The sequence below is a fragment of the Parasteatoda tepidariorum genome, chromosome 4 (assembly GCF_982258835.1).
Source record: "Parasteatoda tepidariorum strain Cologne lab strain chromosome 4, Ptep-v5.0, whole genome shotgun sequence".
NCBI classification, from domain to species: Eukaryota; Metazoa; Arthropoda; class Arachnida; order Araneae; family Theridiidae; genus Parasteatoda; species Parasteatoda tepidariorum.
In genome coordinates this window covers 9,482,770-9,554,858 of record NC_141758.1, presented here as the reverse complement: position 1 = coordinate 9,554,858, position 72,089 = coordinate 9,482,770, and the positions used below count along the sequence as shown (strand labels likewise).

The window sequence follows — 72,089 nt, the reverse complement described above, 5'->3', positions numbered from 1 at the left end:
TGCAACTAAGTACGTATTTAATGGGAATTTTGAAAATTTTAATTTTGAAGTTTTGCCTGCCATTTTATTCAAAGAATCAAAAAAAATTTCCTCCAATATTTGATGCAGGAGTTCCGTTGTCTTCTGGATTGGGTTTAAAATTACACGACTACGGAGTTGAACATTGGTAGTTTAAAAGCAATTAAAAAATGACTAAGCTGCAAACTTTAAGATTCTATAAGTTTTGGTAATAACAATTAATTTAATTTTAAACAAGCTCATCTTATTAGCCTTATCAGCTTTTTCGGGGAACAAACAGGCATGAATATTTTCAAAAACCAATTTTTATTTCACAATTAACGTAATTTTGTCAATTATCGGCATTTCATAGCATTCGTTTTTTGAATATCGTGTTGACAATGTCGGTCGAAATTCCTTTTTTACAATATTCGACAACGTTTTTTACAATATCGAACAATATTGTTTCGCGATATTGCATGTACGTTATCAAAGGGGTTCATTTTTATATAGTACAATATTTCGCAACAATATTGAACAAAGTTCGAAGATAAGTTTTTACGATATAGTTTTAGATATGTGCTACTAAAATTGGGCCAACTGTTCACCGACGATTTTAAAATAAAATATGTTGAGGTGCGTCATCTTGCATCCAAACGATATCTTTCAGCGCACATAGTAGCAGCAATTCTGGTATGACGTAAATTTATATCATGGCTACATAGCGTCAGCCTGTTACAAGGCATATGTTACAAACCCCGATGCTGGCTCTTCCTTAAAAAATTTCAGGACGCCAACTGACGCCTAACCATGCGCGTCCCATATTTTAAAGGTTTTCTTCGTTTGAAAATCTCGTAAACGTTATTCTATAATTTTCGTTGTTGACTTTATCATGCGCATTGACTCTATCTTCGCGAGGAAAAATTAATCTCTGAAATTTAAAAGATGACCTAATTTGTACAATGTAAGATGTAAATCATACAATGATCCTGTGCTTAAAACAATATGTGGTTACAGATTAAAAGGTCATTTTTCCCCCTCTTAAGCACTGGTTGACACGTATAAAGTTATAGGAACGAACCACAAAATCAAAATAGATATTTGTTTACGTCATTAAAGCATGCGCAATGTGAGATAATGTCTGAGTTGGAACGACTGCTCACGCTGAGCTTGAAAAACATTATTTTGTTGGGGTCAGGGTACTTCAACTTTCAGCTGATGCCCACAGAAGGCCCTTGTCTTAAGAAACCAGTCCCTTCCATCCATTCTTCTTTATTATTTTTGTAATTCGAGGTTTTATTAAACACATGTAATACCTTATTTCCCACAGTTATCTTCATCACTCCCATCCGAACAGTCACTCTGATGATTGCAAACAGATTGCTTAGGAATGCATTTATTTTCATCGCATCTAAATTGAGTTTCCTCGTCGCACTCATAAGTTTCGCAGTTTTCTTCATCATTTCCCTTCTTGCAATCCTCTTTTCCGTCACATCTGTATTTTTGAGGAACACATTGTTTGTTGCCGCAATAAAACCCTTCGCATTCAGATTGTGCTGATGAAAAAAAACAACAACACAGAGTCAAAAATCATTCTACTTAGAGTTCACTACATAATAAACTTAAAATGTTTCGCCAACTGCATTCTTAAATGCTTAAACGTTACAGTTTTCAACATTTTAAAGAATTTATTTTTCGACTTTTTAAAGATTTTTTGTTTCGTTTTATGGAGATGGTGTATAGCTGAGCTATATTATCTGGGAAAAGAAGCAACATAAACTTAAAACCACGTGCGTAATAATTTATTTTTAATCCAGCCAAATTTTGCTCAGATACTAAATGGTTTCCTAAAATAATTCGTCAAAATAGTTAAAAAAATTTTATTAGGTGTAGCACCGATATTTTGAATATCTAATATATTCTAATTATTGAATTAAGTAGAATTTGTTTGTGTATGTATTTTTACATGCATCCAAGAGTTTTTTGTTTCAATACATTTTCATTTAAAATATGAATTAGTCTTTCATTATTGACTATGCTTTATACTATTTCTTCAGCTAGGAAAAAACGATAATGCACATGCAGGCCGGTAACCAGAACCTCAAGGTTTATTTATAATCCGTCTAAATAAATCTTAATTTTATTAGATTACGTAGAGCAGGTTAATTTATAATTAATTCTAATCCAAATTGCAACATGGCTAAATCGATTAATATTGTTAACTGATCTTGAGGCACGTTAGCTGACCTGCATGAGCACGTCGGAGAATGGTAATTGATATTCAACGTAAGAAATTAAACGATTAATGTGTTTTGGTTAAATCACAACGAGAAAAATCGGTTTTCCCTAGCAGTATGCAACGAATCTTAAGGCCTGGTTTCTTAGGACAGGTCGACGTTAGAAAACGTTACCTTGATGCGAGCGTTAACCTCTTGTTTATTTAATTTGCGCATTAGACAGCATACGTCATCGAACGCTCAGCTTGAACGACAATAGCCGTTCGAATTAACTGCAGTTGATTTACAACGTAACGTTAACTACCGAAACAATGGCGGACAAACAGCCAACAGATAATTGAAATCGGCCAACATTTTGATTTCGAGGAAAAATTAACCTCTGAAATTTAAAAAAAATGACCTAATTTGTATAACGTAAGATATAAATCATACAAAGATCCCGTGCTTTAAACAATCTGTGGTTACTGATTAAAAGGTCATTTTTTCCTTTCTTAAGCACTGATTGACACATATAAAGTTATAGGAATGAGCTACAAAATCAAATTAGATTTTTGTTTACGTCATTAAGGCATGCGCAATGTGAGATAATGTCTGAGTAGGAACGACTGCTCACGCTGAGCTTGCAAAACAGTATTTTGTTGGGGTCAGGGTTCGTCAACTTTCTGCTGACGCCCACAGAAGGCCCTTGTCTAAAGAAACAAGTCCTTTACACCCATTCTTCTTTATTATTTTCGTGGTTCACGGTTTTATTAAAAACATGTAATACTTTATTTACCACAATTTTCTTCATCACTTCCATCTGAACAGTCCCTGTGACGATTGCAAACATATCGTTTAGGAATGCATCGATTTTCATCGCATCTAAACTGAGTTTCCTCGTCGCACTCGCAGTTTTCTTCATCGTTTCCGTTTGTGCAAGCCTCCTTTCCGTCACACCTAAATTTTTGAGGAATACATTCTTTGTTGCCGCAATAAAACCCTCCGCATTCTGATTGTGCTGATGAAAAAAAAACACAGTGTAAAAAATCATTCTACTTTGAGTTAACTGCATAATGAACTTAAAATGATTCCGCCATCTGCATTCTTAAATGCTTAAACATTACTGTTTTCAACATTTTAAAGAATTTATTTTTGGACTTTTGGAAGATTTTTTTTGTTTTGTGGAGATTTTGCGTAGTTGAGCTATACTATCTGGGATAAGAAACAACATAAACTTAAAACCCAGATAACAAAATAAGTTTCTTTTTCACTCAACAAAAACTTCTTAACCTAAAATTTGACTGTGATTTGATGATTGATGTAGAGCAGTGTTTGCCAACTGGCGGCACGCGAAGCCTTTTTTGTGGCCCGCTAAGTAAAATATATTAGTTATATTTTTTCTGCGGACAATTTTTGTAAAAAAATCTATATGTGTTTAAAATGCTTCTCTTTCGCTTAAAAAACCCTAATTTCTTCGTTTCTGTGAAATTTAACATACCAACGGTGTAAAAAAATGCATTTCTCAGGTCTTGCATCCAAGAAAATATTTATTCAAATACAAAAATAATCGTGTATGTTGCTTTTTTTGATTTCGCTTTTTTTAATTAATATAATTAATATAATTTAGCACGTGCGTATTAGAAAGTTTCTCCAAGAAATTCTCTGATTTAACTTTTTGATACTACTCATTTTGGATGAAATTATTTACATTTGTAAATTTTAAAACTCATAAAAAAGGGAATGAATATCATGTTTTATTTAAATTCCTTGTATATCGCATGAGGGGAAAAAAATTCATATGCTCGAGAATTTTTTTTTGTCCTTGTTGCTATGATTCCTAATAAATCGGAAAAAAATTTAATTTATCACATAATCAAATTTAAAAGAAGAAAAAAAAATCTTTCCACCTAACTAAACCTAACCTGAAACCTAACTAAACTACATCTGAACTAAAAACATCTAACTAAATCATCTAACTTAATCTAACTAAAAACATCTGAAACCTAACTAAACTACCGTATTTAACTATAGAATGAACTCTGAACTAAATTAGTAAAGTGTCACATTTTCAGATGGCAGCAAGCGTTGACATTTTGGCAGATCAAAAATCCAAATTCATCGAAATAGTGCTTTTTTTATAGAAGAATTGCGTTAGTATTTCATATTTTGACTTTACGTCATAAAACTTTTGCACTGATTAATTAGCATATTTTAAGTATGATAATATAAATTTCTAACGATAGTTATGCCAATATGAAATCTAAGCGTTAGATCATTTACAGAGAATGACTGATGGTTGGTAGCATATATGATACCGTGATTTGATAACACCTTTCAGTAGTAATTACAGCCTATTTAAATGCAAAGTATTTTTACTAATGACGATGTTTCTGTTTAAAGAATTTTGTGCTGCCATCTATATTTCCTCTTAAAATGTCACGTGATTAGTAAATGTTTCATGCAGTTAGTTCGCTTTAAAATGTCGTACAAATAGGTATTGTGTTTGTCGTGTTAGTATTTTGTGTATGTTTATATTTGGTGTTCGTCATTAAATTATGTCAGTTTTAAGGGGTCGTTAGTTTCAATTATTTAGTAACCATTTTTTGGTGTCAGTTAGCGGGATATATTAGCGAGCAATGAAATTTTGAGTTGTCGAATCGATGCTTCAATGTTGAGTTCCAGCACGAGGTTGATACTATGTTCTTGATACTAGTGACGATAGTTCCAGTGTGAAGGTTAGTTTTATTTTCTTGATCTGATTTATTGTGCTTTTATTGTCAATTTATTAAAATGTCAGAAATTGAAAAATTAAAGGCTAAGCGTAAAGTTTTAAGAAATAAGGTCACCAAATTAATTACTAAAATTGAAACGTATCTCAATGAGGGTGATGATTTGGCTGATATAGATAAAACTAATGCTTTAAAAGAGTTTCGAGAACAATTAATTCACAAAGAAAGCGAGAATATTTCAGTTGATTTAAGTATGAGAGAAAGTAGAGAAAATACACCCCCTTTAGCTAATTCAAGTAGTAACGCGCAGTTAATAAAAACTGTTAAACTTCCCAAGTTGTATATAAATAAATATTATAGTAACCCCGCGCATTGCTTAGAATTTTTTAATCAATTTGAAAGTGCTATACATAACAATAACAGTTTAAGCAAAGTGGATAAATTTAACTATTTAAAGTCTTATGTAGGTGGGATAGCAGCAAGTTGTATTAACGGTTTTGCTTTAACGGGTGAAAACTACGATATTGCTCTAAATCTTTTAAAGAATCGATTTGGTAATAAAAACTCGTTAATCCAAGCACATCTTAATCACTTGTTAAAATTACCTTTTATTCGGTTCGGAAATGTTCGAATTTAACTCAGGAGACACTACCGAAGTCGAAAGTTTTTCTATTTTTCTTTTTAATCTGCTTCTACTTCGTATAATATTTGTCAAATATTCATCACACTTTATAATTTCTGTATCGATTTCATTTACATCCGTAATACCCATCTGAATTTCGAGATCAATTTCTTTCAATTGTTCTTGTTTTAACATTAATTCAGACACTAACTCATGCAATTCATCTATTGTCACCTTATCATCTTGATATATGTTTTCGATTTTGGTCCATAACTTAGTTGTTAATGACCTTATCGTAGTACGGTTTTGTTTGGATTTCTCCATCTTTATATATAAACGAACTACTTATACACTTAAAGTCACTATTCTATGAAATTAAATTTCTAATCGAAAATAAGCAAGAAATCTCTTAATGGCGGTCCCTGTTCGGGCGCCAGAAAGTGTTCAATCTAAAATGAATTTTTGCTTTCTATATGAATAGTGGAAAATGTTCCACTTTCCTTTAGACCGCCAATTTGATTATTCATAAACCGTTATTGGTTTTAATTGCAAATAGATGAAAATGAATTTACATTGAATGGTAAATGATGATTATAAAGTGATGAAAATATTGAGTTAGGTAATAGCGCTCCATAGCGCGTCTCTTATTACATTACTTCTACTTCTACGGTTTTCAAGTTTTTGAAAAATAAAAAGTTATTACTTCTGTTCCGTTGTCTGTCTGCTTATTTATATGCATCTGTGGGTTTCTTTGTAATTACGAAGCTACTGTTGCACAATTATGGTTACGCTTTGATTCGAACCCGTTCCCTCTATTTTAAATAGAATTAGACTGAAAAACAAGACGAGACAGCGGTAAAAAATTATAAAATACTACTGGGCTGCGCCCCCTGCTCGCTAACGCTCGCCAACTCGGGGAGTTGTAATGAGGCTTTTTTTTGTCGCCGTATAAGAGAAATATATATATAGATAACGTGCCGAATATGTCTTCCCACAAGTAAACAGTTAATAAAAAATTTTCTTTGTTTGAAATACGAAAGTTTTTTTTTAATCATTTAACACAGTGAAGTATAGCTTTGTTTTGCATGGAAAAAAACAAGTTCTGGTAAAATCATCGTACTTGGCGGTAGTGATATTTCCAGTAAAAAAAAAATCCATAATGTTGGTAATAGGATCAAAATATACGGTATTTAAGCATTCATTCAGTAATTTTTCCATTCGGATCGTAACAAAAAATTCTGGTTTTAAAAAATAAAGCTCTTATTGCTACACATTTAGTAAAAATACAAAACTGAAAATTAAGTTTAACCAAATAAATATTCTTTATGCTGCGACCTAATGAATCATGATAAAATCAAACAGCAAATCATAAACCGTATTTTTTAGTTAATTTTCCCAAAAGTTATTACACGAGAGCTTCGGTAAAAATTACCGTGCTTTTTGACGATCCCATAGAGCCAAAAATATGGTAAATATTACCAAATTCTGATAGTTTTGACCATACTTTTTTTTTCAGTGTAATATCCAAAAATAAGATATTTTTAAAACCAGAAGATTAACCTTTTAATGGGCCATTTATTTCTAGTAAAGGTAAATTAAAAAATTTTTGGAATTGGAATAGTTATAAGAATAGTAATTGATATAAGAAAGAAGAACTAATTTAGTTTATAAAAATGCCATTTTTTTGGTTGTAAGTATATTTAACACGACCTATTAGGAACTTATTGCCTTTTATTTTTCTTTATTTATAAAATAAATTTTAAAAATGCTACAATCTTCAAAAGTAATAATGCATTTTATAACTTTTATACATTTTCTTAAACTAACAAATGGTTGTCAATGTTATTCAAACGCACTTCAAGAAAGCTGAAGTTATTGACAAATGGAAACGTAAATTTAAAGTGGTAAAAAAGTTTCCCATAGACTTTAAAAATTGGTGGTAAGTATACTTACCACGGCTTTAGAAAGGGTTAAATATTATCAAAATATTCAGTTTCGTGTTTTTCTTTTATAAATTCTCTGATATCTGTAAAAGGACTTACTCCATGCAATAAAACACTATGAAATTAGACTCCATACATGAAAAAAAAAATTAAAACTGGAATTCGAGTTATTTATCAGGAATGGAGGAACAAAAGACAATAATAATGTAAACATTACATGTTTAGAAGACAATTTCGAAACAAAAGCAATTTATCATCATCTGATGTCTCTAACTTGATTTATGTTTGTATAAGACAACTGCATTTCGGTTAATTAACCAATAAAAGGTAAGTTGAATGTCTTTTGCGATTCTGTTTTCTTTAATAAAACGAAATAGGACATTACAATAAAGCTGAGCCGATACGTCTCAAAATATCTATATTCTTTAATGATCGTGATAATCGTGACTGTATTTAAAATATATATTTTCGATGTATCGTAAACACTATAAATCCGTGGTAATTCTGTTTATCAGGATGAGAGTTCGTATTACCACGCATTTAATATAGAAAACAAAACTGAAAATTAAATTTAACGGAATAAATGTTTCTATGTTTCAAGGCATTGTGATGGGAGCTTTGTCACATTCAATAATAAAATAGATGAGTTCTGATTTGTTCAAAAATTAATAAATATTACTTTGAGAGAATTCTTATTCAAATTCTGAACATTAAATATAACACATTTTTTGTCAAAAAATTTTACTATAATGTATGAAATATTTAAAATAATAAAAATGAAACTAAAAATTCAAATGGGAATAACATCATCTTATTAAAACGTAGAAATTCTGATTCTTTCATTCTTTTGAAAAGCATTTAATATGTTACCCAGCTTCGATGGGTGGTCCACATTGAAAATTGACTTGTGTCTGTCACATTATCCAACTGCTCGGGTTGTTGTCACTCAGTCACACAACGTCGGCCTGCATACACTTGACTGCTAATGGCAACCGTGAACTTAATACAGATCTCACGATCAGCAAAAAGTACGGTGATCTTAATACGGCTCTACCGGCTTCTCACAAAACAGCAATGAATCAACTAGCGGTGCCTGTTCATCGAATTCTATCACATATATAATTCTGGTGGGGGAGTACTGTAATGTATCTACCACCACAAAAATACAATTCTAATTCATTAGTATATAAATCATGTTAACTCTATTTTACAACGGGGTACCTTTTCATAAACTGCTGTTTGTAGAAAATGCAACACCATGAAGGAATCATCAGAATCAAATGAAATTCGCAGCAAATGTCAATTATAGGATATTATGCAAATTAATAAAGTTTCAGAGCCATCGCGCGTGCGTGGCGCGCGCAGCGCCCTCTGAATTGATGCTGAAAGCGTATAAATAAAGTGCTGTAGCGGGACGTTGAAAATAGTCTATGATTATTTGTTAGTGGCAAACGTTTAGTGAGACCTGAGTATGCCTCCACGACGGAAGAATAAGAAATTCAAGCAACTTACGGAGTTTGAACGAGGGAGGATAATCGGCCTTCGAGAAGGAGGATTTTCCTATCGCGCAATAGCAGCTCGTATGCAGCGGAACAGTTCCACAGTGATGCGAGTTTGGAAGCAGTGGACCGACGAGCACCGAACAACTCGAAAAACAGGCACTGGACGACAGAAGGTGACGTCAGAGCGCGATGATCGACACCTGCTCCGCATGGCGGTGAATGATCGCACAGCTTCCTCCAGGCAGCTGGCAGCACATTGGTCTACTGCTACAGGTGTACAATTGTCGGCTTCGTCAATTCGTCGTCGTTTGCTGCGCCGTGGATTGCGTGCAAGGGTGCCATTATACAGGATTCCCCTCACGGCTGATCATCGACGGCTGCGTCGGCAGTGGGCTCTTGAGCACAGAGACTGGCGAGCTGATTGGCACCAAGTTGTCTTTTCAGATGAATCACGCTTCAATTTGTGGACCCATGATGGCCGTGTTCGTGTTAGACGTTATGCCGGTCAACGCTGCCTTCCTGAGTGTATTATTGAACGACATAGTGGTCGAACACCCGGAGTTATGGTCTGGGGTGCGATTTCGTATCATGGACGATCCAATTTGATACGAATTGAGGGTAATCTCAATAGCAACAGATACGTCCGTGAAGTGCTACAGCCCGAAGTCGTTCCTTTCCTTCAAGGCATCCCTGGAGCTATCTTTCAGCAGGATAATGCGCGCCCACATGTTGCGCGGACTGTTAGAGACTTCTGTTCAGCACAACGCATGCAACTTCTTCCTTGGCCTGCTTATTCGCCGGATATGTCGCCTATTGAGCACGTCTGGGATATGGTTGGTCGGCGTCTCACTCGTGATCCGCGTCCTGCAGTTTCCAAAGACGAACTTTGGTTGCGCATACAAGCGATATGGAATTCTCTTCCTCAAGCAGATATTCAACATCTGTTTGACTCCATGCCACGTCGTATAGCAGCACTTATTGCAGCGCGTGGTGGCTGCACCAAATACTGATTTCGGACGCTTCATTTGTTTCTTTTGTTTTGAAAATTTCATCATTTATTTGTATCAGTACAAGTCGTTTCTGCATTAAATTTCATTTGATTCTGATGATTCTTTCATGGTGTTGCATTTTCTACAAACAGCAGTTTAGATGAAGATTAATATTGTCTGAAACCTCCACAGTATTTTTATATACTAAAAAATAAGGGAACTTAACTAACTTTAAAAAGGGAATACGCGCACTGCCAAACTCGTCTCAAGTTGGATTTTTAATGTTTCTCAGATTCCCTTCCGTAACCCTTTGACGCAGAATTTTAATAAAAAAAAATATATTTTTCACTATTTTGTATTAATTTAGATCAAAACAATTAAGATATTTTCGTATCGTTTTTGTATGAAATTGTACTAAGTTCATTTCATGCTGGAAATATTTTTTACTAATATCTAGTTATTTTACATGTAAAAAAAATTACTTTAAAAAATGACATTTTGACGTTATTTTATCCGTTTTCAACTCTTCCTTAATTTTGATCTATTTATCCGTTTTTATTATTTATAGGAAATTTAATGCAGCATATATTGTATCTAATGATTTCTGTAGTATTTTTATATACTAAAAAAAGAAGGGAACTAAACTTACCTCAGAGAGGATTTTTGATGTTTCCCAGATTACTTTCTGTAACACTTTAAAGCAGAATTTTTATAAAAAAATATTTTTCGTTACTTTGTATTAATTTAGGTCAAAATAAGTGTTGTTGTTGTTGTAGTTAATTTACGTCGCACTAGAGCTGCACGATGGGCTATTGGCGACTGTCTGGGAAACACCCCTAAGGATGATCCGAAGACATACCATCACAATTTTGATCCTCTGCTTCGGTAGCCCGACGACCTGCACGCGAAGTCGAGGAATTTAACGTGGAACAGTTTAGCAAGGACCAATTCCGCACACCCTCGGTCCCTACGTAGACTGATCCAATTGGTCACCCACCCGCACACTGACCGTAACCAGTGATGCCTGCTGGGAACCGTGTCTTAACGATCAGTCCACTGCGGGACGTCAAAATAAGTGAAAAATATTATATTTAGCAATTTGATAATACATAGTTATGAAATACAGAATGAAACGCCGGTGTATTTTTCCGAGTATTCTAACCGGTGTATTTTTCTGAGAATCTTCTAAACACAGCTCACTTCCAATGATTTTTCAAATTCTTACTTATTTGCTATGACTTGACTCTAAAAGAAATAGTTATTCAACATAGAAATTTCTTTAGTTTTAAAAAGTCAATTATTGATAAATGTTTGAATATGAATGAAAAAAAATTATTGCTACTTTATTTTGTATTTTACATTTTAGGATAAATATAATTCCGATAATGTAATTGATTTTTTTTAGTAATGGATTGCCTGTTTTTTAATAAGTGAAAAAGCATAAAAATTTATTTTTGCTTCTCATAAGAGATTCTGAAATTTTTTTATATATATAAATGAGGGTCACCAGTATTCCATCTGCGTCAAGGATCTGCCGCACCAAATCTAAAAATAATTGATTTTCGTTTCCATTTTTTGTCCATCGTCCAAACTGACATATAAATGTGACTGCAAAAACATTAATAGCAGCACTCTAGCTCATTCGCAGAAACTTTAGTGAGAGCCTGTCGGCATAATCGTTTACTGGATAAGTTATGTCAGTACCCAGAAAAAATGTAACCTGTCGGAATTTCATCTTATTGTCACGAAAATTTTTGAACTAAAAACCTTTTTTAAGTAAAGAAAAAATACTGCAGTTTCAAACATTTTATCCTAAAAGGATTAAAAAATTTTTTTAAAGCCTTTTTAATAAGGATTTTCACTTAGGTAAAAAGGTCACTAAGGTCCAGAAGGAAGTTTTAGTTGACGTCACACTAGTAATAGGATCAAATGGCATTGTGCAAAAAAAATTTTTAGCTGAGCATACAAGATTTCGCGAAAAGAAACCTTATGATGACCTAGACTTAAAATTATTTTTACCTTGAGACTAGCTTTATTAAAGGATTTTTTTCACGCTGGGAAACCCTTAGACAACCTCGATTTAAGGTTTTTATATAAAAGGTTGTTTTCCAATGTTTTGGATCAGGATAATGTGCGTAGAAAAGAGCAGGTTGTCACAGATCTCGTTTCAAGGTTAGAAACTTTACATGTTAACCGCATTACAAACCTTATTAGGTTTACATGAAAAGGATTTTGCTTAGTGGAAATAAACCTTATTTTGCAACCTGGGAATCCGACTTGCTAAAGCATGTATTGGAGGTGCGTTCTCGATGAATTTTAACATTTTCTGACCGTTAAAAGCAGAATTCATCATGAAATTTTCATCACAACCAATTTTGACCAGACTGCGAAAATAGTTCAAATTTGAATTGGTGTTCTGTGCTAGTTGAATAGGCTTGCTTCATTCTTTCTTTCACTTGCAGGCGGAATTGAGAGCGCCATTTTTGTCGCCAAATAGAATTTTTGACAGTTTTTGCTTTATCGGCAATCGGTTACTTAAACAGACACTAAAATAAAAAGAATGAAAAGAAAGAAAAGAAAGTAAGCATGTGAAAAAAATTATTATAAAAAAACAAAAAAGAAAGAAAAGAAAAGAAGAAAAAGGAAGAAAAGAAACTTAAAATTTTAAAACAGAGGTTATTCAAAAAGACTAAAAAGAAAGGAAAAGAGAAAATAAAGAAAAGTAAAGAACGCAAAACATTAAAACACATTTTTCTAAAAGTCTAAAAAGGAGAAATAAATCTATTTTTAATACACAAAGAAAAAAGAAAGAAGTTGGATGCACTTTAATATGAGGAATTTATAAAATCGCTTTTTTATCCTAAGAATTCCTTATTTTACGTTTTTTAGTTTATAATTTTTCAATAAAAATTGTTGTCAAAATATTTTTTTGAAAAATTAAATGGTATAACATCATGTGTTTGTGTATACTTCTTGTATATTTTAATGTTTGAAGTAATATGATTCAGAAAAGTATGAAATAAAAATTCGATACGTACGTATTAAAGCTACCGCAGCTATATACTTGGCGGTTTTTAAGTGCCGCCAATCTACGCCTAAAATTTTTGCTACAAATCATAAAATAAAACACTTTATTTTAAATCAAAGTAGTCAATCGGATTTCGGTAGACAATGGGCGGATATAGAGTTTAATATAGACTCAAAACAATATCTATTTTCTTTCACCTGATGCTGTCGTCGCCATATGAACTCTAATAAATAAGATTCCAAATGAAATAAAATTTCCATAACGTACTTTTACCAAGATAAAGTTTCATGTCATGGGAATTTGGTAAAATATTTCGCTCCTGAAAAAATAAATTTGCCTCTTGTTCTGTTTTTGGCAAATCCCATAGACGCTTTTTCGTTGCCCTAAAAATCAGAAAACAAGGCAACAAGGAATCCAAAAGATAACTGTGTGCAAACAACAGGATTTCTCTTTATTGGCGCATTAGAGCAACTTCTGCTGCTCTGGTGTTATGCCAAAAATTCAACGAGAATTTAGCTGCTCTGCTTTTAAGTTACATATTGGAATTCATATCGAGATCTTGCAATTACAAAATTTTTTTGTGTGGTATGTCATCTGAAAGTTAATCTGTGTATATATTATTTGAGAATAAAGTTTTCGAATGAAGAACATATCATTTTGGAATTCTATTTATAAAGCAGGTAAGTGTTATAATTTAAAAAATAAAGAATTTTACTTGTAATTTTTTTTTCTTATTTAATTATAATTTTCTATAGAATGGTTTTCTAGGTCCAATTATATATTTAAAAAAAATTAAAAGCATGAAAGTTTTTTATTCTAATGAGAAGAATTTTTTAAAAATGTTTTTTCTTGTAAGTATTCTTTATCTTACATTGTTTAATTTCTAACTAAGGATCTTTATTCGCGATCGCAACGAACTATAGGGGGCGTTGTTGTATGAGACGCATACCTGCGATTTCTACATGAACCGTCATTCAGTTACTCTAGAGACGTCGTTAATGTAGCATGTAGCATTGCAACGTTCCTTCTTTATTGTGACTAATTAAATTTAAAAAAGAAAAATGCTTGATATTCTTTCTTGTACAACCGAAAACAAAATGGTATCTCTTTTTATTAGAGAAGGAATATCCAAAACACATCGGAAAAATATTTGTACATTAACAGAAAAAAATATGTATATTCTTATAAGAGTTAAAACCTAATGCCCGAGAAATAGTATTACTAAATTTAATGATATAACATGAAAGGCCCATTTAAACTTTACATTCTATAGTTTTAAGAATCATATTACTTCAAAAATTAAAATGAACAAAAAGTATACATAAGCCTCATAATTTTATGAAATTTAATTTTGTAAACAAAGTTTTCTGACAACAATTTTTATCAAAAAATTTCAAGTTTCAATAAAAATCATTATTTAGAAACTAAGAAACTTAAAATAAAGAATGCTGACGAAACAAAAACAAGAAAACAATTCTTTTTTGTCGCCATTTTTAGTGCTACAAAAATTCGTCTTTCAAAAATTCGTCCGAATTTTTATTCCATACTTTTCTGAATCATATTACTTCAAACATTGGAATATACAAGAAGTATACATAAACACATAATGTTATACCATTTAATTTTTCAAAAAAAGTATTTTGAGAACAATTTTTATCAAAAAATTATAAACTAAAAAACGGAAAATAAAGAATTCTTAGGATAAAAAAACGATTTCAAGAATTCTTTACATTGAAATAAAAACTTTCATATTGTTTCTTTTTTTATTATTCTTATAGTTCTTAATCAGACGTAAAAAACCATTCTGTAGAGAACCATCATCAAATGAAAAAAAAATATTTACAGTCAAATTTTTTATTGTAAAAATCATTGCACTTACCTGATTTATAATTCCCGGAGAATTCCAAAATGATAAGTTCCTTGTTTGAAAACTTTATTCTCAAATAATAGATACATAGTTTATCCCTTCATTACTTTTAGATAACATACTACACAGCAAAATTTTATAATAGATATGAAATTGAATCTGTAGCTAAAAACAGAATAGCTGAATTCTAGTTGAACTTATTCTTTCAAAACTGAAAAATACTTACCAAGAAAGCGATTAAAATTAATTAAGAATCAGCGCAAATGGCACTATTTCAAGTAACTTGGATAATTTTTTATTGTTGTTTTCCGAATTATATGGATACAGAAATATATACTATTCTATAACGAAGAAGAATATGTTATAACTATTACAATTTTGTATGTTCTGAATTCATATTTATTCACTGGAATGACGAAAGCAATGTTGACTTCACTTTAATTCGTAATGAATTGAAGACAGAAGAAATGCATTTTACCTTAATACACACATCTGTAACAGTATCCGAAATCGGAAGTCATCAGTTGCAAGTTTGTTGATAATAGAAATTAAAAATTATTGCGGAATTTTTCTTCAAATGTTTGGCGTGTTCTGTTCCTGAAAGATTTACTAATATTCTGGAGATTTTTTTCAAGTTCTTCGGCCTTCTCCTTAGGGAAATTTTGTTTCTTATTTGCTGCTAAAAAATGGCGTCTGATTCAGTCAATGATTTCGATGGAACTAAATGAAAACGTGATAAATTAATGTCCGATATTTACAGGCTCCCGCTAGACGGCGTACTCGAGTGTTGCGATCGCGAATTGAAACTTAAAATTTTCTGATAAAAACTGTTGTCAAAAAACTTTTTTTACTTAATTAAATTATATAAAATTAAATTATATAAAATTATGAGGCTTATATATACTTTTTGCTAATTTTAATGTTTGAAGTAATATGATTCTTAAAACTATGGAATGTAAAGTTTAAATAGGTCCTTCATGTTATACCTTTAAACTTAGTAAAACTTTTTCTCAGGCATTAGGTTTTAACTCTAATAATGTGCAAGAGGTCGTGGATTCGATCCCCACCAACTGAAGGCTCCCCGTGGAGTAAATGGTGACCGAATCACGTTATGTCTGTCGAGTCACTAAGTCCTCCATGTTTTAACCGGCTTCATTCGAGTAAAGATTATACAGCTGCATAACATCGACCGATAATTATAATTTGACATAAAATCCCACAGTGCTTCTAATAATATGGCCAGGGACTGTAATTTGGCGAAAATAGAGCCGCCGGCATAGTCTGGTTCCCTGCAAATATCAGCTTGATTGCATCCATTTTTAATTTTTCTGATTTTGCCCACTTTATCATCAATGGAGAACGCTTTACGTTTACTGTTCACCATAGTTAAATTTGAGACACTTGTTTGCATGATTTTTTAAACTGAACTGAGAGCAAAAAGAAGTTGAAATGAGGGCCTTATCAACACATATTAGTGTCCAACCCTTTGACCAATAATGAATAATTGCTCATTCCCTCTGACAGAAAATGCATATTGATCCAACCTGGGTTGGAAACATCTGCTTTGTTTGTTTAGGGATGGGAAAGTGAGATAAAAGAAGCAAACAAGAAAAAATGCACATTCCCCACTATAAATGGTTTTGAAAATCGGTATATGTATTTTTTTTAAGTAGAAATTTCAAAATTATTACAAAAAAAAATCAGTTGAAGACAGAAAAAAGTTCTTTATATGCAATTTCTTCACTTTTTTGGTGCACTATATCCACAAAAAATAACATTAACCATGTATAGCAAGGCACGGGACCGAACATTTCGTTCACTCTATTAACATTTATTAACATTTCATATATATATATATATATATATATATATATATATATATATGATATTTATATATATATATTTATATACATAATACATTGAAAAAATTATATGGCCTCCTCGGTCACCCGACCTATCATGTCTTGATTTCTGGGGTCATATGAAAACACTGGTTGAATATACTACCCTAAAAGGAAATTTTCACTTAAAATAGTATATTTTATTGACATCATAATTATGCTGATATCTTCTTTCTTATGCACCACACATTTGTTAATGATACTGAAATTTTTAAAGGTTGTATATTTTATGGCATAATATTATTCGGAAAGCTACAGTTTCTCGTTCAGTTTTATCAAGTTGGCTTTTTATCTGCCATTATTAATTAGCACACGTGAAAAGATTAGATAATAATTATCACTCAAAAATAAGATGTATTATTCCAGTTGCAATTGTTTTAGTCATATGTTCTTGTCATCGTCAACATGGCTCGTATTTTACAAAACGAAAACCTCCTCGTAGTTTATTCCAAACGTTTCTTGCATTTTGAATGGAAGCTTGAAGAATAATTTTATGAGCAACCGCCAAGAGCACAACAGAGAAATAATGATATTTAAATTTCCCTCCACCTCTATTTATGTATAAATCTGAGGAAAAAAGAAATGTGGAAAACCGTTATCTTTATTAATGCATTTCAGAATCTTGTTAACCGCAGTTAACAACTCGAAAACATTTCTTTTTTACATAATGATCATATTGCTTTCCTAAATGAAAAGATATTTAAATACTTTTATATTTGAATAAATAAAAAATATACGAGGAAAAAAACATTTATTCTAAGGGCAACAAAAATTTCAATTACCTAGAAATTATTTTTAATTTAGTGCTGCCATCTATCAGAAAGAATAGGAGTTGTATTTTCATATATTTGTTTTCCTTTGACTACGTCACAACCCTTATCTAACTTTATCCGAGAAAGAAAGGAGCAGGTCGTCGTCGTTAAAGAATCAGACCCAAAGTCCCCTCGCTCCGCCCATTTTGCGTCATAGCGATAGCTACTCCCCTTTGCACACGAAATCATCATTCTCAGCCAATGAGAAATAAGTTACCATTTGTTAGCTCCTTCCTTTTAAAGCGCGAAATAATTTTCAAAGGAAAATTAGGAAACCCTTAAAATTTTCAGATTTAATATTTTAACCATTTTGTTGCATTCAATTTTTTTTAAACTTTTCGCAGGGTGAAACAATTATTTAATAATAATTACCACCTCGTTGGAAGGCGAACTTTCTGTCCCCTGAGCCATCACGGGTCGCTCAAAGCATTATGTAACTCTTTTTGCGCTAGCAAGAATCGCCAAGGTTGCTGTATTTGAAATTTAAAAAAAAACATGTTGTTGTCTGCCTGCCAGCAGGGTATACACGGTGGTTTAAATGAAAACATTAACTGGAGAAGGAGATTTAACATTGATGTGTACAAAATTTATAAACAACTTGATATTATTAAATACATAAAAATAAATAGAATGAATTGGATCACCCACGTTATTCGAATGAGTGACGACAACACAATAAAAAAGATACTGCTTTTTAGACCTACTGGAAAAAGAAAGCGGGGAAGGCCGCGATTGAGATGGGCTGACTCAGTGCAGTTTGGTTTTCTCGCAATTAATGAAAAAAAATTGGAGATCTTAAATATATCGGAAGTCGTCATGGAGAAATCTTCAGAGGAAGGCTTTAGCTCACATTGGGCTGTCTGGCCAACTATGATGATAATGAGACAATTAGGTACCAAATACATTTTCCAGGGCGAGACAAGCACTTCCACTGGTTCAAGAGGTCCACGAAGGACATAATACTACCGTTATTACAAAGCACGGAAGCGAGCGGAGCAGGAAAAAGAGTCGTTGAATAGAACTCCTTCTACGACTGCTGATTCTTCTACAATTAACGTCGCAGGTTGCGAAGTTTAACTTCTTCCGCATGGTGGGACTCCAAGCACTATTTTTTAATGTAATATTGTCCTCACAATTTTCAATTTATCCGTGTACTGTATTTTCCATGTAAATGTAAATAGATACTTAAAACAAACTAAAAACAAAAGAAGCAATCAAGAATAAACAATCCAATTGAAATGAACAAACAAAAAATAATTGCACACAGATTACATTGCTTATTGATATGCCGAAGAAATATTTCAACAGTGAAGCATGCAACATTGAAAATAATATCGTAAAGGAGTTCATAGGAAACCTTAGCTTTTCGAAATCATAATTAAGATAAGAATAAGTCTGTCATTAAAATAATCAAGTCTTTTATCAAGTCAATTTCTTTTATGAAATACTTTGAAGAAAAAAAAAAGAATGATTCCAGGATAAAGTATTCATTCTATCTTGTAGAAATCTCTCAGAAGTAAATACTTCTGGACATGTTTGGGAATGCCCAGTTCCTCCACTCCTTCGGGCAATTTGAAGTTGTCTCTTAATCGGTTTCTGATGATGCATCTTGAAAGGTGCTTCAGAGATCTTGGACGCCTAACAGAAGTTTCTTCATAATTCACTAGATTGCAGTACCATTGCCATACTCTGTTTATCTTCTGATAACGTATAAGATCGATCCTCTCAAATAGGCCTAAAAATATCATTCAAGGTCAAAAGTGGATCTGGGATGGAGCTCCAAAGCACTCGCACGGCCATTACGAGTTCTGCAGTTCGTACATTGTAGAGACTCAAAAGTTGAAGTGCACGGAAGTGGAGAGGATTTCTAGAAATATAATTCACATTTTTCCTCCAAAAGACTCAAATTTAATTTTTTAAGAAATGTTCCTCTGTTTCAATTCGTTACACACGAAATTATAGTTGGTTCTGTTTCAGGGGGATCTGAATTCTTAAGAATGGAAAGGAACTGCTGGTCCCAATTGTTTCTGCAGTAGAGCCTCCAATTGATTTAAAATTTCTGGAGACAGAAAATAATGCATTTTGAATATAATCGTGATTGAAATCATTTGATTTCTTTAAATAAATTTCTAGTATATATCAGCTGAGACTTTTCTGTAGAAAACATTAACTTAAACAAGCATAATTTTCATAACATTTAATACTAATATACTTACTAAAAAAGATTATATTAATTTAGTTTTAAAATATTTTTTTACATAATATAATTAATAAATACATTCGTAAAGGTGTGATTTTTTAAAAAAGTCATATTTCATTGATAATTAATATTTTTTTATGGAAGCTATTGTTTTATTACGAAATAATAAACGGCATATGCATTGAAATTACTATATTAACTCTCTCATTATTTCAATAAAATGTGTATTGATTTAAATCAAATGTAACTTTTTAAAACAAATAAATCATTAATTTAAAGAAATTTTGAAAAATATATAATGATTGAAAAAATGTATGTTAAAAACAAAACATTTCTCTTTAATAAAATTGATAAATACATTCTTCAGTGGGCAATTTCTTTAAATCTGATATTATTGATAATAAGGATATTTCACTAAGAAATATCGAAGGGGATATGCTTGTAAATTATTATGTTTTAAAATAGAGTAAATGTGAATAAAAGTGATATGAAACTTTTAAACTGTAATTCTCCATCGCTCCATTTTCGCCAAATTACAATGCCAGCCGCTCCATTTTCGCCAAATTACAGTCCCTGGCCATATTATTAGTCGCACTGTAGGATTTTATGTCAAATTATAATTATCAGTCGATGTTATACAGCTGTATAATCTTTACTCGAATGAAACCGGTTTAAACATGGAGGACTTAGTGACTCGACAGACATAACGTGATTCGGTCACCATTTACTCCACGGGGAGCCTTCAGTTGGTGGGGATCGAATCCACGACCTCTTGCACACGAACTCAGTGCCCTACCAACCAGACTTTGCCGGCCGCTCCATTTTCGCCAAATTACAATGCCAGCCGCTCCATTTTCGCCAAATTACAGTCCCTGGCCATATTATGAGTCGCACTGTAGGATTTTATGTCAAATTATAATTATCAGTCGATGTTATACAGCTGTATAATCTTTACTCGAATGAAACCGGTTTAAACATGGAGGACTTAGTGACTCGACAGACATAACGTGATTCGGTCACCATTTACTCCACGGGGAGCCTTCAGTTGGTGGGGATCGAATCCACGACCTCTTGCACACGAACTCAGTGCCCTACCAACCAGACTTTGCCGGCCGCTCCATTTTCGCCAAATTACAATGCCAGCCGCTCCATTTTCGCCAAATTACAGTCCCTGGCCATATTATGAGTCGCACTGTAGGATTTTATGTCAAATTATAATTATCAGTCGATGTTATACAGCTGTATAATCTTTACTCGAATGAAACCGGTTTAAACATGGAGGACTTAGTGACTCGACAGACATAACGTGATTCGGTCACCATTTACTCCACGGGGAGCCTTCAGTTGGTGGGGATCGAATCCACGACCTCTTGCACACGAACTCAGTGCCCTACAAACCAGACTTTGCCGGCCGCTCCATTTTCGCCAAATTACAATGCCAGCCGCTCCATTTTCGCCAAATTACAGTCCCTGGCCATATTATGAGTCGCACTGTAGGATTTTATGTCAAATTATAATTATCAGTCGATGTTATACAGCTGTATAATCTTTACTCGAATGAAACCGGTTTAAACATGGAGGACTTAGTGACTCGACAGACATAACGTGATTCGGTCACCATTTACTCCACGGGGAGCCTTCAGTTGGTGGGGATCGAATCCACGACCTCTTGCACACGAACTCAGTGCCCTACAAACCAGACTTTGCCGGCCGCTCCATTTTCGCCAAATTACAATGCCAGCCGCTCCATTTTCGCCAAATTACAGTCCCTGGCCATATTATGAGTCGCACTGTAGGATTTTATGTCAAATTATAATTATCAGTCGATGTTATACAGCTGTATAATCTTTACTCGAATGAAACCGGTTTAAACATGGAGGACTTAGTGACTCGACAGACATAACGTGATTCGGTCACCATTTACTCCACGGGGAGCCTTCAGTTGGTGGGGATCGAATCCACGACCTCTTGCACACGAACTCAGTGCCCTACCAACCAGACTTTGCCGGCCGCTCCATTTTCGCCAAATTACAATGCCAGCCGCTCCATTTTCGCCAAATTACAGTCCCTGGCCATATTATGAGTCGCACTGTAGGATTTTATGTCAAATTATAATTATCAGTCGATGTTATACAGCTGTATAATCTTTACTCGAATGAAACCGGTTTAAACATGGAGGACTTAGTGACTCGACAGACATAACGTGATTCGGTCACCATTTACTCCACGGGGAGCCTTCAGTTGGTGGGGATCGAATCCACGACCTCTTGCACACGAACTCAGTGCCCTACAAACCAGACTTTGCCGGCCGCTCCATTTTCGCCAAATTACAATGCCAGCCGCTCCATTTTCGCCAAATTACAGTCCCTGGCCATATTATGAGTCGCACTGTAGGATTTTATGTCAAATTATAATTATCAGTCGATGTTATACAGCTGTATAATCTTTACTCGAATGAAACCGGTTTAAACATGGAGGACTTAGTGACTCGACAGACATAACGTGATTCGGTCACCATTTACTCCACGGGGAGCCTTCAGTTGGTGGGGATCGAATCCACGACCTCTTGCACACGAACTCAGTGCCCTACAAACCAGACTTTGCCGGCCGCTCCATTTTCGCCAAATTACAATGCCAGCCGCTCCATTTTCGCCAAATTACAGTCCCTGGCCATATTATGAGTCGCACTGTAGGATTTTATGTCAAATTATAATTATCAGTCGATGTTATACAGCTGTATAATCTTTACTCGAATGAAACCGGTTTAAACATGGAGGACTTAGTGACTCGACAGACATAACGTGATTCGGTCACCATTTACTCCACGGGGAGCCTTCAGTTGGTGGGGATCGAATCCACGACCTCTTGCACACGAACTCAGTGCCCTACAAACCAGACTTTGCCGGCCGCTCCATTTTCGCCAAATTACAATGCCAGCCGCTCCATTTTCGCCAAATTACAGTCCCTGGCCATATTATGAGTCGCACTGTAGGATTTTATGTCAAATTATAATTATCAGTCGATGTTATACAGCTGTATAATCTTTACTCGAATGAAACCGGTTTAAACATGGAGGACTTAGTGACTCGACAGACATAACGTGATTCGGTCACCATTTACTCCACGGGGAGCCTTCAGTTGGTGGGGATCGAATCCACGACCTCTTGCACACGAACTCAGTGCCCTACAAACCAGACTTTGCCGGCCGCTCCATTTTCGCCAAATTACAATGCCAGCCGCTCCATTTTCGCCAAATTACAGTCCCTGGCCATATTATGAGTCGCACTGTAGGATTTTATGTCAAATTATAATTATCAGTCGATGTTATACAGCTGTATAATCTTTACTCGAATGAAACCGGTTTAAACATGGAGGACTTAGTGACTCGACAGACATAACGTGATTCGGTCACCATTTACTCCACGGGGAGCCTTCAGTTGGTGGGGATCGAATCCACGACCTCTTGCACACGAACTCAGTGCCCTACAAACCAGACTTTGCCGGCCGCTCCATTTTCGCCAAATTACAATGCCAGCCGCTCCATTTTCGCCAAATTACAGTCCCTGGCCATATTATGAGTCGCACTGTAGGATTTTATGTCAAATTATAATTATCAGTCGATGTTATACAGCTGTATAATCTTTACTCGAATGAAACCGGTTTAAACATGGAGGACTTAGTGACTCGACAGACATAACGTGATTCGGTCACCATTTACTCCACGGGGAGCCTTCAGTTGGTGGGGATCGAATCCACGACCTCTTGCACACGAACTCAGTGCCCTACAAACCAGACTTTGCCGGCCGCTCCATTTTCGCCAAATTACAATGCCAGCCGCTCCATTTTCGCCAAATTACAGTCCCTGGCCATATTATGAGTCGCACTGTAGGATTTTATGTCAAATTATAATTATCAGTCGATGTTATACAGCTGTATAATCTTTACTCGAATGAAACCGGTTTAAACATGGAGGACTTAGTGACTCGACAGACATAACGTGATTCGGTCACCATTTACTCCACGGGGAGCCTTCAGTTGGTGGGGATCGAATCCACGACCTCTTGCACACGAACTCAGTGCCCTACAAACCAGACTTTGCCGGCCGCTCCATTTTCGCCAAATTACAATGCCAGCCGCTCCATTTTCGCCAAATTACAGTCCCTGGCCATATTATGAGTCGCACTGTAGGATTTTATGTCAAATTATAATTATCAGTCGATGTTATACAGCTGTATAATCTTTACTCGAATGAAACCGGTTTAAACATGGAGGACTTAGTGACTCGACAGACATAACGTGATTCGGTCACCATTTACTCCACGGGGAGCCTTCAGTTGGTGGGGATCGAATCCACGACCTCTTGCACACGAACTCAGTGCCCTACAAACCAGACTTTGCCGGCCGCTCCATTTTCGCCAAATTACAATGCCAGCCGCTCCATTTTCGCCAAATTACAGTCCCTGGCCATATTATGAGTCGCACTGTAGGATTTTATGTCAAATTATAATTATCAGTCGATGTTATACAGCTGTATAATCTTTACTCGAATGAAACCGGTTTAAACATGGAGGACTTAGTGACTCGACAGACATAACGTGATTCGGTCACCATTTACTCCACGGGGAGCCTTCAGTTGGTGGGGATCGAATCCACGACCTCTTGCACACGAACTCAGTGCCCTACCAACCAGACTTTGCCGGCCGCTCCATTTTCGCCAAATTACAATGCCAGCCGCTCCATTTTCGCCAAATTACAGTCCCTGGCCATATTATGAGTCGCACTGTAGGATTTTATGTCAAATTATAATTATCAGTCGATGTTATACAGCTGTATAATCTTTACTCGAATGAAACCGGTTTAAACATGGAGGACTTAGTGACTCGACAGACATAACGTGATTCGGTCACCATTTACTCCACGGGGAGCCTTCAGTTGGTGGGGATCGAATCCACGACCTCTTGCACACGAACTCAGTGCCCTACAAACCAGACTTTGCCGGCCGCTCCATTTTCGCCAAATTACAATGCCAGCCGCTCCATTTTCGCCAAATTACAGTCCCTGGCCATATTATGAGTCGCACTGTAGGATTTTATGTCAAATTATAATTATCAGTCGATGTTATACAGCTGTATAATCTTTACTCGAATGAAACCGGTTTAAACATGGAGGACTTAGTGACTCGACAGACATAACGTGATTCGGTCACCGTTTACTCCACGGGGAGCCTTCAGTTGGTGGGGATCGAATCCACGACCTCTTGCACACGAACTCAGTGCCCTACCAACCAGACTTTGCCGGCCGCTCCATTTTCGCCAAATTACAATGCCAGCCGCTCCATTTTCGCCAAATTACAGTCCCTGGCCATATTATGAGTCGCACTGTAGGATTTTATGTCAAATTATAATTATCAGTCGATGTTATACAGCTGTATAATCTTTACTCGAATGAAACCGGTTTAAACATGGAGGACTTAGTGACTCGACAGACATAACGTGATTCGGTCACCATTTACTCCACGGGGAGCCTTCAGTTGGTGGGGATCGAATCCACGACCTCTTGCACACGAACTCAGTGCCCTACCAACCAGACTTTGCCGGCCGCTCCATTTTCGCCAAATTACAATGCCAGCCGCTCCATTTTCGCCAAATTACAGTCCCTGGCCATATTATGAGTCGCACTGTAGGATTTTATGTCAAATTATAATTATCAGTCGATGTTATACAGCTGTATAATCTTTACTCGAATGAAACCGGTTTAAACATGGAGGACTTAGTGACTCGACAGACATAACGTGATTCGGTCACCATTTACTCCACGGGGAGCCTTCAGTTGGTGGGGATCGAATCCACGACCTCTTGCACACGAACTCAGTGCCCTACCAACCAGACTTTGCCGGCCGCTCCATTTTCGCCAAATTACAATGCCAGCCGCTCCATTTTCGCCAAATTACAGTCCCTGGCCATATTATGAGTCGCACTGTAGGATTTTATGTCAAATTATAATTATCAGTCGATGTTATACAGCTGTATAATCTTTACTCGAATGAAACCGGTTTAAACATGGAGGACTTAGTGACTCGACAGACATAACGTGATTCGGTCACCATTTACTCCACGGGGAGCCTTCAGTTGGTGGGGATCGAATCCACGACCTCTTGCACACGAACTCAGTGCCCTACCAACCAGACTTTGCCGGCCGCTCCATTTTCGCCAAATTACAATGCCAGCCGCTCCATTTTCGCCAAATTACAGTCAATTAACTGTTTTCTTTAATAAAACGAAACAGGACATTACAATAAAGCTGAGCCGATACGTCTCAAAATATCTATATTCTTTAATGATCGTGATAATCGTGACAGTATTTAAAAATATATTTTCGATGTATCGTAAACACTATAAATCCGTGATAATTCCGTTTATCAGGATGAGAGTTCTTATTACCACGCATTTAATATAGAAAACAAAACTGAAAATTAAATTTAACGGAATAAATATTTCTATGTTTCAAGGCATTGTGATGGGAGCTTTGTCACATTCAATAATAAAATAGATGAGTTCTGATTTGTTCAAAAATTAATAAATATTACTTTGAGAGAATTCTTATTCAAATTCTGAACATTAAATATAACACATTTTTTGTCAAAAAATTTTACTATAATGTATGAAATATTTAAAATAATAAAAATGAAACTAAAAATTCAAATGGGAATAACATCATCTTATTAAAACGTAGAAATTCTGATTCTTTCATTCTTTTGAAAAGCATTTAATATGTTACACTAGTTTACTTTTATTTCTATCAACAAAACATTCAAATATTTAAATGCTATTCCTCATTCGCTGAGAATGATGATTTCGCGCGCAAAAAGGAAGGACCTAACAAATGTAAACTTATTTCCCATGGGCTAAGAAGGATGATTTCGCGCGCAAAGGGGAAAAGCTATCGCTATGACGTAAAATGGGTGGGGCGAGAGGACTTTTTATCATATTTTTTAACGACGACGACCTACTAATATCTTTCTCAGACAAAGTTAGATGTAGGTTGTGACGTAATCAAAGGCGAAATTTTTTTTTAGCGTTGCTGTGGAGGCTTTTCGAGTTAGATTCTGAAATGCAATTATAAAAATAATCCTCTAACGGTTTTTTTTTTCACCCTCAGATTTATATATAAATAGAGGGAAATTTAAATAGCATTTTATTTCTATGTGCTCTTGGCAGTTGCTCATGAAATTATTCTTTTTCTAATAAGTATTTCTTAAAAAAACATTAAATAAAATATCTAATTTAATTTATTCTTCATTTTGGTTAATTTTTAAGTAACAGATTTTTCTAATTTAATTTAATTTAATTTTATTTTATTTATTATTTTCGTTATGGAACACCCAAGTTCTCCTCAACCCTCAACATCGGTTGCTACTGACGTGGATTCTGGTATTGAGGTAAATTCTCGAACTAATTCCTCACATTCACCTAGACGTTTAGAAATTGAACTGCCGCTTTTTGTCCAGCCCTTCCTTCGTTCAGGTATGAACCAGAGGGCTTGTCGCTGGTTTTTTTTGTCATTTTTATTACCAAAGCTCGAAATTCTTATCGAATTCTTTACTCCTCGGAGTAAAAGAATTGCTTCTGGCTCATATAATCGTAATGATATTGATATCGGCTTCATTGTTGTAGAATTAACTGTACCGATGAAGAATCTCGAACTGAAAAAAAAACTTGAGGATGATTTAATTATTGTGAGCTCACCATGCATATGTGAGTATATTAAGAATTTCAATGCTTTGTATGCTTATGTATCTAATGCTAGTAGAGGAGTACCACTTAATCACTTTACTCCATATATGGTTGCCGAGAAACTAACCTTTAGCTTTAAAATGTTCACTGACTTTGCTCTTGCTCGTAATATTACTAACCCGATGACTTTAACTTATGAATATTCAGAAATATGTAATGAAACCACCACATTTCATGATGAGTTCACACAACATTTTGAAAATTCAAAATTATTTGTCGCGATGGCCGATCGTTTGAAGCATGCGGGGGCTGCGACGAAAGTTGTTCTTTCGTATGCTACAGAAATGATTTCACGGATCTCAAATGTTAATTATTTAATGAAAGAGATCAATGAAATAATTTCAAATTATTCTCAATTGGACATAGAGATTAGAGTTCAACATTATGCCTATGCAACATTATTAATTAAATTATATGGTCGAGTGAATTTGATGAAATTAGTCATAAACGCGTTAAATTGTTTTCAAAATGCTAAACCTAAAAATAGATGGCTTGCTTTGGTTGGGGATTTCGACGCGGGTAAATCAACATTAGCGGGAGGATTTAAAGATTTGTTTGGGGGTGTCACTATCAATATTAATTTAAAAGATGATACCCGCAGGATGTTCCAATTGGGAATGGCGATTGGCCACCGATTTGTAATTTTTGATGATGTCCGTGATATTGGCATTAAAAATTTAGATGATAATATGAGGGACTATTTGGACGGACATCACGAAATTATTTTGGAGCGAAAAAACCGGGATCCCGTCACACAATATTTTCCTCCGGGAATGATAACATCTAATTACTTATCTTTTCCGGAGGCACTGATGAGAAGAATTAGAATTATAAAATTAATCGCCCAACCGTCATTCTACAGAGCACATAAAGATTATTTTGAGGCCATCCGGTTCAATAAAACTACTCTTGTTGTCCGTAAGTATATATTAATTCCCTTGAATCAGTTACTTAAATATTTATTTGGTTAATAATAATATTTTTTTTAAAGTGATACATGAGCTGAACTTATTAACATTGGAAGGTGTGGATAAAGAGAAACTTGACACAGCTCTTTGGTATAACACTTGAGAATGGTTTAATGCTGAACATGAGAGTTGTACATATTGTAATGAAAACGATGTTGAAAATTTTGAAGGTAACAAAATATTTATTTATTTATATACTTAATATATATAGTTTTATTTCAGTTCCGAATTTAATATATAATTGCCGGTTTTCGCCATACTCTTGTTCTTGATTGTGTCTCATTTTTGTTTTAATATTTTCTATTTAATATTATGAATTTATTTTAGTGCCGAACACCTCCACACAGTCCGGGCAGGTGTCCATCTGCCCCGGGGAGACTCAAAATAACATCTTAGAGACCGAGCACACCTTCTCCGAGACGAGTCCTGTGGCATCAAATGTTTCTAGTTAACCACCCTTAAAAAGATGTCTGCCATTAGAGTAGTGGCACATTTCTGCAAAAGCAGTTGCGTAATTAGTTCAATCAAATTAACTGTGAAAGAAGCTAATAAACAAATCAACTCCATTATACCAAATGATGCAAAATAGGCCAGCACAACAATCAGTGTGTTACGGCTAGTAAAATCTACATATATATTCCCACTATGGTTTTTGGATATTGTTTTAATATTACTGAGACTCAGATTTTAATATTACAGAATGCTCTCAGCAGAAGAAAATGTAATGTTTTTTTTTTATTAAAGTCTTTAACATAGTTAATATTTTATTCTTTAGCATGCTTTTGTTTCACGAGTATCTTTATATGAGCATTTTCTTTTTAAAATTCTTTTGTTATGCTGGCATTCCTAAATTAAATTCTTGAAATAATTTAGTATTAAAATAATTTATCGTTTTATTTCATATTTTTATTTTAATTTATTTAATATTTATTTTTCAATCATTTTTTTTAAATATTTGTTCACATACTATTGCTAAAAAAACCTGGTTAAAGTCGTAAGATCTTGCTGCAATACAATAATTAGCTAAAAATTTAAATTTTCGTGATTTTCGCGATCTATATATTACACTGACTAATAAGATGGAAATAATTATAGTTACATGATGATTGTTAAAAAAATTTTTAAACTTTGGGTAATCTAATAATTGGGTAATTTTAGAAATGTTTACAAAAAATTGGTACTTGATTCTCTGAAGTTAAAAAATTCACAAACCATCATCAGCTTTGCAGTAATATAAAACAAATATACTGGCCAAGCAGTCACGGCGAAGGTTTGTCTTGATGTACTGAATGCCTTGATGATTCTCCGCAATATATTCAATGTTTGAATTTTAATAGCTTTTAAGTACCCGGGTTTCTCCTTCACACACTTCAAGTCAAAACAGAACGGTTTTTAGCGAAAATAAACTTTTAGATTTTATTACTTAGTTTTACTTTTTTTTTTCTTTCCACCAAGCCCCGAACTTACTGTATATACTTAGTTTTACTGTATTTTGGCGAAAGTAGAGCGGCTGGCATAGTCTGGTGGGTAGGGCACTGAGTCCATGTGCAAGAGGTCGTGGATTCGATCCCCGCCAACTGAAGGCTCCCCGTGGAGTAAATGGTGACTGAATCAGAGTTATGTCGTAAAAAACTTCATTATGATTTGTAGTTTTAAAGTTTTTGCATTCGTCATTGTGTATTTTGCATTCAGATTTGTCAGGATCTGATGGAATTTCTGCCCACATAATTTTAAAATCTTTAACTCTCAGGCTCAGTTGTAGAGCTTAATCTTCTGCTGGACATACCTGTCAAAAATAATAATTAATTACATTCTATAAATACCTAAAAATACTCTCACTCACTGATTAAAAATAACATTACTAAATACCGAAAATGCCGGTACTATAGAGTGACGCAAAGGGTAAAATGAAAGTTGAAGTGAATATAAGAGAAGAAAGCCTTTTTTTTTTTTTTTTTTTGTTTCGCAGTTGAAGGATATTGGCGACTGAGTTTTGTTTGGAATATTTCGTTTGTTGCTAGTGGTGATATAATAAAAGTAATTTTAATATTATACTATACTAGATGGTATTTTTTTAAATTCCGTTTTTTCATATTTTATTTATATTTAAATCGTGTAATTTAAAAAATAAAAACAAATGCTAATTTTCTGAAAAATCAAATTCGTGAATTATTAAAAGAACTACAGTGTGTCTAATAATTTCGTCTAATTACTACAATATAATAATACAATATCTGATATAATAAATATTATATACTTATATAATATATCGTATGTATTAAATCCTCGATCTCATACACGAGGGTAAACAAGTGCAGATCGGGTTTAGTCGCGTAAAAACAATAAAGCTGTAAAGTATCTCCTGATAACTAAGATTTTGTATGGAATCTTACAGTGCGTCTAATAGTTTGACCAGGGACTGTCTATATGCTATATTATTCATCATTTCAAAAAAAAAAAAAAGAAAAATAGTGAAGAACCGATAATCAGGAGTTTACTGTATTTTTTCCAGCAATCAAACAAGTTGTGACATTATCAGTCTCGCCTTCTTCACTGTTGCTAAGTTAAATCTGATAGCTTTTTTTTCTTCTCACATTTTTTTTTTTTTCTCCGCTGAAAATTTAAAAATATACTTCCCAAGAGTGGTCATTGAGAAGCAGCTATTATTTATGCACTGAATCTAAATTGTTCTTATTCCTAAGAGAAGCAGAATAAATTTTTTAAATAAATAACTTCTGAATTATAAACCATACATAACTTATAGGATTAATATACAGTCCCTGGACAAATTATTATTTTCTTTTCAAACGGCAGGCACTAAACTTTTTTCTTTGCCTAAGAAGATGCCGGAGTTGTTACTCATTTAACGTTACCCAGTGGGCACCTGTGAACCAAAGTCACGGAGGCGAGCAACATTACCCACGCCACACACCTGTTTAAAGGGTGGACCATATTCACACAGCAGAGAACAACACAAAGAGGGAAACGTCAATGTCCAGAGCGGGATTCGAACCCGCAGCCATTGTCTTCGCAGTCAGGCGCGCTAACCGCTCGGCCACCTGGCCAGATTATTAGACGCACTATAGGAATCTGTGTAAAATTATTATTGCTTTTATGCAACTGAAATCGGTTTGCGTTAGAGTATCAATTGGTTAAAATAGACGATATTTAATATAAATTCGGTGATAGGATAAATCAGACGATATACTATAAAAATATAGAATATTTATAATATTTGCTATATAGAATATATATTTATTACTATATTGTAATAATTAGATCAAATTATTAGACGCGCTGTCGAATTTAATAATTACATATTTCACACGATTTTCTATATACTATAAAAATTATACTTATATGTAATGGGTTTTTATTCAGGAGATTTTTTATATACTTCCTATTTGTATTTATTTTTAAGGTATTGCGTTACAATTTTAACCAATTGATACAGGAACGTAAACAAGTGCAAACCGGTTTCATCAGAGTAAAAATATAATACAGCTGTCACTTGGTTAATATAAAACTGAACGCTATTGTAGATACAAGTTATTGTTTTTAAAGTTTTTAACATTTTTAAACTTTTTATGAGTGCTATAATTAGATAATAGATTAATACGAGAAACACTACGAAATCATGCTCAAAACTGAAAACCATATATCGATTCAATTAAAGAACTTGATGGAAGAACCAGGTAAGTGAAATTTTTAGGGGAATTGATGAATCAGGGAAAATTAAAGAGGTGGTTGTATCAATACGGGTATGTTTAATGTCATAGAACTGTTTTTGCCTTCTTCAAATCTTAACATAACTAATTACGTCAGTTTTCAGTATACTCGCATGATTTTTATTTCAAATTTGGCAGGGGTAAATAAATAAATATTTGTCCCTCTTTCTTATAAATTGGCAATAAAATAGTTCGGATGCAATTTTTTGTCAAAACACAATTATGTGCCGAGTTTCGTGCCTGGGCGAGGCTTTTGGGCGATAGACTGTGATTACAGACAGACACACACACAGCCGTGTTTATTATTATGTATAGATAACAAACATCATCTTCTTCCGAGTTATTTAAATGTAAATCTTGATCTTCACGTGTTGTCCTTAATGTCCTGTAAAAGCCGTGTTTTTGGTGAAAAAATACTACCATAGTATTAAAAATACTACGTCTGCCAACCCTGAGATACTATGAATTGCTTGTTTTTCAGTGTTACCAACAAAGATCAAAAGAAGAAGAATAATTTAATTTTTATTTCAAAGTTTATGTAAAAAAATATTGATAAAAGGTGGACTTATTCACAATGGCTTCTGAAATTATTATACAATATATTCAGAAGCTATTAAAAAAAGGGCTGTCTAACCTAGAAAAAAGTAACCAACGAATCAATCCTTTAATAACTAAGAAGATTATTATTTATTTCATCAAAATTTCTAAAAATCAGAAAATATCAAAAAATGGACTTAACCGCATTGGCTTCTGAGCGGCTCATATATGTTCAAATTATGTCCGAGTGTCTGTTGAAATTTTATTTTATAACCTTCGTTGAATAGCCGACCCAATTCTGGGCTTACGACTACTAATGTTCAACTCCACAGCCTTGTAATTTTAAACCAATCCAGAAGACAAGGAAACTCCTGGATCAGTACCCCCAGTGGTTTGATTTGTTTTGGGAACATGGAGGACTTTGTCTCTGCTAGAGTTACTACATGGTTTGTCTTTGGTACCAGCGGGCCTTTGGTCTTTGGCCGGGATACCCTGGTTGATATCCTGTTGAAATTTTTGAAAATAAAAATTAAGAAAATGCACGGATGTTTGCGAAATTTACTGATATTAAAATTGCTGATAATAGTACAAATAAACATGCGTAATAGTGCTGCATATGCAATTGCTCTGTAAATCTAATTATTCGCATGTCTCACCTCCTTTTGCATTGAAGTTTGGTTTTCAATTTGCATAATTTCTTCATGGAGTTTCAATTTTCCCAAACATGAGTGTATTTTGTCCAAATGTGCAAAGAAAAATGAAGAAGAGGCTAGAGAATGTGAAAATAATTCAAAGTTTGTTCACAATTCAATTTTACTGTACCATGCTTCAAAATACATTATTATTAATGCCTAATGATTTCGAAAGAGGTAGTAAATTCTCAGAAGAAATCCAGATTCGTCGATGTGAAAAGCGGATCTCTGTTTCTTCTTCATTATTACCAGATACCGCATTTGGAATCAGGAATATGCAACCAATTGTAAGAATAATAATAGGTACAGGATGAGACATGGTGCTCAGGGGATGGAGCACTTGCTTCACAATAAGTTCGAAGGGTTCGAATACTTACGATGGCTGGACCATACGAATTCCGCATCCGAATCGCTTCGAACACAGCGTTGACCTAAAATATCCTCAGTGGTAGATGAATAATGGGTTAGAATCTCTTTGCTAGCAAGCTAAACGCGGAAGGATTTCGTGGTTTTCCTTTCCATGTAACGCAAATGCGGGTCAGCTCATCCCTACATAGCCATCAGAAAGTCCCCCAAGAAAGCAAATTTCTCCCAATTCTTGGTCCAGGAGTACCCTTGTCTTCTGGAGAGGGTTTAAAATTACAAAGCTACGGAGGTGAACATTGGTAGCCGCAAACTGAAAATTCGGTCTGCTGTTCAATGATGGTTAGATAAAGAAAACCTTTCAATGAGGTGAACTGAGTTCAAATACCAGCGATACGAATTCCGCACTCGGTTCGCACCGACCACAATGCTGACGTAAAATATCCTCAATTGTAGACGGATCATGATTTAGAGTCCCCTTGTTGTAAGGACGGAGGTTTTTGGGGTTTTCCTCTTCATGCAACGTAAATAAGGGTTTATTCCATCAAAAAAGTTCTCTACGAAAGCAAAATTTCTCTCAATACTTGATTCAAGAGTTCTCTTGTGTTCTGGATTGGATTCAGAATTACAAAGCTATGGAGTTGAAAATTGGTAGTCGTAAACTCAAAATTGGGCCAACTGTTCAACTATGGTTATAGAATAAAATAGGCACAGAATCTATTCCATGGTGTGCGAAGCAATATTTATTTATTGAATTTATAGATACAGTTTAAGAAATACTCAATGCTTTTCTTTATTGTTTATCAACATGAAAGTTTATAAAAAAATTACACAATGAATTTTTGAGGCAATTTTTAGGAACCATCGTAAAAAATTTTCAGATAGTGTGGATATTAAAAGCAATTTAGGGAAAATTCATCATGCTTGATCGAGGATTTTGTGTTAGGGTTTTCGACATCTAATTCGACGGTTTATTAAAATTTTCTTGTTACAGTCGTGAATTTATTATTTTCTTAATAATTCTCGTAATAAACAAGTTTTTTTAATATGCATGTGTCTTATCATTATAATAAGAAAATTGGTGATACATGATTTCAGGTCCCGCAGTGGCCTGATCGTTAAGACACGGTTCCCAGCAGATCACCGTAGTCAAGCATCCTCGGCTACGGTCAGTGTGCGGGTGGGTGACCACTTGGATCAGCCTGCGTAGGGACCGAGGGTGTGTGGTATGGGTCCTCGTTAAACTGTTCTACCGTAAAGTGCTCGACTTCGCGTGCAGGTCGTCGGGCTACCGAAACTAGGGTGCCACCCCCTCTGCAGAGGATCAAAATTGCGATGGCTTGTCTTCGGATCATCCTCAGGGATGTTTCCCAGACCGTCGCCAATAGCCCATTGTGCAGCTCTAGTGCGACGTAAATGAACAACAACAACAACATAATTTCAGTAGGTTACATTATTAAACTTCTGATTGTATTCTGAGTTCAAGTAATATCGTTCTTACCTTTACCCTTATTGAAATAAGGGAAAATTTGCTTTCCATTTTAATTGAATAAATAAGAATATGGTCACTTTACTAGTTTTTTTCCCATTTATTTAAATTTAAATCGTATCGTTTCTTTATCAGATAAACATTTTTTCCAGTTTCTTTAGAGCAATGAAATTAGCGTTTTCATTATCCTTTTGTTGACCCAAAAGTAGAAGAAAACTTCGCATAAAGTTCAGAAATACTTGGTGAAAAAAATAATTGATTCTCTTCATCTTTTTTATGTCTCAGTTGCTAACTGCAAAAAATACTAGTTTTACGGGCTAAAATACTTATTTTACGGGCAAAAAAAAAAGCTTTGTTAAACTGCAAGAATTATAATTCATTTGTAGAAATTTTGCATTGGAAAAATAAAATTAAAATCTATCAACATTATAAAAAACGCTTAAACGTGCTTTGCAGTAAAATCGAGAATAATGCAAATAAAATCGATGAAACTTTTTCACGTGTTGGCATAAGCATGAAGCTCTACTCTACTCTAATTCACTCATTCTTTCAATCAAATAATGTTTCAACGGCAAGATATCTTTAATTTCAGAAAGTAAGGAAGTAGAATTTTTTGTGCATCGTGTATTATTAGAATCAATGTTTAATTTAATAGTAAAAATATGGAAGCTTATTCTGGAAATTTGAGAGATTTTATTAAAAATAAGCTGGTAAAAACTTTCTAATTGTCTAAGCTGCTACAATAATATTGATTTAATTCAGTCTATAGTATTTTTTTTTTCTTCTTTGCAGTTTTAAAAAGAGTATTTGAAACTGATGAGCCAACATAATGAAAAAGTAAAATTTTATTTTACTTTCGTTGTTATGTTCTTTTCATTTCTCAATTTATGTTTTGAAGTAGCTTAAATAAGCAAATTAATACTTAAAAACGAAAAATTTCAATGGTAAACAAGTTTTTGTTTTTAATTGCCCACTTAAACTATTCTTTAAAAGCGAAGCATAATTATTCTGTTTTATTCTTTAATGAAGAGTAAAAATAACCTGCATGTCCAGTAAAATAATTTTTACATTTACTTTACAGATGTACTGAGATTAAAAAACTGGTAATTTAAAATTAATGTTTATTGCATTACTTAGAATTTAAACAATAAACTCTTTTTCAAAGTGAATTATTTTATGAGCGGTTTTAAAAATAAGATAACGTTTATTTTTTAGAATAATTGAACATTATTTCTCCGATTTTAGCTAATTTTTCTCTTTTATAATTTTCTTCTTAAAAGAAGCATCAACAATTCAAGGAAAAAAATCGTAAAACAGTTTTCTTGAGTTATAAATTTGTTACTGAACCTAAAAATAAGCCTAATCTAATTATGCAGTAGTATAGTTTATTTTAGAAATAAAATTTAAAAAAAAATTAATGTGGTCTTAAAATTGAAGATTAGCTCTTTGCTTACGGTGCACCATGTTGTACCAGCGTAAGCAAGAGGTTAACGGGGAAGAGCGATTTATGTCCATAAAAGCTGATGCGGAGTATTTGTCTACAGTACGGAGAATCTTCATTGTATAATAACTTTCGGGGATACTGTTTTTCCTTTTTATTGATTTGTCAAAATTTGGTAATCCTCAAAATGCAGCAGAATGTTGTTTAAAGGCGCAATAAATGTACATAGTTGCGTAAATAAACTGTATACTTGCATGTCTGTATGTACATTATGTACACAGACCTGTGGTATGTAGACCCAACGTATATACTTGTATAACTATACACTTTGTTAGTTCCTATGCAAATACAACGTATACAAGTAAATAATTACAAATAATGTATAAATACTTGTTTACATTAAAATATATGTAATTACAATATACACAAACATTGTTCATACATTAAAAAATTTATATAAGTAAAGTACCGTCAGATGGGGAGACCTTGTGCAAACTGTCCTTTTTTCAATTTTTGGGTCGTACCATCCAGCGATATTTTTTTAAGCTCGGTATCAACTGATTTGAGTTGTCAACGTAACGAATTAATGGTTTGAAAAGAACTGGCAATGTAAACATCGTCGTTATTGGAAAATTGGGAGCTCAAGTTACAAGCAGTTTCAAATTTTTTAACGTCGCAAAATTGGAGGCTGGAAAGTTTGCTCGGTTGACGATGTTCTAGTTATCCTGGACAGGAAGGTAGGCTATGTTTTAAAAGTCTTATCAATTGAGATAAGAAATCATGCATATTTTTTTTTGTTTTTAATCATTATAATGTTAGCTATTTAGTAATTAATAAAAAAAAATACAATCTGGGGTGACTTTGTGCAATTTTCTTTTCTGAGAAACCCATGCCAAGGACTTATAGAAGAAAATCTGGATTAAGAAATTATTGTGATTGCACCACAGAAGTGTTAGAAAAATGTTTGGCAGAAGTAAAAAATGGTTTATAGGTTTCGAAAGCGTTAATGAAGTTCAGAATTCACCGAAACACGACTTCGAACAAAATTCATGCAGAGCATTCGAAATCTCACCGTGAATATTATTTTATATTTTCATATTGTTATTTATTTTTCATTTCAATTTCGATATGTTAATTGCTTAATACAGTTAATTAGAGACTGTTCGTAAGAGAGGATCCTTCTGCGTTGGGGGTGTTAAATGAGGGAATCCATTCAACTGTTCATTCATGTCAATTCATATCAAATGTTTGATTGTACCTTAAAATCATAAAAAAAATTTACCTAAAATTTAATTAATAAGAAAAAATCTAAAAATGTTTAAAAAAAATTATAGAATATAGAAAATTATAGAAGTTTTATGTTCATCTTAAGTAGATGTGTTAATAAATAGTGCATATATATGTGTAATATGCTTGTATTGTACATTAACAATGTTAAATATTGATTATTAAACGATTTTAAGTGAATGGAAATAACTGAACTAAGTCATTATTTTATTGCATTGCACAATGTGACCCCATCCCGGTGTGACTTTATACATTCGACTAATTGAAATCAGCTCTTAACTACATGCAATTACTTCCTAGATGGCTAACAACACATTTTAGATTAAATGCTGTACAATTCAGCATCTTTTAACTATTTTTTTATTAGGTCAAAGATGGAAAACTAAAAATTCCTGCACAAAGTCATCCCATCTGACGGTAATTAAAGTTTGTTTTAAGATTTATTCCTAAACATATAAAACTCGATCTCAATTTTTTTGGAAAGCAAACAATAATCTTATTTGTATTTTTTAAATATTATTTCCACATATAAAGTAAACAGTTTTTTTGCCATTTAAAGATTTCTATGAACAATACCTTATGTTATAACAAATTGATGTGTCAAACATTTTATGAAAATACCAGAAAATTATATTTTATTCAAATAATTTCAAAATGATATGTAACAATTAAAGCTGAAAGCTAAGTTAAAATATCGTTTGATTTTATCATTTAGTCGTTATCAAAGTCACTAACTGTATTCAAATCCCAGCGATGATTGGTGTACTCGAGTTCTGCACACTGCTTGCACTATCCGCAGTTCTGGGGTAAAATATTCTTTGTAGAGGGATCCTGGGTTAGAGTCTCTTTGCCGTGAACCTAACCTTGGGAGGTTTTCAGTGGTTTTTCTCTCTATGGTACACTGATTAGCTCCATTAAAAAAAGTGCTTCGCGATGGCAAATTTTTCTCAATACTTGATCAAGGATTTCCCTTGTCTTCTGGATTGGGTTCAAAATTACAAGGTTACGGAGTTTAACATTGGGAATCGTAAACCTGAAATTGGATCCGTCGTTCAACGACGGTTATAAAATCAAATGAAATCATTTAGTTCAGGGCTCGTTCAGCCTCATTTTACAGAAATTTGGCATTCGACAACACCTTATTCTGTTGTATGATACCATCGTTCAATTCAAAAGCAATAGTCGGCAGCTGTGACACCACTATCAAGTTCATGGTCTTGCCTTGATTTTGCGTTACCAATCTGATGAGTTTTTCTCTCAGTAAGACTAAAGATCAGGCTCTGTCCCGATAGGCTTCTTCCCAACAGGATAGTATATATCCTCTGGAACTTCTATTTCCTCCATGTCGCTCATCCACATCTTAAAAACTGTTAAAATTTAGAGCTTGTAATAATCAAATTAAAAAGCCACTCAAAACAATCAGAAATAGCACCCAAGGTTTTTACTTCGTGAGTCTTCTTCGGTTTACCGTCCCCCTTGTTTGCGTTTACATGGCGAGGTAAACCTTCCATGGTCAGGGCATTTTCACTCATGATTCGTCTACAGGGAAGAATGTTTTACGTCACCACTGAGGTCAGCGCGAGCCTGGGGTAGGCCACCGCTGGGATTTGAACCTGATAAATTTCATTGGGGGGTAAACTGTCATGGCATATAAATTTTTTTTTTAAAATGCAAGCTACAAGATTATGTCGAAATACTAATGTTGCTACCTTTAAAAAACTATTTTTCAAAGTCTGTGAAAACTGGCAGCTACATAGATGCTAACTGCAATGGATTCCGCAAAATATTTTTAGAAATGGTCAATTAAAAATCGCAGATTTTCGGTATCTTTTCAGAAGGTTTAACACGTTACAACTTTAATAGAGTGGTGTTTTAGATGATGATTTGTTTATAAGCAGTGGTGGGTAAAAATTTTATAAATTGAGTTTACTAAACTAAGAATTATGCTCTCATATTCAAAGGTGACCACTAAAAAATGTTTAGTGGCAATTGGCAATTCTGCAACAAGGAAACAGGCAGACGTTTGTTTTTTGCTAAAAGAATAATGGTAGCTAAAACTTGGTGAATGTTTAAAATAAAATAGGTTTACTATTCTAATGGTTTGTAATTATTTCAGATTAAGCATTTCCTGGATTGGAAATTGCTTAAGAATATGGATCTCCGTATAATTTGATTTAACTATTCGTGTGTGATAGATAACAAGCAGCACGATATAAATATAAATGCATTTCTTCTTTTCATTGTACCTACCACCATTGAAAATGGTTAGCAAATACTTCAATATAAGAGTGTTTCAATACGAATTACTGATGTGAAAATTACTTTTTTCCTTTATTTATAAAAAATTGGGCATCTGATCCACGCAGCAGCCCCTATCCCATACATCTAGAAATTTACATAAGTTTAAAGTGATAACATTTTGAATTTAGCAGTCGATGTGATTGCTAATACAAAATTACAAACACATCGCTTGGGTAAATAAACATTTTAATATCGAAACTAAATTTACACATATAAATATAAACACAAATATAAACATAATTTGAAATATATATACATAGGTTGACATAGATAAATAAAGTAGATATAACATTTGAATATCGAATCTAAATTGACACATATTGACATATATAAATATAAACATAATTTGAAATATACATAGGTTGATATAAATAAATATAGTAAATATAACATTTTAATATATCGACTCCAAATTGACATCTGTTGACATATATAAATATAAACATAATTTGTAATATATATACATTGGTTGACATAAATAAGTATTAACAGAAATTGATAAATATTAAATTTTTACATTTAGCTAGCACATGTTTAATTTATATATTGAAAGTCTAGTATTTAGAGTTCAATGTTGAAATGAAAAGTCCGGAATTGAGAAATAAAATGTCACTGAACTAGAGCTGTCTCTCCTAGGATTCTTTGCAAAAGACGAAACACTCTTTCATTTTTTAGTAGGTTTTTCAGCTCTTTCACTATTGATACGAGTCTGTGAGCCAATTTAGCTAGTGTAGAAGGAACAGAGCGAGGGCTGTTCCTGCTGGGGCGGGCTTTGCATCCCGTGTAGTTTGTGGTGTGAATTTCTCCACAGTTGCAGCACTTCGGTGGTGTGAGTTTATCCTTACGACACTCGAAGGATCGGTGGTTATCAGCGCATTTCACGCATCTGGGAGGTGCATTGCATGTCCATTGAGCGTGGCCGTTTTCCTGGCAATTAAAACACTGCAGCTGTCCCTGACCGCCACGAAAACGCTCTACTCGGACTGGAATCCGCTGTATGTCTGCGATGGTGAAAATTTGCCAGTGATTCTCCGCTTCTTTAAGGATTGTGCGAAAAAGTGGGAGGAGCCTGAAGGTTCCTCCTACTCTTCTTTTAAACTGTATTACGTGGTGGGTTTCGATGTTTAACTTCCCTAATTCAAGGGAAATATCCTCTGTTTTGAGGTCAACTGGTAGTCCACGGATTAAAACTTTAGTAAACTTGATAAGTAGAACTTTCATTGAAGTTGTGGGTGAATCTGAAGCTTTGTTGAAATCCTCTTTGGATTCTGATGGTGCTAAGATAGTGGCGGTCTCTTGCGGTAAAGAGGAGCAGCTATTTGTAGTCGTGGTTGTGTAATTATCAGGTTTTTTGACATCCGCTGGCCTTTTCTTCTTCATTTTCTTTGTAGGAGGTTCTATGTTGTTTTTGTTAATACTTTCTGAATCAGAGGTCGAAAACTTCTTTAGTCTGTTCCATATGCTGGTTTCCGTTGTTGAGTTCTATAGCTGGGGCTTCAGCTGATGTAGTCGGCGTTTCAGGCGTAATTTGTTGAGGTACCAGAATTGAATCGGCCGAATAATATGGTCTTATAGCTCCTTCAGGCATTTTGAAATCGCTGAGCGGGCAATAACTTCCTCTTTTGGACCAGCAATGGAAATGTCCATATTCATCTTCAAAAATTTCACCGGGCTTAGAATCTGGCTTTATGTAGTTGGGATATATCACCGGTATTACAATTCTCTTGGTGGGCGTGTGAGAAATCTTGCTGTCACGTCCGCAGCGTCGAGATCGCATTTTTGCAGTAATTAAAATGAAATGGTCAAATCTAAACTTTACCTCCTTTGCAACATCCAAACTTAATTGCAAGAGAATGAAATACGAATTACTCACTCGAAAAGGAAAACGGTCGATCTGCAGTCATCATGAAATGGTCAGAAATCTTGAATGCGAAGTCCATGAACCCTGGTCAACGTTCACCAATCAGTCATTTTTCAGTGTGAGCATCAGCACGGCATAATTCAGTTTATCCGGTCAAGATTCACATGAAACACTCGATCTCAACATCATGACCGTGCTCTCTCTTCGCTATCTCAGAGATGCCAACTTGCTCCGGACAGCAAATATGCATTTTAAAGTGGTAGATTATCAATTGTGATTCTTGGTTTAATAAATTCAATTTAGTAGATTTTTATCCACCACTATTTCTAAATAATTCGTAGTCTTATATAATTCACCACTTTCTTAGACGTATGTCATGCCATACCTCTTAAAATGCAAGCAAAAATAGTCAAATATTTGCAAAATTTACTTACTAACTACTTACCGTTTTTTTAAAAATTATTTTGGCATGTCCGGAGCAGTTGGCATCTCTGCTATCTGAATCTTGGGTTCCGAGTCTGATATGAATGTTAATTTTCGAAAATAAATAAAGTACATATATTTTTTTATTTAAGGTGGTAGATACTTAATCACATAAATATATCCATTGCATATAGCATGAGACAGAATTGGGCAAAAATGTAATCGATAAAATTTTTCGATTACAGTAATCAATCACTTGTAAGCCTGCTTACAAGATAACGCAATTATTTTGATTATAACTGTAATCGTGATTGCAAGCAATTACAGTAATCAATTACTTCTAATCGTGATTGCAACTTAGATTACAACTGTAATCGTGATTACAATAGTCGATAACAGTAATCAGCTACTTTTAATCATGATTTTAACTTTCAAACATTTTGATTACAGTTGTAATCGTGATTACAATAATTGATTATAGTAATCAAATATTTCGTATCTTGATTACAGCTGTAATCAAAATTCTGTTTACAAATGTAAACACGATTCCAATTAATTGCGATTACAAGTAATCACAACGAAAACGATTACGGGTAATTTCGATTACGAATAATCAAAATATATGATTACATGCAATCATGATTACATGTAATCGCGATTACAAATAATTGTCATTACTTGTAATCAAATTATACGATTACAAGTTAATACGATTGTATACTATATGTAAATACATCATGTAAGTTTTTTAATATTATATATTTTATGTAAATATTTTATGTCCATAAAATGCACGCAAGCATGTGCGTACAATTTGTGATTCCTATATATACACATACAAAGTACGGACAAACGGTGTTTGTAATGTGCAGCAGTATATTTAATTATATAAAAATATACTTAATGCAGTACGTATATGCTTAGTGCTTATAATTATGTATTTATGGTACATGTACGCATGTATATTATTTTGTAAGCAAATGCAATGTTCTGTATGTTCGTATACATAGATAAAATATGTAAGAACGTATATGAATATAATGTATATACGTTCACATGCATTTATGCACTTAAGTACATATATTGTATAAATTTACGATAATTGCTCGCATAAACAATGTACCTCTGTATATACATTGTATGTATTTACGTACAATATGTAACATTGTTGTTTAAAGGTACAATATATGTAAATAGTTGCGTAAATAAAATGCTTACAAGTATGCATGTACATTATGTACATAGATATATGGTATGTGCACCCAGCGTATGTTCTTGTATGACTATATACTTTGTTAATACCTATGTACATATAACGTATATATGTATATAATGACAAGTAATGTAAAAATACACGCTTAGATTAAAATATATGTTAATACTATTTACACAAGCATTGTTCATACAATAAGAAATTTATATAATTAAAGCTATTAAAGTTTGTTTAAAAATTTATATGTTGTAATAATTTGTTGTGCAATTTGTTGTTGTATTATTTGTTGTTTGCTTGCATTAATTAAATTAAAATGCCACTCAAAACAACCAGAAATATCACCCAAGGTTCTAATTTCGTTCGGCTTCTTCGGTCCACCGTCGCCTTTGTCTGCGCTTACATGGTGAGGAAAACCTTCCACGTTTTGCCCGACAGTACGAGTATTTTAACTCATGATCCTTGAACAAGAAAGTATATTTTACGTCACCACTGTGGTCAGCGCGAGCCGGCGGTAGGCCTCCGCTGGGATTTGAACCTGATAAACTTCATTGGGAGGGGAACTGTCACGGCATGTTAAATTTATTTTTTAAAACTTCAATGTTCAGGATTTATTATGTCGAAGCTCTTATGTTGCTACCACTGAAAAACTATTTTTCAAAGTCCGGTAAAGCTAGCAGCAACGGATTCTACAAAATATTTAAAGACACTATCAATTAAAAATCGCAGATTTTCAATTAATTTTGAAAACTTTTCAGAAGGCTCAACACGTCACAACTGTGACAGAGGGGCATTTCGGATGATGATGATTTGTTTATCAGGGATGCCAACTGCTCCGCTTTCTGGAATAGTTTTAATAAAGTGGTAGCAAATTATGTAGTAAAATTCGTTAGAGAAGCATTGTTACGCCCACTTTTTAATAGAGTGTCCAGTAGAATGATGCTGCAACGTTGCATTTCATATGATACTTATAATTTCTGATATTTAGTGGTGAAAAATTACTTTAAATGAAAAATACTAAACTAAAAGTAACTTAAATTTCGCTACCACTAGAAAATACTACTATTTTACAAAGCTGAGCAAGTTGGCAATTCTGGTTTATACGCAGTTGTAGGTAGAAATGCTATAAATCAAATATACTAAACTAAGAATTAAACATTCATATTGAAAGACTACCACTAAAAATATGTATCTCAGGCTGAGCAATTTGGAAACTCTGTCTTATCATGCTTTTTGGATCTGGCACCTGGGCAGCGAAGCGGCATTTTATCCCATTCATCGCGCAGCACTTAATTGGAAACTATGCAACGAGGGAAGAGGCATGTGTTTATTTTTTTCTTAAAGAATAGTGGTTGCTAAAACATGGTAACTGTTTAAAATAAAATTTATTTACTACTCTAATGATTTGTAATAAGTTCAGATTAAGCGTTTCCTGCACCAGAAAGTGTTTAAAAGTATAAATTTCGTCCAATTTGATTCAAATATTCGTGTGTGATCGTGATGTGTATCAAGCAATCAGGCTTTAGAAGTATCAAATTTTAAAGTATTTCGTTTAAATTTTCAATGTAACTTCCATCATAGAAAACGGTCAGAAAATTCTTCTAGAAAATGGCTTTTGCATACAATAAAATGATTGGAACAAGCTGATTTCTAAAGTGAATATATTACATATATTTTTAATTTAATGTGGTAGAAACTTAATCACATAATTATACATTTATACATTGCATTTACCATGAGACAAAGTTGGGCAGAAATGTAATCGATTAAATTTTTCGATTACGGTAATCAATTACTTGTGATCGTATCGTGATTACAACTTTGATTACAGCTGTAATCGTGATTACAATTGTCGATTACAGTGATACATTATTTGTAATCGTGGTTACAACTTTCAAAAATTTTGATTACAGCTGTCATGATGATTACAATAATTGATTACAGTAATCAGTAACCTATAATCTTGATTACAGTTTTAATCAAAATTTTGATTACTACTCTAATCATGATTCCAAGTAATTGCGATTGCAAGTAAACACAACAAAAACGATTACGGGTAATTATGATTGCAAATAATCAAAATATATGATTGATTACAAGTAATTGTGATTATTTGTAATCAAACTATACGATTACAAGTTATTACGATTGTATACTATATGCAAATTCAATATGTAAGCATGTATGGGGTTATTTTTATGTACACAAAATGCACGCCCGCATGTACGTACAATTTGTGATTCCCAAATATACATATACAATGTATGCAGAAACGTTGTTTTTATGTACAATATACATAATTATATTCAAATGATACAGAACAATTAAAGCTGAAAACGTAATTTAAACATCGTTTGATTTTTTCATTTAGCTTGATTGAGTCGCTAACTGTGTTCGAATGTCAGCGATGGTTGTTCGACACGATTTCTGCACCCGGCTCGCAGTGCTGACGTAAAATATTCTCATTGTAGACGGTTAGCTCGACGGGACAAGTATTTTAACTCATGATCAGTGAAAAAGGAACAATATTTTAAATTACCACTGTGGTCTGCTACCCCTGGGATTTTAGCCTGATAAATTTCATGAGGAGGTGAACTGTCGTGGCATGTTTGAAAACTTCAGAGTTCAAGATTTGTTAAGTCGAAAAGCTAATGTTTCAATCACTAAAATACTATTTTTCAAAGTCCATAATAGATGACAGCTACATAGATGAAAACTGCTACGGATTCTACAAAATATTTTAAGAAATGGTCAGTTAAAAATCGTAGATTTTCGGTAAATTTTCAAAAGGTTTAAGACATCACAACTGTAATAGAGCGGCGTTTCATATGATGATGATTTGTTTATAAGCAGTGGTGGGTAAAAATGCTATAAATTGAGTTTACTAAATTAAGAATTATGCTTTCATATTCAAAGACTACCACTACTGGGGACGAGGCAGACGTGTGTTTTTTTGCTAAAAGAAAAGTGGTAGATAAATCTTGGTGAATGTTTAAAATAAAATAGAATTACTTTTCTAATGGTTTGCAATTATTTCAGATTAAGCGTTTCCTGGAGTGTAATTTGTTTAAAAGTGTGGATCTTCGTGCGTGATGTATATCAATCAAATATAAATTTCTTATTTTCGTTGTATCTACCACCATAGAAAATTGTTTGCAACTACTTCAATAAAAAGAATCAGATGATAAATACAGAGATAACAACTTGCTCCGGACAGCAAATATATATTTTGAAGAGGTAGTTCATCAATTGTGATTCGTGGTTTAATAAATTCAATTTAGTGGATTTTTATCCACCACTATTTCTAAATAATTCGTAGGCTTATATAATTCACCACTTCAAAGTACTCATGTCATGCTATACCTTTTAAAAGCAAGCAAAAATAGTCTAATATTTGCAAAATTTACTTTGTAGTTATTTACCGTTTTGTTTAATTATTTTGGCTTGTCCGGAGCAGTTGGCATCTCTGTAATTGGGTATACTTAGAGCCCCTGAATTAGACAGACCGACTTATCATTTATTGTTGGAGCATAGAGCTAACATAAGCACAGCGAATAAATATTTTCAAGAGATAGTTTATTAATTGTAATTCTTGGTTTAATAATTCGATTTAGTAGATTTTAATCCACCACTATTTCTAAACAATGCGTAGACTTATATAATTCACCACTTTATAGTACTTTTTAAATGCATTGCATTTTTAAAAGCAAGCAAATATTGTCAATAGTGATGTGCCAATCGATTCATTTAAATGAATCGATTCTTTAGAATCAATTCACTAAAATGAACGGTTATATGAATCGATTCTTTGATTCTTTTTTTAATGGTCGTTATAATGGAAGAGTCTTTATAAAAGGTGGTCGTACAAATTAGTTTAGACTATTTTAGTATTTGAATTAGTTGATCTAAGTCAGGGGCTCTCAATATTTTTCTGCCATGGAACTCTAAATAATTAACATTCTTTCGGGGGAACACCTGATAAAAGTACTATCTCGTGTAGCCGCTGTAACCTTTCCACGGAACCATAGGGCTTTACGGAACACCAATTGGGGACTATTAATTTAGATCTTAGGCTCTAGGGTGCAGAAGCAGAATATTCCAGTTAAGCGGTCAGCCGAATGTGGCTAAAAAAAGTACCAATTAGAGAAACCCTTGCAATTCTTGGCGGAACTCTAGGGTTCCATGGAACACCATTTGGGAACCACTCTTTTAGATCCTATACTCTAGGGGTCAGAAGTTGAATGTTCTACTTGGGTGGCTATAAAAGTACTATCTCGTGTAACCGCTGTAACTTTTCCACGGAACCATTGAGCTTTCCGGAACACCAATTGGGGACCATCAATTTAGATCTTAGGCTCTAGGGTGCAGAAGCAGAATATTCCAGTTAAGCGGTCAGCCGAATGTGGCTAAAAAAAGTACCAATTAGAGAAACCCTTGCAATTCTTGGCGGAACTCTAGGGTTCCATGGAACACCATTTGGGAACCACTCTTTTAGATCCTATACTCTAGGGGTCAGAAGTTGAATGTTCTACTTGGGTGGCTATAAAAGTACTATCTCGTGTAACCGCTGTAACTTTTCCACGGAACCATTGAGCTTTCCGGAACACCAATTGGGGACCATCAATTTAGATCTTGGGCTCTAGAGTGCAGAAGCAGAATATTCCAGTTAAGTGGTCAGCCGAATGTTGCTAAAAAAAGTACCAATTAGCGAAACCCTTGCAATTCTTGGCGGAACTCTAGGGTTCCATGGAACACCATTTGGGAACCACTCTTTTAGATCCTATACTCTAGGGGTCAGAAGTTGAATGTTCTACTTGGGTGGCTATAAAAGTACTATCTCGTGTAACCGCTGTAACTTTTCCACGGAACCATAGGGCTACCCGGAGCACCAATTGGGAACCATTAATCTAGATCTTGGGGTCTAGGGTTCAAAAGCAGAATGTTCCACTTGGGTGGTCCAGTTGAATGTGGCTATAAAAAGTACTAACTAGTGGAACCCCTGTAATTTTAAACGGAACCCAAGGGTTCCGCGAAACACCATTTAGGAACTGCTAATCTAGGCGGCAGAATGCTAATAATTTTTTTAGAATTTTAATATTTTTCTTTTTTTTCTAATATTTGTTTGATTCATCAATTTTATTAAAAAATAATAATTTTTTTAAAAAAAATTGTTAATATAAAGACCAATAATGAATAATAAAGATATTCGTAAAAAAATAAAATGTTAAATTCACTTATAATAATGAAAAAAATTCAAATTGTATAACGTGAAATAAAATAAAAAAATAGTTCAATTGCGTTTTAAAACTTAAAAAATTAAAACTTGAAAAAGTGAGAGGATATGCATTGATATTCAATAAGTTTGTCTAAAAGTATTCCTAACAAAAAAAAAAAAAGAAAAGGGGAAAAAAAAGAAAATATATAAAATAATTAAAAATATCCCTCCCCCCAGCAGTAAAAGAATATTTACTCTAAATACTCACATTTTTCGCAATAAACAGTTTTTCAATCATTAAAAAAATAATTTTTTTTTTATATCTTTTCTTAAAAAAAAAAAAAATAAAAAAAAAAAAAAAATAAAAAAAAAAAACCTGTCTTTTTTTCTGAAAATTTTTAGTTGCTTGCCCCTTTTCATAACCCCCATCTCTCTGAAGGCATCTTTTAATTTTAGAAAAAAAGATAATAGCGAAAAGAATCGATTCGTTTCTCAAAACAGTTTCTTTAATGTTAAAAGATATAAAATCATTTAAACAGTTCAGTGAATCGAATGCAATGTTAAAGTATAGGAAAACGACTCAAAAGAACTGATTGGAAATCCAAATCAACTCTTTGAGCCGATATCAATGTTAAGAGATACGAAACGACTCAAATGGATCGTTTAGAAGTTCAATTCAACTCTTTGAGCCGATTTCAATGTTAAGGGATAGGAAACAGTTCAAAAGAATCGATCCATTTGGCTTTATGATTCTTTTAATGCTAAGAGATAGGCAAACAGTCATTGAGTCGTTTATTCGACTCTTGATTCTTTTTCTCGCATTCGGCTCATTTTTAACCAATCAGAGAGCTGGAGAAGACAGCTTTTCTGTTGTTGTTACCATTTTTAAATTGTTGTTTATCAATAGAATTTATTAATTTCGTAGATGAAAAGAAAAAAGAGAGAGTGATGCATACAGTACGTATTGCATTAATAGCATTTTCAATTCCCTTCATCCTTCAAGTGAGTCCATTTTATTAATCACCTCCGGAAACCGGTTGTGCGCTAACGTTGACATCGGGGTCATTCTCATCGGATGCGATTTTTCCGCTTGCGAAAACTCTCACACATACGAGTACTTTATTGGCTAGTTGTTCGCATGTAAATATTTTCAACCAATCAGATTGTCATTCACATGATACTCGAGTGAGAATGGATCTGTGTCTATTCGACTGAGATAGGATTTTATCAAGCTCCAATTGTATAAACGAAATGCTGTATCAAATGCATATGCGGATGTTTAGTAAGTATAAATAAGCTTATAAAGTGTAGAGTAAGCTTATAAAGTGTAGAGTACAAAATATTGTAAAAAAAAAAAAAAAGAATCGATTCTTTTTCAAAAACGAACTTGATGAATCGATTCACAAAAAAGAGTTGATTGAAATATCGATTCGTTCGTTTTTCGCACATCACTAATTGTCAACTATTAGCAAAATTTACTTTGTAGTTATTTACCGTTTTTTAAATTATTTTGGCGTGTCCGGCGCAGTTGGCATCTCTGTAATAACATAACTAACACTAACATAACGTTAACTTGCGAACTTGTTTGCTCCAATATTGCTTGATAGGTCAGCTCTGATAGTATAGGAGCCTTAGGTATACTATAGCCTACGTCACAGATCGTGTTATTCCTACTAAATTTAACTATACTAGAATGCAAAGTTTCTTGACAATGACGTCACGGCTGGCGGAGGAAGAAGGAGAAATAAGTTCAGCCGTAGGGTTGTAAGGAGCAGGATCGAAATGACCTCCCACTCTTCTAGCTTCCAATTTGGCACAATAATCGGATTAAGCATTTTGTTTGGCACTTTAATTATCAGAAACACTTATAATAAATTTAAAGATTCATTTTACGTAATCATAATTAAGTAATCTAGTATAATAAATATATGTAAACTTTATATTCTGAAATTTTATAAATTAAAAAATATAGAATTTTAATATATTCGATTTATGAGTTTGTTATTTTAATTTTTACATAATTTTATGTATTTAAAAATTTAATTTTTAACAAATTATTTTAAAACAATACTCAAATGTTTGAATAAATAAATCTGATATTATTGTGTAATTTTTTTTTCAATTGATCAATATTTTTCTCAACCTAAATATCAGGGTGTCAATGATTTAAATAAATTGATTTAAAAAAAAATGATTTATATCACTTTTAAAAAAATCTCGATTTCAAGTATTTTTAAATAAAATCACAATTTCAATTATTTATTTTAAAAAAATCATTTTTTTAAATATTTATTTAAACTCCCAACAGTCAATCATTTTCTTCAGCCTTTCAACAGTATTTTTACACCACAACCTTTCTTTATATTTACATTAGAATATTCTATTCTTATTTGACCATTTCATTTTTGTATACTCAGTCTCTTAAATTTCCCCTTTACATTGTTACTGTTCTATTACACTTTAGAAAAGTATATTTAATTTTTTTAAAGCTAAATAGTACCTATTTTTACTTTCAAATGTGTCCACTTGAAACAAAATATACTTAAAGGAATTATTTTTTTCGATAGTTTTTTTTTACAGATTAATACTATTAAAAACAAGTTATTTACTAGCTCTTTTTATTGTGTTTTTAGTTGTTAAACTTAGTAGTTAGTTGTTTAGCTTAGTAGGTATTAAGGATGACACACTGCAAGATTTATTCCTTAAAAATAAAAAATTAATTCATGTATCATTTATGATGACATACACACAACTTCATCAGTACTGGTGTCTCCTTCGGAAGCAGTCTCAGTTGATTCCGGATCAACATTAATAACCAAACTTTCAACGGTAAAATCGCTGGGATTCCCTTCTCGCAATTTATGAAATACATTCATAACAATTGTCTTTTCAGAGCTTTTCAAAGCACTGCCTTTCTTGTGGATTTGAAAGACGTAGTTCAACTTAGGAGTAGATTCCATTATTTTAAAAATAACGAAATTAACGAATAGGTAGAATAATAACGATATATTAGCTTTTAAAAAAGCTGGTTTCTCAAACGATAAAAAATAAACTACAGCACAACAAAAGATTGAAGATAATATGCAATAAAGCGCGCGCGAAATTACACGCCAAAAGCTCTCCCTAAAAGTGCTTTGGCTGGATCTGTAGATCGTGAGCTCTCATTGGCTAACGCCTTCAATTCTAAATAAAGATACCATTCCGCGATGCGCCGCTCGTAAATTTGAAAATATATAAAATTTTGAGAAAATTATAGCAAATTAACGTTATATATGTGTGGGTTAAGATAACTTATCATATTTCTATTGTGAAATGCGTAATTTACCTCGAAATACAGACATCGCGCTGGAAACTATTTTCTTCGTTTGCCCTCAGCATATTTCTCCATTGTCAAGAAACATTGCAGTTTAGTATAGTAAACAGAATTTTCTGCGAACCTGATTTCTAGCAACAAGTAAAAGCATCAAACGAAGTGTCTTGTTTATAAGTCGCTACTCGCCAGGTTGGAATTGTAGTAGTCTAGTTCCTTTGGAAATAATTTATATTGTTGTTTTACCGAAGTTTATGAATTTAGTAAACATATTTAAAACTCAGTTTAATAATTAAACTAAAAGGTAAATGTTATTCCTAGTAAGTGGAAGTAGTTGTGCTTTTTTTCATATTATACCCAATTAATTAAATTCGTTGGAATTTCAAAATTAATTATATTACATATAGTTTTTAATTTAAGGTGGTAGATTTTTAATCATATAAATATACATATATGCAATGAGTGGGTACGTTTAAATTGATAATTATAAAGGAATGACGTATGAGTTGATATATATGTAACTGCTACTTTTGAAAAATCAAATTAATTTTTGTACAGTTTTACGACTTTATTGCAGTGTTGAGAAACGGTGCAGGAAAACATTAAGTGATTTATTTAAATAGATATTTACAATATAAAATATGTTTAGATTCACTAACTTACTGCAACATTAATCTTTATTTTTTAATAAACAACTACATATATTTAAATGCTGCTTCAAATAAAAGTAATTATAAAGAAGTATTTTTCATTAAATAATTCTTACCGATTATTCATCATTTAAATTGAAATATTTATGCTCCTTATGAGTGAAATAGTATTTATTTGTGTTTGGTTTTTTCAAAGTATTTATTTCTATTTGCTTTTTTATCCAATTGTATTGTACAGTAAACACACGATTTTATCATTCTCCAGAAAAATATAATCTAACTTCTACCTTAAATTAAATTTTTTTCTTTTCGATTAGACATAACGTAGAAAAATTAATATCGAAAAAAAAGCCGTACTTAGATTTTTATACAGCTGTAACCTATACAAGCCTGCCAACTAATACGGTGTTTGTAAAATATTTTACAGAGGGGTAGACACTTAAAAAGTTTGCTTAACACGTTGAGCGCCGCGTCAGCCATCGGTGTCTGACACTGGACTTTTCATTTAGGCCGCGTCAATGACTGGTGGCTGACACTGAAATTACATTTAGGCTGCGTCAACGACCGGTGGCTGACACTGAAATTACATTTAGGCTGCGTCAACGATCGGTGGCTGGCTCTGAAATTACATTTAGGCGGCGTCAACGACCGGTGGCTGACACTGAAATTACACTTAAGCCGCGTCAGCCATCGGTGTCTGACACTGGACTTTCATTTAGGCCGCGTCAACGACTGGTGGCTGACACTGAAATTACATTTAGGCTGCGTCAACGACCGGTGGCTAACACTGAAATTACATTTAGGCTGCGTCAACGATCGGTGGCTGGCTCTGAAATTACATTTAGGCGGCGTCAACGACCGGTGGCTGACACTGAAATTACACTTAAGTCGCGCCAACCTGTGACTGACACTGAAATTACATTTAGGCTGCGTCAACGACCTGTGGCTGACACTGAAATTACATTTAGGCTGCGTCAACGACCGGTGGCTGACACTGAATTACATTTAGGTGGCGTCTGCCACCGCTTGCTGACGCTGACCTTTCACATAGGCCGCGAACAGCTGGCTGACAACGTATAACATGATATAGAACTATAAAATTTACACTCTTTTATGGAATTGTAGAAAATTTATTCAAAATTTACTTAATTATTGTGATTCTTAGTTTAATAAATTCAATTTAGTAGATTTTTATAAACCACTATTTTTAAACAATTCGTAGGTATATATTATTCACCACTTTTATCAGATATGTCATGCTAAACCTTTTATTAACTAGTAAACTCTGTCTATATTTGCAAATTTAGTTTGTAGTTATTTACCGTATGGCCTGCAGGGGTGAAAGCGAGACGGAAAAGAGGAAAGGCTGGTAGCATACCTGCCAACTTTCACTCCTTCCGAGAATGGATTTTCAGAGTGATTGTAAAACAATAAACGAAAATCAATTTGATTCAAGAATATATTTATATTTTGATCCCGTTGAAATTTGCTTGCGCAGGGATTATTATGCTTTTATATATTTATTGTAATTATTTATATCTAGTGGTTGTCAGACTCATTTATAATTATTATTATAATTCAAAAAGTTAATTGGAATAACATGAGTATTGCTACCACTTTAAATATGAAAATAAAATCTTCCGCAAAATCCGGAAGAGATGGCAGGTATATGGCAGTCAAAACATTTCAGTAAAGGAACAATACCTGTTACTAGGAGAAGTAGATTTATATATATTTTAAAATCTTAAAAAAAGCTTGGTAGTTACAGATATTTTATTTTTCTCGGAAAAAATGCTATAATAAAACGTCTTTCGTACCAGTTTATCATCTTTTCCGTCTTGCTATGTAAGTTTTTCAGCCATGATAGCCAGAAGAGCAAGGTATGTAAAATTAATGCGGTATTCAACGGGTTAACTAGAAGTATGTTAAACTTTTTAGTGGTAGCAATTGAAAAGTCATCGATTTGTGCTAAATTTTGAAATATTCGCTCAATTGGACAACCTTTTATTTACTTAAATTCAAATACATAAAAAGTTCATTTGATTAAACATCAATAGCAATAAATATTGAAATTAAAAAGAATAAAACATTTTGAGAATTTTGAATTTGAAATATTAAGATTTGGTTGAAATTCGCTTGAAACTGTAGAAAAAAAATTCAATAAAAACCACACTTGAATTGCCCAATTCATCAGGAATACTGTTGACATCATCAGATTCCTTTTTCACATCATCTAAATGAAACAAAAATCTAATTATACAAAAGAAAAAATTCATCAATTATTAAACCAACGATAAAAAATCAGAAGACAATCTTCGACATGAAATGCATTAAATGCAACTAAGTAATACTTTGTTCTCATTATTTAATGGGAATTTTGAAAATTTGAATTTTGAAGTTTTGCCTGCTTTTTTATTCAAAGGCTGAAAAAAAATTTCTTCCAGTATTTGATCCAGAAGTTCCTTTGTCTTCTGGATTGCGTTTAAAATTACATAACTACGAAGTTGAGCATTGGTAGTTTAAGCGCAATAAAAAAATAACTAAGCTGCAAACTTTAAAATTTTATAAGTTTTGGTAATAACAAATAATTTAATTTTAAACAAGTTAGAATGGTTCTGTTATCAGCTTTTGCCGGGTTACAAACAGGCATGAATATTTTCAAAAACTAATTTTCATTTTCACAAATAACGTAATTTTGGCAAGCGCCGGCATTTCACAGCATTCGTTTCTTGAATATCGCGTTGACGATGTCGATCGACATTATATAACGTTTGTAAATGGTGAGAGATATCAATGGACATTCCCCAGCGTTTTTTACTATATCGAACAATATTGTTTTGCGATATTGAATATACGCTATGAAAGGGGTTCATTTATATATAGTACAATATTTCGCAGCGATACTGTTCAATGTTCGAAGATAAGTTTTTACGATTTGTTTTTAAGATGTGCATACCTGCCAACTTTTAATTCCTTCCATTATGAATTTTCCCAGTGGTATTAAAATGGAATTAAAATTTCAATTTCAAGCAAAAATATATGTCGTATTTGATAAGACTTAAGCTTTCAACCATGAACTTAAACTGGAGTAGAGAACTAAGTGCCTGTCCGCGAAGCGGACAATTGACCTCTTCATCTGAGGTAATGCCCGCGGGCGCCTGTAATGATGTCGATGGAGAATTTCAACCATGATAGTAACACATATTAATATATTTGCTTAACTTTCTTAAAAATAGTGGTGATCAAAATCATTTAAAAATTAAGTTTATAAAAGAAAAAAATAGTATATATTTACTACCACTTTAAATATGAAAATAGAATTTTATGCCAAATGCGTAATAGTTGGCAGGTATGGATATGTGCTACTTGGGTCGAAACCCAAAATTCTGCCGACTGCTCACCGACGATTATAAAATAAAATAAGTTGAGGTGCGCCATCTTGCCTCCAGACCATGTCATTCAGCGCATAGTAGCAGCAGTTCTGGTATGACGTAAATTTACGTCATGGCTACATAGCGTCAGCCTGTTACAGAGCATATGTTACAAACCAACGCCATGTTACAAACACACAGGACGCCTAACCATGTGCGTCCCACATTTTAAAGGTTTTCTTCGTTTGAATATCTGGTAAAAGTTTTTCTATAATTTTATTTTGACTTTATCCTGCGCATTGACTCTATCTCTGCTCTTCCTCAATATTTTTGTCATGCTCATGTGTTGTTTTATGCGTTCAATGCTTCTATCATTCATGTGTTTCCTTGTTCATGTGTTTTTGGACGTGGGCAGAGCTGCTTTTCGTGTGTCGTGCAGAGCGTACCTGTTTTTGTGATATGCGTACCTTCTTACACTGCGTTTAAGGTTTTTGCTTGAGCTGAACTTATTGTAACGAAAAAAATGGGTGATGCAAATTCAAAAATGTCGAGTCTCTGTACCTATAAAACCGTAACCGTTGTCGTTTTAGAATCTCAAGCTTATACCTCTGAATATGCTACATCTGAAATCTCATCTCGATTGGTTGAACGGCCACTAGAGGTCTATAAATTATTTTTATGACCACCCCTTTCTCACAACTGTATTTAAAATTGAACGGATTGACATGCAGCTGAAATAATTTTAATAGTTTTTTTTTCCTGTCAGTAGTGAGCGACCTTTGACCACGGCCAGCATGTAAATGACGATTGTAACTATTTTAAAAATTAGCGCGAAAAAAGACATCGGTTTTCCCTAGCAGTATGCAACGAATGTTAATGCCTTGCTTTTTAGGACAGGTCGGCGTTACAAAACATTAGCTTGAAGCGAGCGCTAACCTCTTGATTGGTCAATTTGTGCGTTAGACAGCATACGCCATCGAACGCATAGATTGAACGACAACTGCCGTCCGAATCAACTGCAGTTGAATTACAACGTAACGTTCACTACCGAAACAATGGCAGACAACTGCCAACCGATTATTCAAATCGGCCAAGATTTTGATTTCGAGGAAAAATTAATCTCTGAAATTTAAAAAAATGACCTAATTTTCATAATGTAAGATATAAATCATATAAATTAGATGATTCCGTGCTTAAAACAATCTGTGGCCACAGATAAAAGGTCATTTTTCTCCTCCTAAGAACTGGTTGACAATAACACATATAAAGTTATAGGAACGAGCTACAAAATCAAAATAGACATTTGTTTACGTCATTAACGCATGCGCAATGTGAGATAATGTCTGAGTTGGAAAGACTGCTCACGCTGAGCTTGCAAAACAGTATTTTGTTGGGTTCAGGGATTCCTCAACTTTCAGTTAACGCCCACAGAAGGCCCGCCCTTATCTTAAGAAACAAGTCCTTTATATTCATTCTTCTTTATTATTTTTGGGATTCGCGGTTTTATTGAAAATATGTAATACTTTATTTACCACAATTTTCTTCATCACTTCCATCTGAACAGTCCCTCTGATGATTGCAAACAGATTGTTTAGGAATACATTTATTTTCATCGCATCTAAAATGAGTTTCCTCGTCGCACTCATAAGTTTCGCAGTTTTCTTCATCATTTCCTTTCTTGCAATCCTCTTTTCCGTCACATCTATATTTTTGAGGAACACATTGTTTGTTGCCGCAATAAAACCCTTCGCATTCAGATTGTGCTGATGAAAAAAAAAAAAGACACACACAGTCAGAAATCATTCTACTTAGACTTCACTATTTAATAAACTTAAAATGATTCCACCAACTGCATTCTTAAATGCTTAAACGTTACTGTTTTCAACATTTTAAAGTATTTTTTTTTTTTGGTCTTTTTGAAGATTTTTTGTTTCGTTTTATGGAGATGGTGTATAGCTGGGAAACTATCCGGAAAAAGAAACAACAGAAACTTGAAACCGCGGGCGTGATAATTTTTTTTAAATCCAGCCAAAATTTGCTCAGATGCTAAATGGTTTCCTAAAGTAATTTCTCAAAATAGTTAAAAAAAATTTTATTAGGTTTAGCACCGAAATTTTGAATATCTAATGTATTCTAAATAGTGACTTAAGTAGAATTTTTATGTGTATGCATTTTTACATGTAGCCAAGATTTTTTTGTATTAATACATTTTCATTTAAAATATGAATTAGTCTTTAATTATTGACTATGCTTCATACTATTTCTTCAGCTAGGAAAAAACGATAGTGCACGTGCAGGCCGGTAACCAGAACCTCAAGGTTTATTTATAATCCCTCTAAACAAATCTTTATTTTATTAGATTACGTAGAGCAGGTTAATTTATAATTAATTCTAATCCAAGTTGCAACATGGCTAAATCGATTAATATTGTTAACTGATCTTGAGGCACGTGGCTGACCTGCATGAGCACGTCGGAGAATGGTAATTGATATTTAACGTAAGAAATGAAACGATTATTTTGCTTTGGTTAAATCGCAACGAAAAAAATTGGTTTTCCGTAGCAGTATGCAACGAATCTTAAGGCCTGGTTTCTTAGGACAGGTCGACGTTAGAAAACGTTACCTTGATGCGAGCGTTAACCTCTTGTTTATTTAATTTGCGCATTAGACAGCATACGACATCGAACGCTCAGCTTGAACGACAATAGCCGTTCGAATCAACTACAGTTGAATTGCAACGTAACGTTAACTACCGAAACAATGGCGGACAACAGCTAACAGATAATTGATATCGCCCACGATTTTGATTTCGAGGAAAAATTAACCTCTGAAATTTAAAAAAAATGATCTAATTTTTATAATGTGAGATATGAATCATACAAAGATCCCAATCTGTGGTAACAGATAAAAAGAAATTTTTTTCCCTCTTAAGCACTGGTTGACAATAACACATATAAAGTTATAGGATCGAGCTACAAAATCAAAATAGATATTTGTTTACGTCATTATCGCATGCGCAATGCGAGATAATGCCTGCGTTGGAGCGACTGCTCACGCTGTGCTTGCAAAACAGTATTTTGTTAGGGTCAGGGTACGTCAACTTTCAGCTGACGCCCGCAGAAGGCCATTGTCTTAAGAAACCAGTCCTCTACATCCATTTTTTTAAAATTTATTTTTGCGATACGCGGTTTTATTAAAAACATGTAATACTTTATTTACCACAGTTATCTTCATCACTTCCATCTGAACAGTCCCTCCAACGATTGCAAACATATCGTTCAGGAATGAATCTATTTTCATCGCATCTAAACTGAGTTTCCTCGTCGCCCTCGCAGTTTACTTCATCGTTTCCGTTTTTGCAAAACATCCATCCGTCACACCTATACATTTGAGGAATACATTCTTTGTTGCCGCAATAAAACCCTCCGCATTCTGATTGTGCTGATAAAAAAACAAACAAACACAGAGTCAAAAATCATTCTACTTAGAGTTCACTATATAATAAACTTAAAATGTTTCCGCCAACTGCATTCTTAAATGTTTAAACATTACTGTTTTCAACATTTTAAAGAATTTAGTTTCGGACTTTTTGCAGATTTTTTTTTGTTTTATGGAATTGGTGTATAGCTGAGCTATACTGTCTAGGATTAGAAACAACATAAACTTAAAACCCAGATAGCAAAATAAGTATTTTTTTCACTCAACAAAAACTTCTTAACCTAAAATTTGGCTGTGATTTGATGATTGATGTAAAGCAGTGGTTGCCAACTGGCGGCTCGCGAAGCCTTTTTTGTGGCCCGCTAACTAAAATATATTGGTTATTTTTTTTCTGCCGACAATTTTCGTAAAAAATTCTATATGTGTTTAAAATGCTTTTCTTTCGTTTAAAAAACCCTAATTTCTTCGTTTCTGTGAAATTTAACATACCAATGGTGCAAAAAAATGTATTTCTCAGGTCTTGCATCCAAGAAAATATTTATTCAAATTCTAAAATAACCGTGTATGCTGCTCTTTTTAATTTCGTTTTTTTCGTATTTTGTGAATATAATATAGCACGTGCGTATTAGAAATTTTCTCTACGAAATTCTCTGATTTAACTTTTTGATGCTACTCATTTTGGATGAAATTATTTAAATTTGTAACTTTTAAAACTCATAAAAAAGGGAATGAATATCATGTTTTATTTAAATTCCTTGAATATCGCATGAACGGAAAAGATGAAAAAAAAAATTAATATGCTCGATAATTTTTTTTGTTGTTGTTGCTATGATTCCTAATAAGTCGGAGAAAAGTTAACTTATCACATAATTAAATTTAAAAGAAGAAAAAAAAATCTTGCGACTAAGTTTCTGACTAAGGGAAGGTCCAAAATGAATACTCAATCAGCATTATTTGAAATTCTTTTTATTTTGCTTTTTAATATTGAAAAAACTTTCATAAAAATTCGTCACTAGTATTTAATGTTCCTTTATACATTCAAGAGTCTTGTAAAATTTTGGTAAAGTTGCGGCCCGCCATTTGACTGGTGTTTTTAATTGCGGCCTCCAGCAGCATGTAAGTTGGAAACCTCTGGTGCATTAGTTGAATTTAGCCCTTTTCCAAGTAGAAAAATATCTCCAAATTGGTGTTTGCTTTTAAGCAGGTTAATAATTTTTTTAAATGTTTATTATTTAAATATATAAATATTTAATTATTATTAAATAGTTTAATAATTAATAATTTCTCATTATTTAACTGTTTAATAATTTAAACTGTTAAATAATAATTTAAATATTCGTCCGTTATCAAGACAAAATGTTGGATTGACTTAATTGTTGTTGTCACAAATTGCTACCATAGCTTAAAATTTAAATTGATGTCATGATTTGACCTTGAGAAGACTACTCATAAATGCATGCTTAAGTGCGGTTTTTGAATATGGGCCAAAGATCTGAAACCTAACTAAACTACCGTATCTAACTATAGAATGAACTCTGAACTAAATTAGTAAAGTGTCACATTTTCAGATGGCAGCAAGCGTTGACATTTTGGCAGATCAAAAACCAAATTCATCGAAATAGTGCTGTTTTTATAGAAGAATTGCGTTAGTATTTCATATTTTGACTTTACGTCATAAAACTTTTGCACTGATTAATTAGCATATTTTAAGTATGATAATATAAATTTCTAACGATAGTTATGCCAATATGAAATCTAATCGTTAGATCATTTACAGAGAAAGACTGATGGTTGGTAGCATATATGATACCGTGATTTGATAACACCTTTCAGCAGTTATCACAAACTATTTAAATGCAAAGTATTTTTACTAATGACGAGAAAACTTCATGGTCAATTCTCTCTCATCTGCATTAGTATTTTAAAGTTGAAAAAAAAAATTTGTACTAAACCATTGAGTTTCAAATTCTGAGGTCCCGCATTGAACTGTTAGTAAGCACAGCCAGTAGAACACTGAAGTTAAGCATAACGCTGGCTGCAGTAAGCGGGTGGATGACCACTTTGATCAGACCTGCGCAGGGACCGAGGGTGCATGGTATCGGTCTTCGTTAAACTGTTCCATCTTTTTTATAACAGTCGCTGAAAAGCCGACCCAATTTAATGGGTTTATGACTACTAACGTTCAAATCCGTAGCCTTGTAATTTTTAATCTAATCCAGAAGACAAAGAAACTCCTGGATCAAGCATTGGGAGATATTTGCCTTCGTGGAGGATTTTTTTTAATAGAACTAACCCGCCTTTGCGTGACATAGAGAAGAAGACCACGAGAACCCACCACGGTTAGCCTGACGGCAAAGGGACTCTAACCCATGATCCGTCTATCACTGAGGATATTTCACGTTGGAACTGCGTTCGATACAAGCCGGATGCGGAATTCGTATCGACTGGGATTCGAACCCGGTTCACCTCATTGGAAGACGAACGCTCTATCACATGAGCCATCACGGCTCAAACTGTTCTATCGTAAAGTTCACGACTGCACGCGCACGATTCTTCTGATCATCCTTATGGATGTTTCCCTGACCGTCGTCAATACCCCATTGCACAGCTCTAGTGCGACGTAAATAAAGTATACTACCTATCTATCAAAAATGCAGATTTTTTTTAGACTATCTAAATACGAATAAACTATTGCAAAGATTACTCAAGATAACGATAAACTCACTTGTTTCTGAACTTTAAAATACCAATTAGAGGTGAAACAGAATTTGTCATGAAAAGTTTCTCCCGCGGTATAGTGTTCTCATAAAAAAAGATTAAAAATATAACTTACAGCAAATTTTTTCATCAGACTTATCGAAGCATTGATAACTACCGTCGCAAACTCTCTCTTTTGGGATGCATTGTCCAGACTTGCATTGGAACTTCCCATCCTCACAAGAATTGGGTCTGCAGCCATCTTCGTCTTCCCCCTCAGAACAATCCTCCATACTATCGCAGACCCAAAGCCGCGAAATGCAAGTACCATTGTTACATTTGAATTGTTGGGGTGAGCATTCTTCAGATGGATTGAAATCTGAAACAGAAAAAGGCTTCGTATAGTGTAAAGTATTTTTGGTAATAGTCCATATAGTTGTAGAGTTCATATATCTAAAAGGCATGGTTCCTTAGGACAAGTCGGCGTTACAAAACGTCAGCTTGAAGAGACAGCTAACCCCTGATTGGCCAATTTGTAAGTTAGACAGCATAAGTCATCGAGTGCTCAGCTTGAACGACGACTGACGTCCGAATCAGCTGCAGTTGGATTACAACGCACAGTGGGGCAGCTTCCAAGGTTTCGTGGCCAAAATTAGTATTTCGATAAAATTAGTTTCAAAATTTGGGTTTTTTTATTTAGTGTTTTCAAGTGCAGGTAAATTGAATTCATAGTTGAAATTTTGAAATACACTAAAAATACCAACAAAAAAAAACAAGATGGTGGCTGAAATATGGCGAGCAAAATATATATATATATATATATATATATATATATATATAGTACGTTAAATAAATAAATATAGCAATGAAAATATAATAATTTTCGTAATTTTATATTAAAAATGAGAAGCAAAATATATTTCCGAAGTGATATTACAAAAAAACGCGAAAACGTTCTGTATATTTAGTTCACCTTTGCAACATGGGCAAAATGGGGCAGGTTTTGTCGAAAGAAGAAACATCAAAGAAGACAACAAAATATAGTTTAGATAGTTACCTCGTGGAACTTTTTGGAACTAAGTTTTGAAAGTCATTCATACGTTGTAAAATGTCAAGTGATAAGATATAGCAGATGGTCTCAGATCTCGTTTTAAGTTTAGAAGGCTTACCAGTAAATCACATAACAAACCTTTTCAGCTTTACATTAAAAGGGTTTTGGTGAGTGAAAATAAACCTTATTTTGCTATCTGGGTCTGGGATGTTCGGGAGCGAAGTAATAAACAGATTCGGAACTTTCAAATATTTTAAAATGCAGATAAAGTTTTATTTACCGCAATTTGATTCGTCACTCTTATCTCTACAGTCATAATTTCCGTCGCATGCTTGTGATTTCGGGATGCATTGCCCGCTTCTACATCGAAAGTCTGTTTCTAAGTCACATGCAAGGCAATCGCTTTCGTCACTGTCATCTGCACAGTCATATATTCCATCACATACGATGGCTTTATAGATGCATTGCCCGCTTCTACATCGAAAGTGGTATTCTGAGTCACAAACTCTGGAATGACAATCGCGTTCGTCACTGTTATCTTCGCAATCTTCCTCTCCGTCGCAAGCATGCCTATCACTGATACAATTTCCATCGTCGCATTGAAATTCGAACAACGAACATTCTGTAACAAAAAAATAAAAATAAATAAATTCTTTAAAATAAATATCGATTTTAGTTACTGAGGCTAATAATAGGTACAAGAATCAAAACGTTTGATTTTTTTAAAATAAAATTCTTACTTTTATTATTTTTCATTTATTTTCGATGGAAATAAATCCGTTAGCTTGCTCCTCTTTCCTTATAGTTCGCTTTCTTTTTTCCCCTTTCATGAAATTGTACTAAGTTCATTTCGTGCAAGAGACATTTTTACTAATATCTAGTTTTTTTACATATAAAAAAATAACTTTAAAAAATGACATTTTGACGTTATTTTTCCCGTTTTCAACCCTTCCTTAATTATTGATCAATTTTCTCGTTTTTATTGTTTATAGGAAATTTCATATAGTATATTTTGTATAAACGTTCTTTTTTGTATCCAATGATTTCTGCAGTATTGTAGTGTATCTACCACTACAAATATACAATTCCAATTCATTAGTTTGTAAGAAATGTTAACTCGATTCTATGATGGGGTACCTAATTCTCTATAGATGAAGTTTAACATTGTTGTTATCTATACTACCACCACGTTAGTAACTTTCGGATGTGATGTGAACTCGCCTACCTTATCAAATATTCCCATTCGATCTGAACACGCCATTATTGACAGTAATGCCCACTTCGATCTGAACATGCCAGCTTCGATGGGTGGTCCACATTGAAAATTGACTTGTGTCTGTCACATTATCCAACTGCTCGGGTTGTTGTCACTCAGTCACACAACGTCGGCCTGCATACACTTGACTGCTAATGGCAACCGTGAACTTAATACAGATCTCACGATCAGCAAAAAGTACGGTGATCTTAATACGGCTCTACCGGCTTCTCACAAAACAGCAATGAATCAACTAGCGGTGCCTGTTCATTGAATTCCATTACATATATAATTCTGGTGGGGGAGTACTGTATTGTATCTACCACCACAAAAATACAATTCTAATTCATTAGTATATAAATAATGTTAACTCGAATCTGTAACAGGGTACCTTTTCTTAGATGAAGGTTAATATTGTCTGAAACCTCCACAGTATTTTTATATACTAAAAAATAAGGGAACTTAACTAACTTTAAAAAGGGAATACGCGCACTGCCAAACTCGTCTCAAGTTGGATTTTTAATGTTTCTCAGATTCCCGTCCGTAACCCTTTGACGCAGAATTTTAATAAAAAAAAATATATTTTTCACTATTTTGTATTAATTCAGATCAAAACAATTAAGAGATTTTCATATCGTTTTTGTATGAAATTGTACTAAGTTCATTTTGTGCTGGAAATATTTTTTACTAATATCTAGTTATTTTACATGTAAAAAAAATTACTTTAAAAAATGACATTTTGACGTTATTTTATCCGTTTTCAACTCTTCCTTAATTTTGATCTATTTATCCGTTTTTATTGTTTATAGGAAATTTAATGCAGCATATATTATATCTAATGATTTCTGTAGTATTTTTATATACTAAAAAAAGAAGGGAACTAAAGTTACCTCAGAGAGGATTTTTGATGTTTCTCAGATTCCTTTCTGTAACACTTTAAAGCAGAATTTTCATAAAAAATATTTTTCGTTACTTTCTATTAATTTAGGTCAAAATAAGTGTTGTTGTTGTTGTAGTTAATTTACGTCGCACTAGAGCTGCACGATGGGCTATCGGCGACGGTCTGGGAAGCACCCCTAAGGATGATCCGAAGACATACCATCACAATTTTGATCCTCAGCAGAGGGGATGGTACCCCTGCTTCGGTAGCCCGACGACCTGCACGCGAAGTCGAGGAATTTAACGTAGAACAGTTTAACGAGGACCAATGCCGCACACCCTCGGTCCCTACGTAGACTGATCCAAGTGGTCACCCACCCGCTCACTGACCGTAACCAGTGATGCTTGACTTCGGTGATCTGCTGGGAAACGTGTCTTAACGATTAGTCCACTGCGGGACGTCAAAATAAGTGAAAAATATTATATTTAGCAATTTGATAATACATAGTTATGAAATACAGAATGAAACGCCGGTGTATTTTTCCGAGTATTCTAAACGGTGTATTTTTCTGAGAAACTTCTAAACACAGCTCACTTCCAATGATTTTTCAAATGTGCACTTATTTGCTATGACTTGACTCTAAAAGAAATAGTTATTCAACATAGAAATTTCTTTAGTTTTAGAAAGTCAATTATTGATAAATGTTTGAAAATGAATTTAAAAAAAATGAATACTACTCATTTCTGTATTTTATATTTTAGGACACATATAATTCCGATAATCTGATGGATTTTTTTTAGTAATGGTTTGACTGTTTTTATAAGCAAAAAATATAAAAATATATTTTTACTTGTCATATGAGCATCTGAAATTTTTTTTATATATATAAATGAGGGTCACCAGTATTCCATCTGCGTCAAGGGTCTGCCGCACCAAATCTAAAAATATTTGATTTTCGTTTCCATTTTTTGTCCATCGTCCAAACTGGCATAATGAATGTGACTGCAAAACCATTAATATCAGCACTCTAGCTCATTTGCAGAAACTTTAGTGAGAGCCTGTCGGCATAATCGTTTACTAGATAAGTTATGTCAGTACCCAGAAAGCATGTAACCTGTCGGAATTTCATCTTAATTGTCACGAAAATTTTTGAACTAAAAATCTTTTTTAAGTAAAGAAAAAATACTGCAGTTTCAAACCTTTTATCCTAAAAGGATTAAAAAAATTTTTTAAAGCTTTTTTAATAAGGATTTTCACTTAGGTAAAAAGGTCATTAAGGTCCAGAAGGAAGTTTTAGTTGACGTCACACTAGTGATAGGATCAAATGGCATTGTGCAATAAAAATTCGTGACACGGGGGATTTTTATCTGAGCATACAAGATTTCGCGAAAAGAAACCTTATGATGACCTAGACTTAAAATTATTTTAACCTTGAGACTAGCTTTATTAAAGGATTTCTTTCACGCTGGCAAACCCTTAGACAACCTCGATTTAAGGTTTTTATATAAAAGGTTGTTTTCCAATGTTTTGGATCAGGATAATGTGCGTAGAATAGGGCAGGTTGTCACAGACCTCGAAAGTTTACATGTTAACCGCATTACAAACCTTATGAGGTTTACATAAAAAGGATTTTACGTAGTGGAAATAAACCTTATTTTGCAACCTGGGAATCCGACTTACTAAAGCATGCATTGGAGGTGCGTTCTCGATGAATTTCAACATTTTCTGACCGTTAAAAGCAGAATTTATCATGAAATTTTCATCACAACCAATTTTGACCAGACTGCGAAAATAGTTCAAATTTGAATTGGTGTTCTGTGCTAGTTGAATAGGCTTGCTTCACTCTTTCTTTCACTTGCAGGCGGAATTGAGAGCGCCATTTTTGTCGCCAAATAGAATTTATCGTCAATCGTAATTTCGACAAAATTTTCTAGCGAGGGTGCTTCAATTTCGAACTGATCACGAAGCGAATGCTAGTTGCATTTGTTTCCTAAATTATTCAAGCGAGCTTCATAGCCCTTTTTATCGCCAATCAGAATTTTGACAGTTTTTGCTTTATCGGCAATCGGTTGCTTAAACAGACACTAAACGAAAAAGAATGAAAAGAAAGAAAAAGAAAGTAAACATGTGAAAAAAATTATTATAAAAAAACTAAAAAGAAAGAAGAGAAGAAAATAAAGCGGAAAAGAAACTAAAAATTTTAAAACAGAATTTTAAATTAAAAATAAAATTTTTTTAATTTTAAACATTCTAAAATGCTAAGAAGAAAGAAAAAAAAAGAAAGAGAAGAAAAAAGAAAGAAAAGTAAAGAACGCAAGAATATAAAACACATTTTTCTTAAGAGTCTAAAAAGGGGTAATAAATCTATTTTTAACAGACAAAAAAAGAAAGAAGTTGGGTGCACTTTCATAATAGCCGTGTGAGACAACGTGTCCAATAAATTGCAACGTGATCAAATTGGTTAATTTTATTACATAAAAGACAAGGAAAAAAAGAAGAAACATATTTTAAGAAATTTTTTATGTTTGTATGCTTTTACACTATATAAAATTTTAATTCAATAATGTCATTGGTCAGAATTTCTAATGACAAAGAAAAATTATAAGAAAAATAAAAAGATACTATTCAAGCAATCTTTCGGGCAGTTTCATGGCATGCAAACACCTTAGTATTGAGTTGAGCTTCACGATCAAAATGTGAAGAAAAATAGCCGATATTGGGCATAAAAGTTCTAAAACTAAAATGAATCATTTTCATGTAATAATTAAACATGACTAAAAAATAAGGAAGTTAATTTTTTGAATTTAAAAAAAAAACTTTTATCGCATTTATGAATTTACATTGCCTGAGGTACAGTATTTAAGTAAAAATCGCCTTTTCCTATTATTTAGCCCTTTATACGGTTTTGGTTAGTATACTAACTTCAAATTTTAAATAAAGATGGGAAACCAGATTTGTTCGACCATCTACAGATAAATTCAGGGAATACAAAGAAGGGTGTTCTTTTACATAAATGCGAGTAACAATAAAGGTTAGAGTGAGATCAAGAGGTCAACATTATAGAGAGCTACTTTCTCGTGCACGTTATGCGCCGTTATTTCAACGTCCAAATTTACTGCCACCTCTTTTTAGTAGGAAAAGTTTTAAGTTCCACCACCCAAAGAAAACAGTTTTAAAAATCAAATTAGCTTTTGGGTAATAAACTATATTAATTTTATTTAATAAGTCAATCACAATCCCAAAAATATTTAATCATAACATAAACTCGAAGCAAATGGCAGTATAAAGGTTTATTGAATCTCAGGTCTATCACTACCGAAAACTCCTCCATGTCTTTCAAATTGATGGGACCAGGCCTGATTATCGCCAAGGGCCCACACTTTCTGGGGGAGGGGGGCTCAAAAATTAGTAAAAAGTCCACAATATGACTATTTTTTTAAAAACTGAGAGAAAAAGTTTTTTTTTCAAAAAATGCACTTTTTTAAATTTTTTTTTTTAATATTGTGATAAACCAAACTCGTGTCAACATTACACTAATCAAATTCGAAAGTGCAGCTGAATTTGAATTGGTGCAATTTTTACGTCAACAGCTAAAGTAAATGCACTGAATATGCATTTAAATTTTTTAAAAGTATTATATTTAAATAAACTATTATTTAAATGTGTTTTATATTTTCTATGACTACTACAAATTTGGCTCTTTAGAATATTTTTTGCGTGCATTTTTTAATAAAAATTATAAGTAATAACCTTAATATCTTAGCATACATGCAGAACGTATCGTTAAATCTAATGAAAAGTCGGATAGCTTTGTGTTGGTTTAAGTACTAAATAAAAAGAATAATTGCAGCTTACTATAAAAAATAATTCTACTTTTAGAAAAAATCACTGATTTTCAATTGTTTGTGGTCACTAAACTATTTTTATTTTGACATAACATTGTTTCGTTGTTTTATATTTTGCTTCAATATATAGATACGAGAACTTTATCTTAGAAAAATGATCTTCAATCGTCTGCTTTCAAAATTTTTTAGAATGTTTCTCTTGAATCATACAGTTGAATAGATTATTTTTTATTATTAGGACTACTCTTTAAAAAATTAATTTCAAAATATTTCGTAAGCGGCCCGGAAAATTTGGTGGGCATTGGTCCTGAATTTGTTTTGATCTGTCCCTGTATGGGGCATACGCTATTCATTTTTAAACAGCAAAAAATTATTTTATTTTCACCCAAGTCCACTTCAAAAACATTTTTAAAACATATGTTTTAATATTTAAATATAAATCAAACGTGAAAGTAGCTTACCTGGCGCTGATGAAACTACAACGAAGATTAACAAAGCAATTATTATGTGTGGAATCATTGTATATAGTTGATCGGACAACTTACAATTGAGTTAATATTTTAAAAATAGCAAATAATGATTTGCCTTAACAAGCATTAAATGAGGAAGTCCACAAAGAATTATATCAGGAACCGGAAAACAATTAAAATGTTTTGATAAAAGACTCTTAACAAACAAAGAAAAGTTTAACTACTTATACGTCTAATCTCACCAAAATTCTATTTTTTTCTACAGCAAGTTGAGTGATTGGGAGTTTATTACACTAGATTGCCGAAGGAAGTCATTTTATCTGCTATTTCATTTGCAAAAAAAGTACAAATAGTAATGCAAATTTCTTTTGAAGCGAAGTAATTTTTTTTATTATTCATATTTACTAATAAATTTTTATATCACTGTAAATAATGTTAAAAAAAATATTAAAAAGTAATTTGAATTCTTTTTTCACACATTAATTGTTCCTTCACAATTCAGTCATTTTGATTGCTTTTGGGCAATATAGGTATATACTAAGTTTCAGTCTTTCTAGTGTTTATGAAGACTAAATCACATGATAAATATTTAAAAAAAAATTCATTAATATCAAACTGTACTTATTTTTTTAAATGAAAGTTATAAAATGGGGGGAAAATTTTTCATGTACCAATTAAGTGGGTTTCGCTTGAAAAGTTTTTTATAATTATTTTTAAACTGTCCCTTGTAAAGTTTAAAGTAACATTTTAGATAAAGTATACAATTTTTGACTATCATTATATTCTAATAGTTCTGTAATGCAAAATATACTGTACCACAGATAGATGCATAGATAGATTGAAAGAATATATGAAAAATCTTTGTTGGACTCAAACATCAAACTCTAAAAACCATTCATTCATACAAAGAAAAAATTGTTTAGTCTGGCAGTGTCTGGGGTTCTCTTTTTCTATGGTTTATCGTTTCTCAATATCGAAGGATGGCAATTTTATGGAAGCATTCCTTCAAAAGAAATTAATAAAGATTATTCTTGTAAACTAGTGACTCAAAGTGTCACATGAATGTTCAAATTGGTTTACAAAAAGTTAATATTAGGTAATTGGCTACTTATTAGCTAATTAATAATCACTAAAGAAATGGACTATATTCCTGAAATCGGAGATGAGTCTGTAAATGATTTGGATGATTCACTAAAGTACCACTAGCATGTTTATTTTAACATTCTGGATCAATAGGCGTCCCTAAATCTGAAAATGGCCGAACATTGCAGAATAATTTATGATGGAAACTGCAGTTCTTCGCTTCCTGTGTTAAAATATGATGTCTGCGTCACGTGAAAACTACATGCACTGTTAATAATTTTTTATTTTCTAATTAGAGCACTTGTGCATAATTTCGTATTTAACTAATTAAAGTTTCCTTTCTGCAAATTTAATTTGAAAAATGAAGTTAACCGTCATAGTAATAAATTAACGAATGAGAGTTGTTTGCTTATTTGTAAGATATAATATAATTATCAAAAGTCTAGTTGTAGAACATTATATGCATATAATTCTAATTACTGCTGCAGATAAAATATTTATATTTCGATTTCTTCAAACAAATAATTAAACAATAGTACAAATTGAACTTGAATTATGTGTGACTGATGGACACTTGCCCTATTGCATTTCATTTACTCTGAAAAATCACTTGATTTGAATCCCATAAAAAATTTAATTGACTCTTTGGAATAGCGAATTAATCTCAGAAATACACGCAAAGAATTGCATCATAAAATCCTGCGTTAGCGGCTTAAATTGGATACGTACGAAACCAAGTGGATTAACTTCCTAACATAATAAAACTGTTATCGAGACCACACAAGGAAAAATAAAACTCTTCGTGATTTCTCAAGAAGAGAGTGATCCGATTGAGCTAACTACAAAATATTGCTTAAGAAATATATTGCTTTAATGGATTCCTTCAGAAATAGGTTTAATAATACTACATAACTAAAGTTGCCAAA

General features: G+C 33.2%; 3 protein-coding genes across 4 annotated transcripts in view; 1 reads left to right on the top strand and 2 right to left on the bottom strand.

Moving 5' to 3' along the window:
• The window catches only part of LOC147810641 (uncharacterized), a 3,563-nt gene extending 338 nt beyond the window's left edge, over positions 1–3,225 (bottom strand). The window contains exons 1-2 of the mRNA XM_087160625.1: positions 3,010–3,225; positions 1,314–1,553 (exon numbers count right to left, since the gene is read on the bottom strand). Coding sequence (XP_087016751.1) covers positions 1,314–1,553; positions 3,010–3,135 — 366 coding nt within the window. The 5' untranslated portion in view covers positions 3,136–3,225. The remainder of the gene's footprint in view (positions 1–1,313; positions 1,554–3,009) is intronic.
• Positions 3,226–27,235: 24,010 nt separating this feature from the next.
• Positions 27,236–29,313, top strand: LOC147810640 (uncharacterized). The gene is made up of 2 exons (XM_087160349.1): positions 27,236–28,737; positions 28,895–29,313. Exon 1 carries the CDS (start codon positions 27,332–27,334, stop codon positions 28,568–28,570), a length of 1,239 nt encoding a protein of 412 aa, XP_087016475.1. The 5' UTR covers positions 27,236–27,331; the 3' UTR covers positions 28,571–28,737; positions 28,895–29,313.
• Positions 29,314–55,062: 25,749 nt separating this feature from the next.
• On the bottom strand, positions 55,063–70,236 carry LOC147810639 (uncharacterized). Of its 2 annotated transcripts, XM_087160622.1 has the most exons (6): positions 70,072–70,236; positions 63,911–64,252; positions 62,716–62,958; positions 59,664–59,885; positions 57,978–58,208; positions 55,063–55,307 (listed from the first exon to the last, which is right to left on the bottom strand). In XM_087160622.1, the coding sequence occupies exons 1-6, from the start codon at positions 70,127–70,129 to the stop codon at positions 55,189–55,191; spliced, it is 1,215 nt and encodes a 404-aa protein (XP_087016748.1). In that variant the 5' UTR covers positions 70,130–70,236; the 3' UTR covers positions 55,063–55,188. The 2 variants fall into 2 exon arrangements, with proteins under 2 accessions (XP_087016748.1, XP_087016750.1); XM_087160624.1 differs by lacking the exon at positions 57,978–58,208.
• Between the last annotated feature and the right edge of the window lie 1,853 nt (positions 70,237–72,089).

Bases quoted from the DNA above. Each gene is read 5' to 3' on its own strand.
- LOC147810640 (XM_087160349.1), top strand. From the start codon at position 27,332: ATGAACCAGAGGGCTTGTCGCTGGTTTTTTTTGTCATTTTTATTACCA.
- LOC147810639 (XM_087160622.1), bottom strand. From the start codon at position 70,129: ATGATTCCACACATAATAATTGCTTTGTTAATCTTCGTTGTAGTTTCA. The intron at 64,253-70,071 runs GTAAGCTACTTT...TTTTTGTTACAG, and splicing joins TGTAGTTTCATCAGCGCCAG to AATGTTCGTTGTTCGAATTT. The intron at 55,308-57,977 runs GTAAATAAAGTA...TGTTTCATTTAG, and splicing joins AAGTGATGAAGAAAATTGTG to ATGATGTGAAAAAGGAATCT.